Source organism: Rhyacophila brunnea, unplaced genomic scaffold (genome assembly GCF_057557595.1).
Source record: "Rhyacophila brunnea isolate RB1 unplaced genomic scaffold, BYU_Rbru_1.0 scaffold_23, whole genome shotgun sequence".
NCBI classification, from domain to species: domain Eukaryota; kingdom Metazoa; phylum Arthropoda; class Insecta; order Trichoptera; family Rhyacophilidae; genus Rhyacophila; species Rhyacophila brunnea.
The window spans coordinates 17,684,461-17,740,809 of NW_028232893.1; the positions used below are offsets into that span (position 1 = coordinate 17,684,461).

The window sequence follows — 56,349 nt, forward strand, 5'->3', positions numbered from 1 at the left end:
ATTTCCAGCTGTCTTGACACAGGAAATGGGTTGATTTGGATAGATGAGTTACATGATATAATACACTAGCATTAACACACCTCCTACAAATGTAATGCATAGATCAATGCTACATATTTTTTGGAAATCGATATTACCACCGGTTTTTGTGTGAAGGACTAGTCTGACTTTGACAGCTGATAAATAACAGAAATGTATACTATTTATAAATAACACTGATAGTTAATATATTTGCGTTGAGAATTTTTTATAATTCAATTTGAAACGAGAAAGGGCGAATCAATATGTCAAGCAATCTGGAATCTGATTTTGACAGCTGAACAGTGGACCACTCGTTGTTTATGCAAAAAGATATGCTTAGGCTTTATTAATCTAAAGATGGCGCTGATTCATGGTGTTGTCTCAAATTCCGTTAATTTTTGTGATCATCTTTTGTGATCAAATCAAATCATTTTATAATGTAATAGTGAACATTGAAAATTATTACTTAAGACTTCCATAGCAGAACATTTAAATATTATTATTAAAACAGTATAGGTATATAAAAAAAGAAATATATCAGTATTCAGTTATTAAACAGTAAAAGTAAAACAGTTACGTGTAAATACAACAGTAAAAACAGTAAAACAGTTACGTGTAAATACAAAAATTTTAAATTAGATACAAGGAAGTACACCGAATGAGCTAAGTAGACCCTATTTTCAGAATTTATAAAACAACGTCCACCAATACCCATCCCCGCATAGGTGGAATATGTCAATATCCAAAGTGATTTGGTTGAATAGAGCTATTGCCTTCCCAATTAGGTTTATCAATGGCAGGTTAGTTCTGCACCTTGGGAGACAAAACAATCTTGGATATTATTGATTCTTGATAACATCAGTATCCCTCTAAATATCAGTTTTTAACCCCTTCTTCTTCTCGCTAGCGCCACAACTCTATGGTGGTCTTGACCTCCTCTAACATCTGACCATTTTAAATTCATCTGAAAGTATTCGTTAAATAATCGTGAATCTAGCTGTCCCGTGCGGGACAATCTAATTTTTGGTTAAAAAGCGAGACGTCCCGCAAAAATCGGGACGTCTGGCAACACTGGTACGATTCTCGAGTATGAGAATATGTTTTTTTTTTTTTAATCTTCTTCATCGTCTGCATCATAATAATATTATGCATTACGTTTGTCACCTAAACGTAACGCGCATTATATTGGTAATATTTGAGAAACTTCAGGCAGGCTTTTTATTTCTTTTGTTGTCATAAACCAATGATGACTTGAAAGTATTGGCCGGCTTATGGAATTAGCTAGGAAAAAAAAATAAAGGGACGTGGGTTACCTTCTGAGTGAGGCTGCAGCACGGTTTGCAACTCTAGTGTGGATTAATATGGGGTAAACTTAAACTCGTGTCACGAAAATGCAACGCGCATTCAATATTGATAATATTTAGAGAATTCAGAGTGTTCATTAAGTCGTAAATCAAAACTGACGTCAACGTCTAGGTTTATGGCGACTGGCTTTCACATTTCTATCTTATTAAATTATTCTGTGGTTGTGACTCATGGATTACATAAATACATAAATGTGGCCTCAATAAAAAGCCTAAAGAATAGTCACTTTTATTTTTCACTGTAAACCAGTTAAATATATTTTTTACCACAACACTCTTCTGATTCGCGAATAACACTTCTATTTGTGACGTTAAAAAACAAACGTGGCCATCTCCAGTCACTGACTTTTTTGAGATTTTTGGTTGGTATGACTGCTTGTGTTGTTTTATATAATACTATTCACTTCAGACATGTCTATCTCCTTATTTTCTGCTTAAAAAATCAAAATAAAAGTTGTGATTTTTTTCAAACTTAGTCATCTCCATTGACTTTTTATATCAAACGTGGTCACATTCGTCTTAGCCAATCACGACGTAGCACTTTTTCAGAATGGCCAATCATGTCGTGGCATTTTATCAATATGGCTCCCATCAGCAAAAAGTTTTCTCTGTATATAAGATGTGCTCTTCAAGTTTTTAAGCGAAATAATTGTCAAAGAATGGAAAATAATCCAAATAAAGTTTGAAATAGTGTCTCCAGAGAATGCACGAAAGTTTACCAGATCAAATTATACCATTAAACGTTCAAAGAAGACTGAAAAACGGTAAGTAAATTTTGATTTTCAAACGTTTTACGACAGTTAGCATCTTAGAACCTCAGGGCTGTGCCTTGGCTGTTCATATTTTAAGTTCAGTTTTAAAGCTGCATAATATCGTGTAAACTGGTTCAGTCATCTATATTTTTATATATATTTTTATTCAAAAATATTGTTATGTTTGCTTAGTTACCTATTAAATTCTAATATCATAAAACTCAAAATAAATTCATAAACCCAATTATAATTTTCAAATTATTAAGTGTTAGTTGTAAATATGAAATAAGTTATACATTTATATTGTTGTTTTTTTCGGGTGCCGGACAAAATCCCGAAGGCCAAAATCCCGAAAAATAAAAAAATATAAACAGTAATAATTTTCAACCAGCGGCACCCCAATAGGCGGCGCTTTTCCTCGATTGTATAATTTAACAAGATAATTAAAATAGTTATATAAAAACTACTATTAATTATAAAATGAAGCAAGAAAATAATTTTCAACCAGCGGCACCCCAATAGGCGGCGCGTTTTCTAGAGTGTGTAATTTAACAAGATAATTAGAATAGTTATATAAAAACTATTATTAATTATGGAATGATGCAACAAAATAATTTTCAACCAGCGGCACCCCAAATGGCGGCGCTTTTTCTCGATTGTATATTTTAACTAGATAATTAAAATAGTAGTATTTAAAACTATTATTAATTATGGAATAAAGCAACAAAATAATTTTCAATCAGCGGCACCCCAAAAGGCGGCGCTTTTTCTCGATTGTATATTTTAACTAGATAATTAAAATAGTAGTATTTAAAACTATTATTAATTATGAAATGAAGAAAGAAAATAATTTTCAACCAGCGGTACCCCAATAGGCGGCGCTTTTTCTTGAGTAAGTAATTTAACAAGATAATTAAAATAGTTATATAAAAACTGTTATTAATTATGAAATGAAGCAACAAAATAATTTTCAACCAGCTGCACCCCAATAGGTGGCGCTTTTCCTCGATTGTATAATTAAACAAGATAATTAAAATAGTTATATAAGAACAATTATTAATTATGGAATGAAGTAAGAAAATAATTATCTTGTTTAATTACACACTCTAGAAAAAGAGCCGCCTATTGGGGTACCACTGGTTGAAAATTATTTTTTTGCTTCATTCCATAATTAATAATAGTTTTTATATAACTATTTTGATTATCTTGTTAAATTATACAATCGAGAAAAAGCGTCCCCTTTTGGGGTGCCGCTGGGTGAAAATTATTTTGTTGCTTGATTCCATAATCATAAATAGTTTTTTTATAACTATTTTAATTATCTTGTTAAATTACACATTCAAGAAAAAGCGCCGCCTATTGGGGTACCGCTGGTTGAAAATTATTTTTTTGCTTCATTCCATAATTAATAATAGTTTTTAATACCACTATTTTAATTATCAAGATAAATTATACAATCGAGAAAAAGCGCCGCCTTTTGGGGTGCCGCTGGTTGAAAATTATTTTGCTGCTTGATTCCATAATTATGAATAGTTTTTATTATAACTATTTTAATTATCTTGTTAAATTACACATTTAAGAAAAAGCGCCGCCTATTGGGGTACCGCTGGTTGAAAATTATTTTTTTGCTTCATTCCATAATTAATAATAGTTTTTAATACTACTTTTTTAATTATCTAGATAAATTATACAATCGAGAAAAAGCGCCGCCTTTTGGGGTGCCGCTGGTTGAAAATTATTTTGTTGCTTCATTCCATAATTAATAACAGTTTTTATATAACTATTTTAATTATCTTGTTAAATTACACACCCAAGAAAAAGCGCCTCCTATTGGGGAACCGCTGGTTGAAAATTAATACTGTTTATATTTTATTTTTCGGGATTTCGGCCTTCGGGATTCCGGCCATTCGGGATTTTGGCTTTCGGGATTTCGGCTTTCGGGATGTCGGCATTCGGGATTTCAGCATTCGGGATTTCGTCCGGCATCCATTTTAACACAACCCTGTTTGTTAGAATACAAAACAAACCAATCGAATACAAAACAAAACTGTCCATCTCCAATAGTATTTATTTCAAACCTGGTCAAATCCAGATGATACAAAACAAACATAGCCATCTCCAACATAAAATCGTAAATATCTTGTTTGTTAAAGATTTGCGATTATTGAGCATTGTTTAAACCGTATCTTTTAAATAAAATATAATCATAAATTAGGAAATTATTAACTTACGGGTTCAAATTAACCACAAAAACAAAAAAGTTGATTTACTCAGTTTCACTTGTGATGGAGATGGCTACGTTTGTTTTTTAGCGTCACATTTATACTCACAGTACTGTCTGTTATATTTTGTGTAAAAAATAATTAGATATTCTTGACAAAAAAATAGATTAGGTATAGTGGCGTACATGATTAATTTAAATAATATGACGACCAGTAGTGGAGACAACGTTTTATTAAAGAACGGTCGAAATATTTAATCATATTCAAATCTTATCTTAAAATAAATTTCTATCATTTTGTGACTATCGCCGTCAAACTTAAATGGAAGATTTATGAAACATAAACAGTGGCAATATTATTTTTCCATTTTATTAATTTGTGTGGGAGATTTTAACTGTTTCGAGACACCCTTTAAAATCTTCCGACAAATCGATTGCATGATATGTGTCAAAGGAATCCTTTCCAAAAGAACTGACAGAATCTGATTCAAATTATTAATGCTTGGAGCTGTGTGTTATTCGGTGGAGGGTATTTGGATAGGAAGCTGAGTAGAATGGATTGAATTAATCAAGAGTTGAGAGAGTATACAGACAGTGGGTCTAGGACGATTTGACACCGGGACAACTGGACGCCACGCAATTCGAAAATAAATATACGTCAAGTACGTACAGGTACTTTTAAAAAAAATATTTAATATTATTATTTATATTTAAATTATTATATTATGATTTAATAATTATTGGTGAGAAATTAAATATGTACACGTAAAACGGTTGACACCCACGGTGGCCGCGCGGCATAAGCGTTGGACTATCACGCTGTGGGTCTCAGGTTCGAATCCTGGGTCTGGTAAGTACACATATTATTTTTCAGTTTGTCTGTGTGAGTCAGGGTATGGACATCCATTGCTCGTAAAAAACAAAATCTGTTAATACAAACCTCTACTCTGTGGAGGTTCATATGATCCTATTAGGATCGGACATGGTAAAAAAAAACACGTAAATAATGATTTAATCGTGCATATGTTTAAGTTCCAACGAAAAAAAAGAGTTTTTTATTTTATATAAAGCCTTATTCATGGTAATTCTCAATCCGCAATATAATAAACATTATGTTAAGAGTAAAATGAATTAAAACCACTAAGTAGTAGATAGAAACTGATTAAAATTCCTCGTCTACGTTCTGTTTACGTGTCTACGACAGTGCGGGGTCCAATTTTCCTGACGTCCAGTTGTCCCATTCCCCAGACAGTTACAGCGTGGTATAGTTGAAATGCAATCGGTATCGTCGGATAGAGAATTGGTGTCGACGTTTTGGAACGTCATAGCCGGTGTCAGCACACGCATCACGATGGCAGAATGATGCCAACTGCCTCCTTGAAACTGGGTAGATAGTTTTTATTACAATTCTTACAGTTATTTTGAACAAAAAATTAATGAAACTTTACTAATCTTCGTATATTTACGCCGTCAAACGCTGGTTTTGCTGATTTTTTAGAAGGCGTCAGAAATATAATATATATCAGTCTATATAAAATAATAAGGTAATACTTATGTCTCTATAGGTATATAAATCAAAACATATATTAGTCTATATCTAAATGCGAGATTCTTGACTCTATATTTTTTGTCGTCTTTTTGCTATCTTTCAGATGAAAGTGTCTTTGTTTCTCTTCAGATGCAAAATATGCTCTGTGCCTTAACACTCTTTCTACATTTTGTTTGTTGATGGTTTGGGTATCTGGAAGATCACCACCGAAATCAGATGGTAGGCATCTCTTTGGTAGAACGTCTCTGTAGAATTCTTCCCAATTGATATTTGGAGGATGAAGAACCATCTGAAAATCAGAGAATATTATTATTATTAATAAGGAAGGTATACTTAGCTGCTTCTGAGCCAAAATCTTGAAGTGATCGAATTACAATTAATTTACATATCGGGACATCATTATGCGTACTGGATTCGAGGTTATCAGTAATATCAGTACCAATCTACCAAGTTTTTGATGTTTTTGAGATGTGGCTGTATCGTCGTACGATTAGAATTTCCTAATGGCAGTATAGGCGAAGGTGTTAGGATATATATCGGCTACGAAACCTCCGTAAGTGGCTGAATATCCAAGACGTTGGTGATCTGGTTAAAATGATCCAGGATATAAAAAGATTTAGCACCGCCAACTGGGAGCCGTATATTGATAGAAATGAAAAATCAAACACATAGCCCGTAGAAGTTGTCAACATTTAGAAATCCGAAGTCAGCTACCATGACGTTCGTAGCTTTTGACTCCCGCAAATAAATCGTAAGCTTAAACAGCAGAGGTATGCTGCTAACATAACCAATTTGCATATATCATGTATAAGTGAGGTTTAAATCTTTCTCCTTCATGTGAGTGCGGAGAAATCCAAACCATTGAGCATGTTGTTGAGACCTGTATGCCTTCTCTGGATGGCATGGATTGACGCTCTACTGGCGCCTCTATAATACCATTGTCTTGACATGTGATTTTGTGTTTGTAGCGGTGACTGTGGTGTTTTTTTTTTTTTTTTTTTTTAATAAATCTATACTGACATCTATCCTGCCGCCATATGAGAATAAATGAGTTAGATTTTTGACTGTCCAAATATATCATTCATTATCCAGAGTACTTTCATCTCAATTAGTCAAAGTAATTGAAGTTATACTGTGCTGTGTTTAGTATTTTAATTGCATTTATAACCTACTACTACTGTACGATCTGTAGATTACGCGAGTCAGGTGTCCACTCCTTAACTCGGACGGAGTATTTCATGGATGTTGTCGATTATGTGGAATTTATTTATTGCTATTTAAACATGTTAACTTCGTAAATTGAAATCACACTTGGTGGTTCGCTGCCTTGTGAATGGTTACCGAGATGGGGGGAGGTTACACTACTTACCCTTTTTATTAGATCGCCTTTCAAAAACGGCCGAATCAACTTCATAATTGTATTGAGGAGAGGTGTGACATTGAAAATATGAATCGATATGATCCTCGCGTTGAATCCGTTCTGGGCATATTCCAAGAAGTTCGCCACGACTCTGAAAATTAATCATGCAGAAGAGAATAATTAAAAAAAAGTTTATAGTGGATTAGATTCGGTAGCCAAAAAAAATGTAAGTTGGCACATTGAAACAAGGTGGTCACTATCTTTGTCAGGTGTGAAATAGGGAGTAAGATCATGTTAACGCGCGTGTTTGAACATGTACTGTTAAGAAAAAAATCGGTCATGTACATGTTCAAACACGCGCGTTACCATGATCTTACTATATACTTCAGTTTTAGTTTGTCAATTTATGGCTACGGCCGTATGTTGTAGCTTAACTACTGGGGAATGCCAAAAGAAATGGCGTATTTCAAAAAAACACTACCTTATTATTAGGTCAACAATAATTATAAAGCAATCATTATTCGTAAGATGTTTATCACACTTAAATGGTTAAAAACATAGCTTATAATCAGTATCTTTAGAATTATCTTCAAATGTGTTAATCTTGCCCATTTTTTGAATAATAAAATGCCTAATTCTTGTCAAATTTGGGATCACAGAGATTATCAATATACTTTTTATCGTAAATATTACACTATAATAATGTAAACATAAATTATACTAATGCTTTTATAAATACGTTTAAAAATTAATAAATATAAAAAATCTTAACACCACTGCACATGCATGTACTGAAATATGACTATATTCTTAAACATTAGAGCGAGAGGTTTAAGAGAATACTATTTTATGGAATAAAAATACTTTATGCAGTCATCAAATGTTTAAAATAAATATAAAGGATAATAAGGCTTTAAAAGTATATAAATAGATTATCTACAACGTTTAAGGAATGTCCAGGATCATGCTTTGAAAATAGAATAAAAGCTCCACTTTGACCCACGCTGAGCACGTCCGCCCTTAAAAGTTCTGAAGGTCTCTGGTCGCACAGGAAAAAGGAAAAATAGTATTTCTGAAAGGTTTATCGCCAACGCATATATCAAAGGCCGACGCTGAAGAGGGAGATCGATTAGATCAGGGTTAGCGAACCTTTTCACGAACGCGTGCCAAAATTTTACAAGTATTATTTTTCAAATGTCTTGTGCCGAGCAGTTATAACGAAACAATAGTTTTTAAAAATTCTATAAAAAAAATGGCGATGTTCTAGATACCACTCACAGAACATAGCATACACAATTATAGCTTTATCTTTATATTTTATCAATTACGCCATACATTTTGGTCCATCAATTTTGAAACTGTCTGTCAGATATATTACTACTAGCTTCACGAAGTTTTTGTGTTTTATTTGGGTAGAAATAATTTTTTTCATAAATCTATTAATTAGTTTGGTTATTTACGCACAAATCGACACCAAAATTTCTCCGACCAGATATGGCATTCTCTCGCTACAGTGGTCTCAAGCACTGTAAATCGATTGAAATTAGAGGTTCGCGGCGCGGCATTCTCCGCTGCCTGATGAGGTTAGTGCGATAATATTATGTGTGACACATAAAGCCTAAGGACCGAATAATTTAATTATATATTTACATCAAAAGTAATGCTTATTCCTGAAGAGTATTTCCCTACATTTTTTTAATACAATTCGATCTGTCATTTATTGGTATTATAGGTTTTTTTCTCTTAAAAATAAGACATTCGCGTGCATTGTGAAATCATTTCGCGTGCCATTTGTTCGCCATCACTGGCTTAGATGATGGTCCTACAAATTGAAGCACCGTCTACAGGTCTTTCAATACCTTCAAGTCTGAGAACGGCATAATTCAGGGATTTCTGGTGGGACATAATGAGGGCGATTAAAAAATACTTTATACATACCTAAAAGGGACTCGAGTGACGTGTGAAAATTTAATTCCTCTCATGTCATATAGCACTACTAGTCCATTGTCTGGTCCGACTTCATTGATTTGAGAGTCTAAAAAAATTAATTCAAGTATTCAATGTTAGACGTGTTATTTTTTTTATTTTTGAAGTTATACTTCTCTAGGCGCGTTTGGCAAATCAGATCAGAGTGTATTTTTGGCGTGTGAAATATAACACATAATTTATTTTTTCACACGACAAAAATCGCACTCGATTGGATTCGAACCACGATTGTTCGGTTATCAGCCGAACGCACTACCATTACGCCACAGTATGATAATGCAATCGTGACGATTATACAGTATAATATTATAGTTTAGAATTGTTCCGTTGCGTAGGCAGCGAATTTATTATTGTCGGCCATTTGCATTTTCTTACGTAAACAAACTAATACACGTCATAGTGGCAGTTGTTACTTAGAAAATAAAAACTACGATAAATAATTATATAATTTAGTAATATAAGTATATAGAAATAAAACAGCGGCGTTCCAATAAGCGGTCCTTTTTCTTGAGTGTGTAATTTAACAAGATAATTAAGAGCTAGTCGAAGAATCTAGGTTATCGCAAGTTTTGTTTTTGTTTTGTTACGCCAAAGAAGTATAACTTCTAACGAGCATACGTAAGTACACACACCGTTTTTTTTTAACAGTATCGTTAAGTATTGTGAACTCCACCCAGTTGGATGCTGCGTGGGGGTGCTCGGGAGTCCTTCAGTTTAGGCTGTGTAGGGTTAGAGTAGAGGAAGGGACAGAGACGAATTAAACATTGCATCAAGTGACAGCATAACAAATTTAATTCTAACATAGTGGTTAGGGTGAAAAGTTGTCCGCGGGAGACTTAAAGAAGCTGATTTTGAGGAGCTAAGTTCAGTGAGAAAAACATATTAATATTATATAATTCTTATTATAACGCATAAGTGGAAGAAAGAAAGATCGTGTAACGTGTTTTCTTGTTAGAACGGTAGCTTAACGTCAACAGTTCTACATTGCACCCTTGACTTCGATAATTAAGGCGATACATCTACCTACCAGAGGTCAAAGATAAACTTACAATTAGTATTGTAAAAACATGTTATAAAATGTGAATTTGTCAAAGGACCCCGTCTTATTATTACATATATTTTATTTTTTATTAAAATTTAGTTTATTAAGTTTTCTATGTTTTGTCGTAGAGATTTTTGACTATATCATATTTTAATATTTTTAATATTATATTTATATTTAAAAGAAACATCGATTTTTATAACAGTATAACAAAAATCAACTTGAAATCTTTTTTATTAGGCTAGGGCAGTGGTCGGCAAACTCATTAGTCAACAGAGCCAAAATATCAATAGTACAACGATTGAGATTTCTTTTGAGAGCCAAATTTCTTAAACTCAAATTATATATGTAGGTACACTGTTTATTAAATTTACTTAATAACCTTTAGTTTTAAAGTTTTAAGTCTTAATTACACTATAGGTACACTGAATAAAACTTGATAGCATACGTAATAATGATGTTACGTATTGATAAAAATTAAATTGTAAGTAAGGGATTTTTATTAAGTTCTCATCAATAAGACGACTTCTCAATTTACTTTTGATTTCTTCTCTAGAAATCTCTTTATCAATCACAAAACTTGATATATTAACATTATTGGAAGCTTGTATCCAGTAATTAAATAAGCACAGAACTAAATTTTTCTTGACTCTTCTAAAGTTCCTCAACTGCTTTCTTCCTTGCATCACCGACATGATATTTAGTGCGAAATGATGCGTATTTAGTTGTAAAGTGTCTCTAAATTTCAATGCGCCGATTTTTCCCGACAATTAATAATACAGGCCATTTAAGTTCTGAATACACGCGAAAGTGTCGGTCCATTCAACTTTAAATTTAATGGTTTTCGTCTTCCGTTTTTCTTTGCTTCTGCTTTGTAGCCATGTTAAATAGGGCAGAGGGCATTTGTGGCAGAGCCGTACTCAAGGGGCCAAAGAGTCGCGGTTTGCCGACCACTGGGCTAGGGTACTGCGCATAAATAATCTTACTTAAAAAAGACACTCATAAATCCAGTTGAATAAAAATGAGGTTTAGTATTTATTCTACAAAACAGAATATATTGTTATCTACCAACCAATAATCATGCCAGAATATTTGCAGCCTGCGAGATAATCGAATCTCTCAACGTCGAAGTCGTGAAGCCTGTGGAGCGTGATTCCATATCCATCGGCCGTTTTTTCTGGTAGATATAAAATCTCCCTGAAATTATAAAAATATAATTATGTTAGTGAAATGCAAGCACGTGGAAGAGTAAGCTTTTATTAGAGACCGGATTACATGCAACATAAAAAGCTTGAAATATACATGAACATAGATATTCATGAAAAATGCTTAAAATATGCATGATTAGTGTAAAAATATGCAATATTAAATAGTAAAAAATAGTAATTTTTAGTAATTAATAATAATTAGTAAGTATCGACAATAATCATTAATTATTAATTCTCAATTACGTCACATTTTGTTACTCTTGTAAACATTAAGAGCATACTTCAGTGACACGGCAAATAATTTTCAACTATTTGTAGGTGCGACAGTGTTGCCAACCATACTATAATAAAATTATAGTACAATACTATAATTTTGATTCTCCAAAAAATGTAAAAAACTATAATTTTACGCAGAATATGCCAAAATACTATAATTTTAAAGGATTCGAGCCGAAAAATGTTCCTGTAAGTACTATATTTTTTTTTTACAGAAATACTATAATTTTTACGCCTTTATACTATAATCAGCATAGAAAAATATGACAACACTGAAGTGGGACAAAATTTCGGACTGGCTGCCAATCGGAGATCGAAAGTCGAGCTGTGAACACATCACTTTGTTTTGTGATGGCGTCAGGGGAATTAATTCTTAAATCGTGTAAAGATGACTAAAAACCGTTACCCATTTACTTGAAAAAGAAAACATGTCAATGAATATATTATTATTATTAATAATAGAACAATAAACATAACATTAAATGGACGCATGTTGAATATTTATCACAAATTATGTTTTGTTCTGCACGCGTCGTTTACATAATCTTCGCGTCGCGTAGTCACGATCGTTTTAGACCGTGCCCCAGCTGAAGTATAGCCTTAACAATCAGGAACTGTTCCAAATAAACCAAATTTTCGGTAGTATGATTGTGTCTTAGATCACTCAAAATATTTTTATAAGTAGGAAAAGACCGTTCCACATTCACTGAGGTAACTGGGCAGTATTTGAATTTGGGTGATATGTTTAATATGACAAGACGTCCCATTTTCACATGGACAGTACCGTTTTCAGGTGGCGTGTCCCAGTGCCCCCGAACACAGCTTCGGGACGCCAAAATGTCCCGTTTTCGAAAAGAAAGAAACTTGTGACCAAGGTCCAAGATACAGAAATATTTAATGAGTATTCACTTTTTTCTAATTACATTACACCGCAAAAAGTGTCTGAATGGAACACTGGGAATGTTTCAACTGAGGGTTTGGAGAACTTTGGGTGGAGTTGTTCAAACACTTTCGCGCCAATAATTTGGATCACAAAAAAAAAATCGTATAATTATTGAATAGTGTAATAGTGTCTGCCCGGCACTAATGCACCAGTAGAAAGGGTATTCTCTTAAGATAAGTTGTAAACGAGTGAAAAAACACTGTTGAAAGTAGATGTCCTTAAAGCAATTTTAATTATCTTCTTCGACCATGTCCGATCCTAATAGGATCATATGGACCTCCACAGAGTGGTGGTTTGTATTAATAGATTATATTTTTACGAGAAATAGATACGACATGAAAAAATATTACTATCTTGTCAATTGTATTGTATGAAAGTGTAAGGCGCCTAAAATGGATAAGTGCCTACCCTTTTTTAGGTGTCCCGGTTTGGGGAAAAAAATAAATGATCACATTAGGTATGTTAGCACTTATTGTTTCTGGCAAAAAATCACCCGTCCCATTAATAAAACTATCAATTCAATACAAAGGTTCAAAGCCCGGGTTATTGTTTAAAATGTTTTCAAACTTTTCTCTAAGTCTACGCGGGAATACCTCTGGCAATGCGGAGTTAATTTTGCGGATTTTATTCATTAACTGAGTAGATTCAGTCAACCTTCAGTTTCAAGCTTTTTAATACTCGCAGGTACGTAAGCATATTTACACAATATTGTAATTATAGCAAAAATATGCAATAACCGGTGAGAATGGACTAAAAATGCAAATGCATATAATCCGTTCTCTACTTATTATGATTGTGTCAGAAACAATGTGAGGACAATGTAGATGTCATATCTAAGCCCAGTCGCACATTGAAAATCGTCTCGACTGGTATAATAGTCGTAAATTAAAACTGAGCTCAACATACAACTTTCTTATGTGCGTATAGGCAAGGTTGTGCGAGGACAGTGACGTCTCTCGGCAAGCCAAAATAAATGACGAATTGCGAAATTTCGAGATTATACCTGCGCTGCATGTCAGGTAAAAATAGTTGCATGTGCCTCCAGATGTTTTTTCAAACTAAAATGTTTTATTCCAGCAGTGGGCGAAGTTCTATAAGATAACGTGAGTTTTGTGAATAAAGATGACGTCGCATCGACGTATTCGATACGTTGCAGACGAGACGAGCTTAGATATGAGAGCCGGCTAAAACGCAGTCTACAGGAATATTATGGAACAAAGTGCCGTGCGTTATTTTTATGACTAATCTAATGCCTACCTTAATAGATAGGCACTGTTATAAAATATTATCGATGTAAGACGCCAATCAAAAAGTAAATGCATGACTGACCGAATTCCCACAGTTATATGTTATATTGTTAAATATTATAGCAAGAGATGATTTTATATAAATAAATAAGGGATAACTTTAGATTATTGTGAACTAGCTGTATTCCCACAATATTGCAGAGGGTGTAGTAGCATGAATGGCAATGTTCACACCGTAAAATCCATAGTTTATGATGTTTTTGTGGAACATCTGCTGTATATGAGATACAGATTATTTTATCCTTAGACATTCTCCCCTTGATTGACCCTTGTTCGAGAAAACATATCGCAAGTACAATAATTCGCACCGTGAGTGTAAAACCAACGCATCTGCCAATTTTTCAATTTCGATATTAAATGCAAAACAACTGCAAAAGTCGTGAACCTGATAATGTAAAAGTGAAGTAACTAAAAGAACATGCAATATAATGTAGATATAAACCAAATATTACGATTTTTTTTAGAAACTCCATTTCTCCTAACAAAACGAAGACTTCAAACCTTAATATATCCAAAATATGTCTTTTGCAGATGCCTTGGTTTTACACTCACGGTGCGAATTATTGAAAAACTGGTTTAACTTTATTAATGCAGAAGATGATATTTATTTGTTATATTATCCGTGATCTACGAAACAACTAAACACTGACAGTTTGTGTTAAAACGAATCAAAATGTATCTCACAAAATGTATTCGATGCATGACGCGTAGGTATACGAGATAGGAAAACTGGTCGATTTTGAAGATTAAGTATACTTACTATCAGTATAAAAAATACTTAGTAGCGAAACTTGTCTTTAACTAGTATTTGAAATATCAGCTTTAATGGCTTTTCGAAATGTCTCATTTATTATAAAATTTTAATCACATTTAAAATTTATGAGTTGTTAAGTAGAAATTTATGTTAATTTATAATATTCTTGATAACATAAAATGAGTATACAATGTTTTTTTTTTTTTTTTTTAAATGTTTTGAGCTGCCATAACAAGCCTGTGCCGCCACCACATTCTCGAGGGAATGTGCTGCCAATTACACAAAATTCATGACTTGTTCATACATAAGTTTATGTCATTCGAGTGCATAGACTAATAAATTAAAATATACTTGAAATTCTACCAACTAGCGATGATCTCACCGCATTCTTTAGAACAAGTTTATTGGGCCATACGTACCGAGTATGGGTAGTTGCATCCGAGACTTGCGTACACAAACTGGTGACAGTATTTCCAACTCACATCTAGTAGGTATACACAAGTTAGTGTCCGGACACCACGTTACTAAAACAAAGTCAAACTACCCAACTCTAGCATCGTATCGGCACAGAGCGGGTGCGCTTGTTAACTCACTCACTCACTCACACTCTCACACTCACTACACTGCGTATCAGGGTTGCCATCATTTCAAAGTGGAATTATAGTACAGAGCCTCCAAAATTATAGTATTTGGGGAAAAATATAGTACGCGTTGTCATCTGCTGAAAATGTATATGTTTTTTAGTTCTCAGAAAAAAGTAACGGAGAATTTGAAAAACTCCGAGATCCCTTTTTATTTAGGTACCTCTTCCGACCAAAAATGCTTGCCCAAGAATTTAAGAAATTTCATGTTAAACAGTTAAACCAAAGTCAAGGGATTTTTTACGGTTTGAGCAATTCTTCGAGCAATTTTTTTCCCAAGTTCTCCAAATCTTCTTATATTGCGAAATTATAGAACTTTGCACCAATTTATCGAACGGAAATATCGAAATTTCAATACTTTTTACATATTTTTTCCGATATTCAAAATTATAGTATTTTGGTAGTACTATACCATAATTATAATATAATTATAGTACGGTTGGCAACACTGCTACGTATCTACCAGCGACACTGTATCCCTGTGTCGATCACTATGTACGATCGTGACAAATATTTATTTGAATATGTCGAATCTATACGACATTGTAGATGTTGAATTTATTTAAAATTTAAGAAAATTTAAATCAATATGCATTATTATTTGTATTATCATTATTGCATTATCATTATTACAGTTATGAGGCTTCTTCCTTCGCGGCACACCCAGAGACTTCTTGCGGCCCACAGTTTGTCAGACACTGAATTCTAGTGAATGTAAAGAGGACTCTTGTTTCAGACGCTATACCATGTTATAAATCTGATTTTACAATTATTCTATTTTAGTATTATTTTTAAATTATTACTAATTTTGGATAATTATAGCAGTCTGGTTAAACCATGCTATAATATCACATTAAAAATAAATCTTGGCAAAGATTCCACAGTAAATACTAATTTATATTTAATGTTTACCTTGACTAGATAATTTATTAACCACTAAAATTGTATTGAGCATTGGAAGAAATATTATTTACATAAAAATATGCAATTAAGCTCGATTGTCGTAACCTTTCAACAAAAGTGCCGAAACTGTTTTGGTCTTCATCGAAGCGGTAATAATTAGATTCATTTGCAAAAATCCGCGTTCACATTCACTTGCAGAAATGGGAATATAATTCAGAGCATAATAATAAGTCAAATGCAATGGTTTTTCAGCAACAAAACTGCAAAGTAGATCATTGAAAATATCTATCTCTTTAGGAAGCGAATTTACTTTACATTAATGCGTTTAATTTACGTTAATGTTGTCTGATAGGCTTGACTCGAGGAAACAGTTCTGACACAGAATAAGCCATGGCTGCGACCACGTAGGTAATTGGCAGGCATATATAAATTTAAATTCTTCAGGACGCCATAAAGATGACGAAAGCAGAAACCCTCGCCGCACAAAACGACGCCAATGGAATAATAGTACAAAACTTAAATCAATGATTAGAATTTAACTAGCAATATTGTTGTGCAGAAAAGCTAAGCGATAATAATAAGAAGCGAGTCACAAAAACCGCTCTGTCGATATTTTTTCACTAGTTTTTATTTCATTGATACTACGTCAATATATTAATTAAACCATTTTATTTTCCTATCGTATTAACTGACATAAAACAATGATGACAAGTACCCATATTTTCAAGGAAATGTCATGCAGTTAATTAAATTTAAATTAATTAAAAGAGGGTTTAAAAAAATATCAAAAGCAGGTTTTACGACTCGACAAGTAAAGCCGCATTTATGCGTCAATGACATTGAGCTACTTTACGAGCTGCTTGTTGGCGAATTTACAATCTGCCTGTAAATTCACCCAGTGTCATCATCGAACAAGCTAACAAGCAGATTGTAAATATTCTACCGAGAAAAGCTGAAAGCCGATCAACTTTACACGCTATACGCCGGCGTGTGGGCCTACTGTGTCTGCACAGTAGAGCGTAGTAGAGACCTTCCGGTAAAAAACGAACTACGTTCTGTCAAAATAGTCGCTGGCTTGTTGGCTTCTCAGCGAATTGAAAGTTTTGTGTGTCATCATCACAATCGCAGTAGCTGAATAGCCCTTTTTTAAATACGCCAACAAACAGCTCGTAGACTAGCTCAATGTAATTGACGCATTATACCAAGCGAGCAAATGTTCGTTCTTCCACTTGCTCGCTCAACAAAAAGCGTTTACGTCAAGAGACTTTCGCTGGAATGGGGGAAGAACAAACATTTGCTCACTTGGTCTAAAATGCCGCTTTATATGTAGCATTCTTTGATAGAATATGACATAAAGATCAAACACTCACTGAACATATTGGACTTCCACTATATCTTCGCCAGTAACATCTCTATTGTCAAACTGGTCCGGATTTTTTAGCCTCAAGTTGTAGTGTGATTTGATGCACTTTTTTGTTTGCTCCATATTCTGTTCGCACGATATATGGAAGGCCAGCAGTTGTTTGCACGTTATATCCTTTGGCACGTTACTGCTGATGTCTAGATTCTCGACCCACTTCTTCAAGTCCTCAATATCTGACTTCTTCATGGTGGAATCCTCGGTGAAGTATGCCTCATAATTGTAAGCTAGTTCGAAAGCCATTTTGGGAAGGATTGTTGAACTTTGAGTGATTGGACACTATGCTGAAAATTTTTTAACAATGTTTAATACAATCGTTATAAAATTAGTGCTTTCATAGAAAGAGTGTTTAAGTGTCCGATAATACAGTAAATTTATTGATTTCGGATTAAAATCAATGATCGGAATTACATATTTAAAATGATGTTTGCATACATTGACATATTGGGTCTTAATTTATTTATATTTACGAACATTGCAACAAAAATATTGAAAAGATGTCAACAAATAAAAAAAACAGCATCAGGGAAGATGGTTAAAGAAAAGAGGGGAGGCCCTCGTAGTCCAATGCGTAAGGGAGACTCTGGGTTTGAGTGCCGGTGAGATTGTTTTACATTTATGTAGTTTTCTAAAAGTTTATAATTGTTTCACTTTTATTACTACACTACTATCATTGGCAGTTGCGAAGGGTGGAGCTAGGCTGTTGTGATCCGACATAAATAGTACACACTAAACTTTGCCAGTCTACTGTATTTACTTTCAATGTGTAGATAGTGTTTGTTAGTTTTCAAAATTCAATTAAACCCTGCCCATCCAAGCCATAACAGATAATTTTTAAAAATTAAAAGAATTTTTTTTATTGATTATGATTTGGTTTAGGCAGCGCTTAATGAAATTTTAAAAAAACTAACCAACAGCGTGTGTAATATATAATCTTCATTCAACGAAAACAAATGAGTATGTAAGAAAAAGTGTGCACCATTTTGTCTGATCGCCCATTGCATAACTAAACTATTATGGCCGGTTTAGGAAGGGTTTAATTGATTTGTAAATATTAACCAACATCATCTGTAAATAATTGTAGTCTTAGTTCAATAAAAACGAAGACGTAAAACTGCCAAAATTTAGTGTGCACAATTTATGTCGGATCTTAACGGTATACCTCCACCCTTCGCCATTGGTCATTGGCCCCATGGCTAATTGTAGTATTAATAAAATATATATTGTATATTAAATATTATTATGTTAACTATCGATTCATGGTAGAAATGCATTGTATTAATAATTAAAATGATAGACGATATTTAGTACTAATTCCACTTTAAATAAAACTACAAATGTTGTACCACTTAAATGCAAATACTTTACGTTAACGAAACTTAATAATCATTTATCAGAATAAGTCATTTTAACAAACTAGAGTAATAAAATTTAGAATTGCATAATTATCAAACGTACTTGGTGTTAATAATATGTTAGGCACCTATGTAACTTTAATTTCTGTCCAATAAATAATATATCTTATTTTGTACTAAACAGTCGACATTTTTAACACGTTACTGGTACAATTCACGAATTAGACTGGTCTCACGTCGAAACAACTTTGTATAAAAATATTAAAACAACACTACTGAAAAAATACTGACATTATAGCGAAAACCCGCAAATCAGTGGCATCCTAGAAATGATTTTATTTAAATGATATTATCTCATTTTGACTTTTGATAACACAAATAAAGACCCCTCTAAAACAACCCAACTCGTACCACGCTCGGTCTTATTGGAGCGTATCACGAGGCACTACTTTTAATGTGAAGCATTAGCAATTTTTTTCGCCTGGTAATGTCTCAGGAGCAGATACCCATGCCTTGCTCTCAAGCGAGTTTTGACTGAGTTGACTTACGTTAGTAAAAATCGCCAACAAAGCTAATAAATATGGACGAAAAAAGCTATGTGAAGCAGCGCTCGAAATAGATCATGTCACGAACCGGAGCGTTTGATAATTTTATGAAAATATTAACGTTGTTATCTAATTGTATATGTATTTTATAAAAATAAGTCTGTTAGATTTTTTATTATATAACATATCTAGCTCGCGCGGTCAAATTAATATTTCCATGAGACGGAGCGATAATTTTGGAGATTTTATGAACCGGAACGGCGCTCCAGTGCGTTCCGGTCCATTTCGAGCCCTGATGTGAAGAGGTTTTCACGTCCGCAATAAGACGCCACAATTTTTTTAAAAGCTATGCCAGTTGGTCTATGTGGCGACCAGATCGGACTGCCCAATAGACCCAACAGACGGTTTGACCGACTTGAGCATCTCTTCCCTCTCGGAGCACACTTTCGGACATACCCAGAGGATGTGATCTGTCAAATGGATATCTTGGCCGGGTAAAAAGTCCAAGCTCGTAGAGCTTGGCAACGAATCCACCACGGTCTATCAAAAACTGAATGGTGTAGTGGTCAGGACAGTCAGGAGGGAGTTTGGTTATCTCCAATCACCATTGTATATTCGGAAACAACAAATGTGCCTGCCCTTGATAGAAGCATCCCACTTTCGTTCGCCTGGTGTTCGACGGCGCATCCAGCATCATACGACGTACTGTACGCTACCTCAAAGATACTTTTTCTGCATCAATGGTTGGAGGCGGAGAAAGGTGAAAGTCACCAACAACGGCCTTCTTATCTTTGACGAGCATCGTGGATTCACTGCGTACCTGTATGTGCATGTCAGGAGGAAGGATCCCGGCCAAGACTGGGAGCGCATCCGTGAAAGTTGTGTGGTTGGCCTATGTGTTAGGTAACAGCGTACTGCGCTATCCACTTAAAAAGATATTCCTAATGTTGACACTTCTGTGGATACTGCTAGTGTGCTAGCAGCGTAGGCAATTTTAAGCGCCCTTATTCGTAGACCCCATCCGTCATCAGCCGTACGGCCGACTCTCTGGTATGGTGATCGAAATTCAACGTAGTGTCCAATTGGACGCCGCACTGTCGTAGACACGTATGCAGAGTGTAGACGAGGAATTTTAATCAGTTTTTATCTACTTCTTAGTAGTTTTAATTCAATTTACTCTTAACACAATGTTTTTTTATTGCGGATTGAGAATTACCATGCCTAAGGCTTTATATAAAAATAAAAAACTCTTTTTTCGTTGGAACTTAAACATATGCACTATTTAATCATTATTTAAGTGTGCATATTTAAAGTCTCACCAACTATTAAATGATAATATAATAATTTAAATATAAATAATAATATTAAATATATTTTTTAAAAGTACCTATGAGTACCTAACGTATATTAATTTTCGAATTGCGTGGCGTCCAGTTGTCCCGGCGCCAAATCATCCTAGACCCAACGCCGAGATAGGTGATAATCTTTGAAGCTTTAACGCTAGTAATACCAAAGCGAACTGAGAGCGGCCGCTTGTATTTAATTCTACCTGGTCCTTTGAAGATAATGGCTTCGGTTTTTGAAGATGCAAAGGAGAGTCAACGCAATTTTTCCCATACCTCAATTGATTTTAGGGCTTTGCCAACTGGACTCTCAATCTTTGCTCTGCTATCGGCTTTCACCGGTAGCTGTGCATCGTCTGCGTAGACGGTGATAGTGCAGTCAGTTGGAAGCGGAATTTTAAGAAGATCGTCGAAGACAACGTTCCAGAGAAGGGACCCGTCGATAGAGCTCTGTGGACAGTCCATGCTGGTGCGCCTCTATACCAATGATGACAACAGACTGATCGAGCGGTAATTTTTCAGATCCTCAGATCGAGATTTTTTTTATTACTCTGGAACCAAACAGACTGTGAACAGTCGTGCAAGCACTTACTAACGGTTTTACTTGCTCTCTTAAGAATTTATTTCACATTTAACATAAGTTATGTAAATACAAAGAAGCTTTTCGAGTTATTTATTATTTACTTACGTATACTATAAATTATCAAAACTATTGTTCATAAAAAAATATGTTAAAAAATAATATTATTCGCGTACCGACGCCACTGTCCTTTTTATTACACAAGTATTAGAATGTTTACGTTTTAATATTTTCATACCTGTAGAATGGTGATTCCTAACCAGTGTTTCGCAAAATTTTTCAAAAGCGTGTGACTAAAAATGGATATATTAATATACTTAGACACCTTTTTTTGTAATTACTGGGTAATCAGTAGCGCGTTTAGGTACGTGGAGACCTGATTCACTAAGTGATTTTGTGTTTAAATGCCACAAATTATAACTAGGAAACCCACAAAAAGATGTCATCTCTTAAGGATCAGATTCCACGGAACCCTAAAGAAGCCGGGATCATTATCGAGCAGACATAGAAATATGAGCAGTGTTGATTACGAGACGTAGCTTAAAAGAGCAATGTATTAAATTTAGTCCAAGTTGTTGATATTAATATACTATTAGATAGTAACAAGTCAGGGTGACGAGTAAGCATAATAAGTAACAATAATATTATTTGTATCTTATTCCAAGAAATTTCAAGGAGACAGATTGACACCAGAGTGAAAAGGGAGTAGCAACCGAGACCCAGGTAGAAAACATACGACATACGAACTATCTGCATTCCAGAGCAGAAGTTTGTGTTTTTCCCGCTTGGATTTTAAGAAGGATCCTGGCTTCCATCCATTGAATACGTTTGCTGTGTTACGCTGTAATCTGTATACCTATTGATTTTTTATTGGTAATAAAATACACCGTTTTTCCTGCAAATCCGAGTTGGTAATCAAAATATCCCCGAAAAAGAAGCAGATATATGATAAAACACTCATCAACGAAATACCATCATATTCAATACAAAGTACACCACTTCGCCCTTCGGAGACGACACAACTTACCTAATAAATCTATTAATGTAGTATCTTTTTCCAATCTTGTAATTAAAGGTATTTTTTGTGTTCTATTTCAGTGATTATGTGATAAGCTCCTTTGATGTTCTCTCTCTTTGCAAAGTGCAATATTATGTACCTACTTTTCTTTCTTCTTTCGACCATGTCCGATCCTAATAGGATCATATGGGTCTCCACAGAGTGGAGGTTTGTTTTAACAGATTTTATTTTTACGAGAAATGGATATCAGCCACTTGCTCAACCTATTAGGTCCATACTCTGACTATGATTATGTACCTACAACTGATTTTTAAAGTCGTCGATACTCTCGACGTTTTGTCCGTCATTAATCAGAGGTAAATCCGTATTAGGACAGTATTGCATAAAACTATGGGTTTCTTCGCGTTGATTTTCAAACCGATGCAAGTCGAATTCTTACATAGTCTGACAATTATCAGATAATCTCTTAAATGCCCTCGATTGAGTTATCGAATAGGACAGCGTCATCGGGTCACACACTCTCAATGTGTGGGCGATAACTATGCCTCGGTCAGGTATTATTGATATTCAAAATTATTATGATTGGGAATCACTGCTGTATAGAATGAGGTCCAAGGATTCTCACAGGTGTTGTAAAAAATTGGCTAAGATGTAAATCAGCGTTTGCCAAATTTAAAAGTCTTCTATGTTGTGTGAAAAAATGGGGCAGTAGGTTTCTGAGTTGATTAAGAGCCTTCAGTGAAACGGCAAATAATTTTCAACTATAGGTGCGACGAAATTTCGAATTCGCTGCCAATCGGAGAGCAAAAGTCGAGCTGTGAACACGTCAATTTGTTTTGTGATGGCGTCGGGGGAATGAGTTCTTAAATCATGTAAAGATGGCTAAAAACGTTACTCATTTACTTGAAAAATAAAACATGTCAATGAATATATTATTATTATTACTAATAGAACAATAAACATAACATTAAATTGACACATGACAAATTATGTTTTGTTCTGCACGCGTCGTTTGCAAAATCTTAGCGTCACGTAGTCACGATCTTTTTAGACTGTGCCCCAGCTGAAGTATGTATAGCCTTAAATTCTCTTCAAAGTTAATTTGTGATTACAAATAATTCTACTATATTGTTTACAAAATTCTGTAAATTATATTATTTTTATGTAGGTACACGTCAGATCAAAATATTCAAAATATAAAACCTACGTTCGTGTGTGGAGACGTATGCGATACACCTAAACACGTGTTAGAGAGTATGTCATTTTCAATATTTACAGCTACATCAAAGCTTGTCACGTAAACGAAACGCGCATTCAATATTGGTAATATTTGAGGGCATTACGAAGGCTTTGTATTTCTTGAGTTTTATGGTTTATTCATCATCATGTCATAAACCGAAACCGACTTCAAAGTCTTGATCTATGGCGACTGTCTTTCGCGTTTTTGTTTTATTTATCTGTTGTGTGGATACGTTAATAATAAAAATATTTTATACAGAGGAGTTGATGGTATGTACCTAATCAATTGTTAGGAATACAATGTTTAAAATCTTTTCACGTTTGTTATACGGTGAAGCATATGGCGTGGTAATTGAGTCGCCTAGACCTAGGTCCTAGAACACACGTTCCCCAAAAATCAAGTTTTGAATAAATCGCAAAAAACTATTAGACCATTTCGTGATCACAAAGAAGTAATGAAATAGCATGAATATTAATGAGTGTCATTGTCGAATAGATGTATTTAAAAATGGATATATATCTTATTATGTCTCGTTCAAATATAAAATTCGCCATGACAGTGTGAGAAAAAATACAGATTCCTGGATGGTTAGAAATAACAGAATTCACCCATGAGTGATCCTTGCAAATAGGTTTAGATCAGTGGCCTGTTAAAGTGAAAATACTGTTTGACGACGTTCTGTCCCTGCCACTACTTACGCGTACTATGTACGCCGACGACTTGCTCCTGCTTGTTGGGGCAACGAGCCGACCGGCACTTGAGCGTGCAGCCACGAACGCCTTGGGTAGAATCCTTAATTGGGGGTTGCTGAACAAGCTGATCTTTGCTCTGAGCAAGACGGAAGCTCTCCTCCTCAGGGGTAGTCCTCGGGTCAACATAACTCGACGGCCACCCACGGTTCGTTTTGGCCAGACCTCAGTTTCTCCAAAAGGGTTACGTATCTGGCAAGCTGTCTTTCGTTCACCACGCCAAGACGGCCGTCTCTAAGGCCAATTCGGCCTATCAGAGAATGGTCCGAATGGCGGGCAGCAATTGGGGACTTAAGCCTAGAGCCGTTAAGGTTGCATACGGCGCAATTTTCAAGGGAATTACCGGTTACGCCTCCAGCATTTGGCATTCCCGAGTAAATTCATTAACTCACGAGTTAATGAATTTACGAGACGCTTTTGAGAGACGCGCACTACTAAGCAGGCAGCGACTTGCGCTGATCTCGCTTACCAAAGCCTACCGCACAACTTCTACTGACGCGCTTGCCGTACTCGCGGGGGTGCTACCCCTCGATCTGCACGTTCAAGTCAAAGGATCGAGCACCCTCCTCTTGAGGGGGATCAGCACAATACTCGCCGGTATCCATCTGACACCATCCTAGAGATCCGAGGACGTTCCTTACAGGAAAACTGTAAGCGACATTGTGTACAAGACCGCATTTGCGGCATGGCAGGTGAGGTGGACCGCCTCCCCCAAGGGGCGGCACACTTACCGTTTTTTCCAGACGTATTCTGCAGGCGCCAAACTATAAGACTCCAACCTTCGCACTGGATTAGCCAGTTCCTCACTGGCCATGGCAACTTTGCCGCCAGACTCCACGAGTTTGGCTTGATAGTAAGTAGATGGGCCGGGTTGTACCTGCGGGCATGACCACCAAGATGTTGAACACATCCGCTGGGATTGCCCGCTTATGGAACTCGAACGAGCGGAGCTGTTTGCCAGGATCCGTCCTCACACGGGCCCAATTGGATATGGAGATCTGAATAGCAACAGAGGCCAGCTTTGTGGCATTAGAGAAATTTGCAGCGTCGTATGGGGAGCGGGATAACGTCAGCAGACAGCAGAGCCAGTCCAAAAAAAAAAAATCTTTATTTACTTTCTTCTTTAAGCACTACGGTGCATGATTAACAAAATAGGTATTAACATTATACTATAAAGAAACCGATTTACGCTGCTAAGCTTAACATATCATTTAAATCATTTAATAATCCTCTCCATCAATGCCTCTTAGAATAATGTGCGAAAGGCAATACATATATTTGAGATTGTCAGTGTGGGAGGACACAGCGAAAAGGTTGAATCTACGAGTAAATGTGGGAAAGACCAAGTATTTGAAAATGACAAGAGGCATTGAACCCTCTGGAAACATTGGAATAAGAAACTCCTCGTTCGAGAGAACCTCTCTCTTCAAGTACTTGGGCTCCAACATTACCTCTAAAAATGAAATGTCCCTAGAGCTCTCTGACCGACTGAGAAGTGGAAATGCAGCGTACTTCGCGCTGAGTCGTCTGTTCAGGTCCAAAATGCTGTCCATCAAAACGAAATTCCGGGTGTATAACGTGGTCATCAAGCCAATCGTCATGTATGGATGTGAAACGTGGGGTTTAACAGAAAAACAAGAAAAGGCGCTCCAAGTGTTTGAAAACAGAATCCTCCGGAGAATACTTGGACCCGTCAATGAGAACCACCGGTGGCGCATCCGCACAAACGCTGAGCTCTTCGACCGATACCAACCTAGAATCACTAATATTCTGAGGTCAAGAAGGCTCAGATGGGCGGGCCACGTTGTACGATCTGAACGATCTAGAACTCTCTATAGGATTTACAAAGGCACACCAGCTGGCACTCGACCTCTTGGCCGCCCTCGACGGAGATGGGCGGACAACATTCAAAGGGATGCGGAAAGGCTGGGGATAGTCAACTGGGAAGAGAGAGCGCTGGACAGAGATGCCTGGAAAAACGTTGTGCAGTCGGCCATGGACCTGAACGGCCCCTAGCGCCAGTTTAATAATAATAATAGTGTGGGCGAGGGGTTCGAAAGTCGCGATCGATGACTGACCGATCATGTAGATTACGACAGATGGAGCAATGTCATGAATTCAGTGACGTCCAGGGCTTGAAATGGACCGGAACGCACCGCAGCGCCGTTCCGGGTCATAAAATCGGCAACATTGTCGTTCCGTCTCATGGAAAAAAATAATTTTATCATTTGAGCTAGAATGGCCATAATATAATAAAAAAATCCTACACTTATTTTTATAAAACACATAAAATTAGATAACTATGTCAATATTTTCATAAAATTACCGAACGCTCCAGTTCGTAAAATTCTCCATTTCGAGTGCTGGTGACGTCCCTAGACAAAATGCCGCCCCTAAGCAGCGCCAAAAGCCGCCCCAGTTTTCAGCATCTTTGGAAGACTCCAACATCAGGAAAATAATATATGGGTACCTACTTACCACTAAAATATAATTTTTTTTTTTTTTTGTTATATTTTATTTACCCAAATCACCAGTATGAGGTCCTATTTCATTGATATTTCTGACACATTTGGTTTGTACCATTTAGCGATACACATATTTATTATTTCCATCCCATTTTTACTATGCTAGTATTGTACAACATGTAAACAAAATAATTATCCTTAGTATTTAATATACACCTACTTTTAATTATAACTATACTATTAATTATTAGTCTCAACCAAATCTAATTTAAATGCATCTCTGCTTCAATAGACAATTATTATTACCAGTAAGCTGACATTTTTGTAGAGTAAGATATTTTCGTTACTTGGTACTAAGTTTAAGTAGCTATTTCTATATACCTAATGATTCTCCTTGATTTGTCGCCCTTCAAGTAACTGCCGCCCCAAGCGACGCTCAATCTGCCTACCCCCACGGGACTTTACTGCATGAATTTTACAATGATACCCACCACCTATATGGATCGTCAGAGGATTGAAAAGGAGACCTCAAATCAGTTCAAATCAGTCTTTAAAAGATGCGCATGTATTTCTGACAAATTGAGTATAAAAATATTACTCAAGGCATAACAAAATCTTTGCAACTAATATTACCTATGTCTACATCTAATCGTTTCATCATCCACTTTCATTTCTACCTTTAAATTCTGGTTTCAACACCGAGTAGTTTTGTGCATTACAACATATTATCTATATTAATAAATGATATTTTTAAATGAATTCAAATAATTGCTTATCTTAGACTCAATAAAATCCATAAAAATTAATAAGTAATTAATTTTTTTTTGAGATTAAATATTATCATTTATTGGTAGGTATAATATAATTTGTAGATGATATCTTGACCTTGTAGGGAAGCACGGAAAGACGATTACATAATTTTTTAAAAGACATGAATAATATTAACAAATCAATTATATTTAAAATGGAACTAGGGAACAATAAAATTTACTTTTTGGATTTAACAATCAATGTTAAAAACAATGAATATACTTTCAGCATTTCTATAAAAAGGATTGTTCAGTGATAATATTATTAACAAATCTTCTAGACATCATATTTCCCATAAATTATCTGTTTATATACGTTTATAGGTACGCCGTTTATTAATGGTTCCAATGTCTGAAAATAGTTTTGCTTTGGAATTAAAAACTATCAAGCAAATTATTGGATAAAATAATGGTTATGACGCATGTGAAATTAATCGTATTTTGGCTAATAAATCTAAAAAAAAATAGCATTATTAAATGTGAGCTTTAAACTGGTAATTGATGAACACTCTGGGTACATTGGGTAAAATTATTAAGGGGGGACATGCTCAGCGTAGGTCAAAATGAAGCTTTTGTTCTATTTTCAAAGCATGATCCTGGACATACCTTAAACGTTGTAGATAATCTATTTAAATAATTTTGAAGCCTTATTATCCTTTATATTTATTTTAAAGATTTGATGACTGCATAAAGTATTTTTATTACATAAAATAGTATTCTTTTAAACCTCTCGCTCTAATGTTTTAGAATATAGTCATATTTCAGTACATACATGTGCAGTGGTGTTAAGATTTTTTACATTTATTAATTTTTAAACGCATTTATAAAACCATCAGTATAATTTATATTGACATTATTATAGTGAAATATTTACGATAAAAAATTATATTGATAATCTCTGTGATCCCAAATTTGACAAGAATTAGGCATTTTATTATTCAAAAAATGGGCAAGATTAACACATTCAAAGATAATTATAAAGGTACTCATTATAAGCTATGTTATTGACCATTCAAGTGTGATAAACATCCTACGAATAATGATTTCTTTATAATAATTTTGACCTAAGAATAAGGTAGTGTTTTTTTGAAATACGCTATTTCTTTTGGCATTCCCTAGTGGTTAAGCTACAACATACGGCCGTAACCATAAATTGACAAACTATTATTGAAGTAAGGAGTAAAATGATGTTAACGCGCCTGTTTGAACATGTACCTAACCGAAAAAATTCAGGATCATGCTTTGAAAATAGAAAAAAAGCTCCATTTTGACCCACGCTGAGCACGTCCGCCCTTAATAGTTATTTAGGAATGAGCGTTTGAAGAATATTGTGGGAAATGTAGATACTCAAAACACACAAAATTATTTGAATAAGTTACTAAAATAAAGAGTAAATTAGATATGCTTAGCCAAAGTGGTATTATTTATTTATTAAATTGTGACTCTTGTGAAGCCAAATATATTAGACAAACAGGAGGACCTTTTAATATTCGTATCTAGAAACATTTAGCTTGTGCCAAAAATGGAAACGATTCTTCTTCTTTTGCAAGCATTTATATTATTAGTGAATCATTCCTTCCACATTCACGTCCCTAAATACGCCACTGGTCATATTTCGAATATCATAATGAATTGATATATTATAAGGTGTCCTTGCATTGTATCATTGAATGTGTATATTATTATAATAATTTAATATACAGCAAATCGGTTACGGTTGAAAATTAAAATCTGAATTCATAGTAATTAGTTTTTATGACATCCTCGAAAAAAATAATGATCAAATTTATTGATAATAATAAATAATTGTTGCTTAATGGCCAAAGTGCTGTGTGAAGGTCAAAAATAAAGAATCTGGTCTATTTGTGCGAACTTAATAATTATGTACTTCGGATAATTTTATTTTTGTTTATAAATAATAAATTGTATTTCGCGTCCTGTCTTTGCTCATGATAATGATTATGAATTGCTACTTTGATATTCCGATGAATTATTACCGTCTAAATAATTGTTTGACTCAAAACAGGCTAAGTTAAATTTTTTTTAATTAAAAAATTCCCCCGTTTTTTAAAGAAAATGAAAGAATAATTAGTATGTTGTATTGAGTAGCTGTATTGAGGCGTTATTCATTGCCCGGCCCACCGCCATCTTTAGATTAATAAGGCCTGAGCATAACTTTTTGCACAAGCAACGAGTGGTCCACTTTTCGGCTGTCAAAATCAGATCCCAGATTGCTTGAATTATTGAATCGCTCTTTATCGTTTCAAATTGAATTATAAAAAAATTCTCAAATCAAATATATTAACTATCAGTGTTATTAATAAATAATATACATTCCTGTTATTCATCAGCTGTCAAAGTTAGACTAGTTCTTCACACAAAAACCGATGGTAATATCGATTTCCAAAATATAGGCAGCATTGATCTATGCATTACATTTGTAGAAGGTGCGTTAATGCTAGTGTATTATTTATCATGTAATTTATCTAAATCAAACCATTCCCTGTGTGAACACGACAAAAGCGTCAGTATGAGCACTCTATAGAACAGTGACAGGTCATCTATAGACAACAACGGGAGGGGCGGAAAAAGTAGGACCAGTCGTTGTGAAAGTATCGGCTTTCTACTTGAGTCGGCAATGCCCGACCGCAAGACTGCTACCCAAATGGGAACCTTTAAAAAAAACTGTCAAAAAGGGCACGTAGGTAGGTGGACACGTCATTTTATTTAATCTGTCCAGACCATGAATTTCACGTTTAAAAAAATGTAATAAAATAATTTTGCTATCGGGCGGCGAGCACCCGCCGTCCCAATTAAGTAGGGATTGCAATACCGAATGAAAATGTCAATACCGGTTTTTCGGTATTAATTATTATTAGATCCGGTATTAATACCGGTAACATTAAAAGTAGGTAGTATAACAGGTATAAGTATAACAGGTAGTATAACAGTAGGTGCTTATCAATAAATACAGCTATTAAAATCTTTTAAAAATATAATTTTATAGCAAAAACCTACATACCTACATTTATTATGTTGACATTTAAAAATATGTATTCATCCTAATTGTAGAACTAGTGATTTTTTTACAGATAATTTGAATATACCTATTGATAATTTTAATTAAAGCCCTGAAAAGTTCATCAAGTGCAAATAAGTCACGGCTGCAGGAAAAGCATCAATAATTTATAGAATAATTGAACATTTTTGTCACGGATGTTTTCTATTTTGAAATAATATTATTATAATAATTCATCGCGACAATTATTTATTAGTAGATATAAGTATATTTGATGAAATTTGTTTCATCATTTTTTTACCTCTGTTGGATTCACTCAATATATTTGCATTTTAGCAGCATATAACTTATAATTCATTTTCAAAAACGAAAACGAGTGTGCTTTCTTAATACTGAAAATTCCGGTATTTTGGATTTTATAAACTGGTATTTTGGTATTGATAGATACTTGAATGCCGGTATTGCAATCTCTACAATTAAATGCTTACCCAATACCCAATTTAACTTACTTGTTTTAAATAATAAAAAATAAAATAATTGCGTGTGTGGTAAAATGAGTTTTTTTTAAATACATAAACACACTCAGAAAATTCGGCCGATCGTCGGATGTTTTATTAAGTTGACCTGCGCATCTATTATATACACAAGGCTGTTATCGGCGGCTATCGAGGGCAGTTTATCACATTTATGTATTGAGGCAGTTAATTGTTACAATAAGTTAACCGTCTGCGCATCTATTATATACACAAGACTGCTATCGGCGACCATCTAGGGTAGTTTATTATATGTATATATTATAATTTTTACAATAATTTAGCCATCAAAACTGTGAAAACTATCTACCTCGCTTTAAAAGTTAACACAGCCAAACAAGGTGCTGTTAAAACATTGCACTTATAACAATTTTATAACACCTCAATACATAAATATGATAAACTAAATTCGATAGCCACCGATAGCGGCCGACAACAGCGTTGTGTATAGAATAGATGCGCTGAACTGTCAAAAGGTGCTATGTTTTAACAGCACCTCTCTTGGATGTGTTAACTTTTAGAGCGAGATAGAGAGTTTTGACGGCTAACTTATTGTAACAATTGTAATAAGTACCTACTCCTATACAATAAACTACCGCAAATAACTGCCGAAAGCCGCATTGTGTATAGAATAGCTTCGATGAAGTCATTCGTTTGCAGTGTGTGTGTTTTCATTTTATAATAAGTGCTAAATTAATTGCTAACCATGATAAGATTCTCTGAAGTGCTGAAATTAAAGAAGTCGGCGTATCTTTGCGAGATTAATTTAAGTAATCTGTTAACTTTGTAGGGACGACGCATATTATGTCATTGTGATACATTGTCTTTTCGTATCTTGGAAAATGGTAGTTTAGTAGTATAGTTTTTTTTAGATATTATCATTATTAATTAATGATTGGTTGATAATATACATATATTATTAATTATTTATTTAAAACGGCAATCGGACAAAACAGAACATGACAAAACAGAACAGCCAGGGGAAAAATTAAACATTAATTTTTGTGGAAACTATTTAGGTTAGGTTGGTTAGGTTAGGTCATTATTTCGTTGTACCTAGTCACCAAATCATTTTGAACATATTATATTGATTAAGATGAGATATCCTAAGCTTGCCGGTAACTCTATAATAATATATACTGTACGGCAACACTGTATATAATTTGATTTATTATGGCGTATTGAAAATCTGTGCTATCAAAAATCTATCAACATAGAAATAGAACAATTTCAATATTAAATTTATATTTTTCCTGAAATGTCATAGTTATATTTATCGTTGTTCTGTTTTGTCGCTGTTCTGTTTTGTTATGGAACCATTTAAAACATATGGGTAATTGTATCATTATCAACATTTTCACCCTGGTTAATATACTGCTTACACGAATTTCCGTAGAACTTGACATTTTCTTCTTTGGGATTCGTGAGTTGTCAGGCTTTTTAGTGGACTTTTGACCGTCGTTCGTTTTTTGTGACTATTTTTATTGTTACACATCAGCGGGACTTATTCTACCGTGCGTAAATTTTTTTACATTACATAATGGTTATTTTATTATTTACTACAATACCATATCGGGGAGACGTTTAAAATATTTTATATTTAAAAAAACACCACGTGGTTGGTAAATTCACAGTTAATTTTATTAATGCATATATTGGTAGGTACATATTTCAGAGTAAATTATAGAACACACAATTATAAGATTAAAGGCTAAATTCGGAACTAATAAATTCATTTTCTAACCCCCGAAAACAATGGAGGGATTAATTATATGATAAATTGAGCGCTCATGAAGTGAAGCAGGCCAAGTGACAAAATGGTGAAACTTTCTTATTGAAGGGTTAAGTTTTTTTTTTAAACTTTACATAAATTTTTGTATGGAGCTGTATTAATTTTTTTTATATTAAATGGAAGTTTATTACATAAACAAATAGAAAAAAAAGTATTTATGGATAATATTGATTGTAATAAGATAATAAAAGGGGTGAGTTTACTTCACCCTAACTTATAAATGTCACTTGGATCACTTAAGCCTATGTCAGTCGTGTTCATCTCTACATACTAATAGTACTTGGCTCACTTTTAGAAAAGTTAGTCATGTTCATGCTAATAACTTGGCTCACTTCACCATTTGACAATATAATACGATAGCTCAATGTATATTTTTATTTTAACAATAAAACACTATTTTAGTATATATTTACTTAGCTCACTTCACTTTTATGATAGTTTATGACACGTAGAATACCATAAAGCACCTAACTCATTTTTTTCAAAAATGTCGGTTGGCTCACTCGATTTCTCCTTGGCTCAATTATTCCTATCGGTCCTAAATGGTACAAACATAATATGTACCAACTGAAAGTCTGACGCATATTATAGCTAATATAATAACATATTCTATCATTTTTAGTGACGATACTGTTATAGATATTTTAAATGAAATACTATACATCTAGGGTTTGTACAAAGCCATGGAGGATATTAACGTACCGGTTAAACTAATACTAAGGGTTAGTCTTACCATCTGGAAATATACTGTGTCCAAATATACAAAACACTGCTGAGAAAAGTTCTCACACATGGATCAGATGGGTCATCACTAATCAGTAACAAGTCTGAAAGCCGTCATGAGAACGATATTTGGAGCAAAGAATGAAGAGTGACGCACACGTTACGACTGCGAAGTCTACGAGGAATTTGGTGAACCCAACATAATCCAAGCCACCAAAATGTCTCGACAAAAATGGGCTGGTCATGTTCAACGAATGGACCTGGGCCGATCAGTGCGGATCGTTTTTGATTTGAAGCCATAATTCTGGACGGAAGGGTGTTGGAAGGTCCAAATTGGGGTGGTCAAATGGCGTAGCACAGGATGCATGAACTAGGATTACGGAAGATAGAGCTGATTAGGGAAGATGATTTCAGGAGGCCAGGGCCCACCGCGGCCCGTTGCGTCACGAATATTGATGATACATGTTTGCGATGATGATACACAGATGTTTACATTAAACAGTTTTGTCGTAATGTATCTATTTCTCTCACGTTATGACGAAAATATTTCAAATAACTTTCTTCGATGGGGTCAAACGATCGGTAGGAGTCTCAGAGTAATAATATAAAAAGAGTGGCTATTGTTACGCAAAATGAAGCCGTGTTTCTTGCGTATAACGCATAGTAGAACCTATTTTTTTATTATTATTAACTTAACTATGAAGCGTTATACCATAACATTGATTCTCAGTACGGCTACCAAATTTAAACACAACATAGTAAACCATATTGTCTACTAAATTAATTAAAAATCTTTACAACTAACTTTATATTTAAGACAAAAACAATAAATTTCAGCAACACATGCTAGCAGTTTTTAAATGAACGCATCTATTCAAATAAATATTTACCAGCGTCGCTTACAAAACATATTTAATTCAGCCGTATAAATGCTATCTTACTCTAACGCATATTGCGGAGATATAAGCGTGTCAAATGCTTTCTCACTCGCACTTATGGTTCGTTTTTGTTCAGGCCTTGGTAGGAGTCGTTAAGTCGACGAGTCGGATGAATAATATGTACAAATCCAACCGTTGGAGCAATAAAGTGGCATTTTGATAATATAATACTGAAACAATATTAGTCTATATCTATATATCTAAAACTTGGTTCTACAATTTCTGACTTCTTCATGGTGTTTTTCGAATACGAGAGTCTTTGTTTTTCTTCTGCCTCAAAATATTCTTGGTGCTTCGACATGCTTTCTGCATTCTGCTTGTGGATGGTTTGCGTGTCCGGTAGATCACCACCGAAATCTGATGGAAGGCATTTCTTTGGTATGAAGTCTTTGTAGAACTTTTCCCAGTTCATATTTCTTGAATGAAAAACCGTCTGAAAATGAAGATGATTGCCATTATTGATCACAAAATAATAACAAGATAAAAAAAAACTTTTCATATACCACGTTTTTAAATTTCCTGTTGAATCATATAAACTGACGATTCTATGTATTAATTAATACTTTTTTTTGTACCAGATAGAAATACTGAATAAATATAGAATACTGAAATGTCATTTGACATTTAAAATTGATTTCCATAGTAAACCACGTATATATTAATAATTTAGTTGCTGGGACCCCCTTAGCAACTAACAATAGTGTTTTACTCTTTACGAATTTTTTCCGAAATAACTTTTTCTACAAAATAGAATTAACTGAAAATGAATTCAATTCTGCTTAAAGATGGCTAAACGTATTAAAAGAATGCATTGTCAGCGTGTTCTGATATATTCTAAAAGTTTCAAATAACTAGCTAGTTGGGAAGTTAGTTAAAAATCGATTATTGCAAGATTTGTATTGGACAAACAAGAATACGAGCTGATAAAAACGTGGTAAAATAGCATATTAATAGTTCATGAGACTGGATACCGATGACTGGGCAACGCCGATTGAGCACCCGCAAAGCCGGATATCGCACGAATGAATGGGGTGCGCAAAATAAAGGTACAGCAAGTAAACTTATAACTGTATGTAGTTTGTTATTTATTTTATAATCGGTAGTAGAATAACAAATATTTTGACAAAAAGTTAGACAGCGCATTCTCATTTTACATTTTGAGTAACAAATACCCACGAATAGTTTTTACGATAGTCTTAATTTTGGCTTTGTGTCATGATTTTATAATAATAAATAAAATCAGGGTTTCAACTGAACCGGAACAGACCGGAGCGCAGTTTCGGTTCGTGAAACTATTTGAGATCAGCGCTCCGTCTCGCCGACAAATTGAAAATTGCGAAAACCGTTAGTGCATTTATCCGATCAAAGTATAACGCTCCGTTCACATTATACGGTTTTGACCATACGGCAAAAAATCGAACGGCGACATTCTTTTAGTGGTGTGAAGAAGAGTAAGGCCCTTTTCACATTACACGGCGACGGTTAAAAATAGAAACAGTGCCGTATAGCAGGCGTCCATGCAGGGTTTACAAAACTTTTCTGCTATGGAAGCTGCTATTTAACACGTATTTTCAAGCTGTTTTTTTTATCAGGTTTATGAACAATATTTATTAGCGCGGCTAACCGTTCTGTCAATCTTGGCAACTGTCGCTAAACTGACAAGACTTGTCAGCCGGTCAGGTAAAAACAATATACCCCATCTTTTTCATGCTAACGGTGTGAGAAAAGATGGTCCTCTGCCTGTACGTCATAAACATCAATGAAGATTGATCATCATTCGCCTTTTAAAATTAAGTAGAATATCTTTAAGTGTGTTGCAGTGTATAAAACCGTTCCAAATTGTCGCGGAACACCTATTCAGGTTCGACGGAACATAGTTTGGGAAACCCTGCATTAGATTGTATTCACGCCGCCCAGACAGCCACCAATGATTCAGTGGTGTATGTGACCTAATGCACGCTTTCACATTAGACGGTTTTAAATCGTACGGTCAGCACAATATTCAACCACGAATTGAGCTTGTGACGGGAAAAAGGCCGTGCATAAACCGTATAGTGTGAAAAGAGCGTGAAGTTGTTGCCGATTCGGACTTTTACCGTTGGATTTTCTCCGCACGGTTTAAACCGTATAAGTAGTGTGAAATAAGGGTTATTCTTTCGGAAAATTATAAACCGTTCCAATTCGTAAAATTGTATGATTCGTGCATCTGGTTAATGCTATACTTCAGTTTAGGCATGGTGTAAAAAAACCGTGGCTAGGCGATGCGCGGATTGTGCAAATGACGCGTGCCGAACGATGTCATAAAAATTCAACATGCATCCATTTAATGTTATGTTTATTGTCATATTACTAATAATAATAGTATATTCATTGACATGTTTTCTTTATCAAGTCCATACATAAGTAAATTATTTGCCGTTTCACTGAAGTACGCTCTTAAATAATTTATTTATGCAATAAAACTACGGAGTTTTGGCACAAGACGTAGTAAACAGGTTGTATTTATATGTGAATTTTCGTAGTCTTTTTTGATGGTTATATATATTATTGTCCCTTGTGGTGGAATCCATAGCTCGTGAAACCAACATAGAAGGATGGGTAGATAACAGTACAACGCAGATGTGCGCTTATGCTGACGACATAGTAATTACAAGCATATCCAAACAGACGATGATCGACCATGGTGGCACGATGAAAATAAAAGCAGAAAACGCTGGGCTGCAAATAAACCATTCAAAAACTAAGTATATGGTCAGCACACGCGATCAGGTACCGCTGCAGAATATAGACATAGGACAGCATGCATATGAAGAGGTGGACAAGTTCACGTATCTCGAATCCAGCCTAAATACCCAAAATAAGACAGCAGAGGAGATAAAAATCCGCCTTATCTCCGGGAATAAATGCTGGCATGCCTGCAAGCGACTGGTGGGGTCGAAAATTCTAGGCCGAAGAAGTAAACTTCTAATTATTTATAAAACAATTATAAGGCCAGTGGTCTTATGGCTGTGAGTCTTGGTGCTTAACTCAAAACGAAGAAAACAAATTAGCTGTCTTCGAGCGCAAAATACTCCGCAAAATCTTTGGGCCCACGTTGGAAAATGGGAACTACAATGAATAAAAATGAACCACGAGTTGGAAGAGCTGATTGAACAGCAAACAATTATAAGATTCTGTAAGTCCCAAAGACTACGATGGGCGGGACATGTGGAGAGAATGCCTGAAGTTAGAGCGCCAAGGATCATGACGAAGTGGCTACCCCAACGGAAGAGACCCAGAGACCGTCCAAGAAGGAGATGGGCTGACGCCGTAGAAGTGGACTGGCTTCATATAGGAAGACCCGGTAACTAGAGAAGTGTGGCGAGAGACGAGAGTAAGTGGAGGGCGGTTGTGGAGGAGGCCAAATTCCACCCCGGGATGTAGCGCCATTGAAGAAGAAGAAGAAGAACATATTATTGTCTACTTACCTTATCCAACATATGTTTTTTAGTAATCGTGTGTAGGATCTTCATCATTATGTTGATTAGTGGTGAAACATTAAAAATATGAATCGCAACAGGTCTCGCATTGATGCCGCTTAGCGAATATTCTAAATACTTCGTCATAACCCTGAAAATAAATTAACCATACAAAAATAATTAAAACAAAAAACTCAATGAAAAAAAATATCGTGGCGATGTCGTATACTTGTACACCAAAAATAAACCAAAGTAATAAAAAAAAATTCAATAACAACATGGTAGCTATTTACGTTTTATTACTATTAGTAATCATAAAAATCCGAGTAGGTTTGAATATGAGATGAGCTCACATCAATATATTGAACGTGCTTGTCTTGTTGACTGACGGTCACGGGACATTATTTCGGCATGGATTCTGTAACTACTACCTACAGTTCCGTTATTTTATTATAGTATGCAATTATATTATTATTAGCAGAGCCAGCTGGCGGTCGCCAGTCTGTCTCGCTAGGTCTTTTAGACGGCTTGGCGGTATTGGATATTGATATAATTGTGAAGTATGCATATACGGCGCCATAGTTTTCCCTTCGGGATAGATTTTCATTCACCTCAGACAGTTTGACATTTCGCCGATTTGTCAGTTTTACGATTTGCAAGTCGTCACTGCCAATATAAATTTGGGATCATAATATGCGTAGTCTATTCTGGGGTCTGGCCTTCATAATATAGTCTGAAACCAATTCAGACTGATAGGCCTAGCAGAACAGCTGGCAATCGCTGATTGCTACCACTGACATTTTAATGGAATATAATATGTTTATATATTGCACTTTTTCATTCATTCTTATTTGTTTTCGTTGAACTAAGAACATACATTACACGTCATGTTGTTGGTTAGTTTTTTTATAATAATTATAGTATACTAGCTGAGCCAGCTGGCTCTTGCCAGTCTGTCTCACTAGGTTTTGCAGACAGCTTTTCGTCATAATGACTTGGTGCTGGATTTTAATATAATTGTAAAGTATGTATAGACGGCGCCATAGTTTTCCCTTCGGGATGGATTTTTATCCACGTCAGACAGTTGAACATTTAGCTAATTTGTCAGTTTTATGATTTGCATGTCGTCACTGCCAATACAAATTTGAAGTTATATGCGTAGTCTGTTCTGGAGTCTGGCCTTCTCAATATCGTCTGACACCATTTCAGGCTGCTAGGCTTAGCAGAACAGCTGGCAATCGCCGATTGCTACCACTGTTATTTTTATTTTAATACAATATATGTTTAGGTATGTGCATTTAAATATGATAAATAAGTATACACCTCAATCGTGATTATCATAAATAGCGATCCAATATAACGTGAATATTAATCTCTTTCGGGTCCCATTTACATAATAGAAAAAAGTTAGCAGCATAAAAAATAAATTTAAACAATATTTTGTTTCATTGTCTATAAAAAAAATGCTTGGAGCCATGAATAATATTTTAAAAATCATATTTTGTTTTAAAAATTAACCTTAAACAATATAGTTTCCCGGTGCGGGACATTCATATTTATCGAGACAAATGTTGATAAATAATGAAGCAATACATATTATATCTGATAAGAATAGGAATTTATAAGACCTAAAGATGTGGAATCAGCTTAAAAAGGCCTTCATACAGCAGTGGATTGATACAGGTTGATGACGATATAAATGGGTAGGTATATAAAATCACAAATTTAAAAAAAATATTGCAGTTTATATGACCAAGAAGAGTAGAATTAGGTTGGGATAACTTTCATCCAGCAGTGGATTGATCTTGGTTGATGATGATAATGACGATATTATGAATGGGTAAATATAATATCAGCAATTTTGATAAATATAGCAATTCATATGACCGACAGAAATGCAAACAACTTAAAGAGGCCTTCACCCACCAGTGGATTGATTCAGACTCATGGGCAATATAAATAGATATAATTTAATATCAACGATTTTGATAAATACAGCAATTCAAATGACATAAAGGAGTAGAATCAGGCTAGGGAGGCCTTTATCTAGCAGTAGATAGGTTCAGGTCAATGATGATAAGGACGACAGAAATAGGTATAATATCACAAATTCGTTAAACCGATAGTAGTAGAATCAGGTTGCGGAACCCTTCATCCAGCAGTGGATTGATCCTGGTTGATGATGATGATGATATAATCGTAGTATATTCTTGGGTTTTCACCGTGTCTCCTTCTTCCTTCTTTACTCGACGTTTCAGGCTCGTTGCAGAGGCCATTATCAAGAGATATGTTTTATGATGAAATGTAGTGTAGGTATGTGAATGTAAACGTTGCTCTAAGAATGTCAAAATGAATCCGATTATTAAGTGCAAATGTTGCTCAGAGTAATCTGTCAATCATTACGACCGTGGATACTGGCTAGAATATTAGATTTTGTTCATCATAAAACATATCTCTTGATAATGGCCTCTGCAACGAGTCCGAAACGTCGAGTAAAGAAGGCAGAAGGAGACACGGTGAAAACCCAAGAATATACTACGATAAAAAACAACCGTGAAAGCCTCAAACATTATATGATGATATAAATATGTAGATAAATATAATATCACCGATTTTAGTAGAATCAGGCTAGGGAGGTCTTTATTAAACAGTGGATTGGTTCAGGTCAATGATGATGAAAATGATAACGACGATATAAATGTGTAATCACCGATTTTGATAAATACAGCAATTCATATGACAGAAAGGAGTAGAATCAGGCTAAGGAGGTCTTTAAGTAGTGGATTGGTTCAGGTCAATGATGATGATGATGACGATATGAATATGTAAATAAATATAATATCACTGATTTTGATAAATACAGCAATTCATATGACAGAAAGGAGTAGAATCAGGCTAAGGAGGTCTTTAAGTAGTGGATTGGTTCAGGTCAATGATGATGATGATGACGATATGAATATGTAAATAAATATAATATCACCGATTTTGATAAATACAGAAATTCATATGACAGAAAGGAGTAGAATCAGGCTAAGGAGGTCTTTAAGTAGTGGATTGGTTCAGGTCAATGATGATGATATTGATAATGAAGATATGAATATGTAGATAAATATTATATCACCGATTTTGATAAATACAGAAATTCATATGACAGAAAGGAGTAGAATCAGGCTAGGGAGGTCTTTATTAAGCAGTGTATTGGTTCAGGTCGATGTGATGATGATGATGATGATGACGATATAAATATATAGATAAATATAATATAACCGATTTTGATAAATACAGAAATTCATATGACAAAAAAGAGTAGAATCAGTCTATGGAGGTCTTTATTAAGCAGAGGATTGATCCTGGTTGATGATGACATTATGAATATGTAGATAAATATAGTATCACCGATTTTGATAAATACAGCAATTCATATGACAGAAAGGAGTAGAATCAGGCTAAGGAGGTCTTTAAGTAGTGGATTGGTTCAGGTCAATGATGATGATGATGACGATATGAATATGTAAATAAATATAATATCACCGATTTTGATAAATACAGAAATTCATATGACAGAAAGGAGTAGAATCAGGCTAAGGAGGTCTTTAAGTAGTGGATTGGTTCAGGTCAATGCTGATGATGATGACGATATGAATATGTAAATAAATATAATATCACTGATTTTGATAAATACAGCAATTCATATGACAGAAAGGAGTAGAATCAGGCTAGGGAGGTCTTTATTAAGCAGTGGATTGGTTTAGGTCAATGATGATGATATTGATAATGAAGATATGAATATGTAGATAAATATAATATCACCGATTTTGATAAATACAGAAATTCATATGACAGAAAGGAGTAGAATCAGGCTAGGGAGGTCTTTATTAAGCAGTGTATTGGTTCAGGTCGATGTGATGATGATGATGATGATGACGATATAAATATATAGATAAATATAATATAACCGATTTTGATAAATACAGAAATTCATATGACAAAAAGGAGTAGAATCAGTCTATGGAGGTCTTTATTAAGCAGAGGATTGATCCTGGTTGATGATGACATTATGAATATGTAGATAAATATAGTATCACCGATTTTGATAAATACATCAATTCATATGACAGAAAAGAGTAGATTCGGGCTAGGGACGCCATTATCCAACAATGGATTGGTTCAAGTCGATGATGATAAGATGGATAGAAATATGTATAATATCACAAATTCGTTGAACTAATAGTAGTAGAATCAGGTTACGGAACTCTTCATCCAGCAGTGAATTGATCCTGGTTGATGATGATGATGATTATGATGACAATATGTAGATAAATAACATTAGAAATTCAATACTATTAAGAATACAATCAACGTAGAGAGGCCTTCATCCAGCAGTGGATTTATTGAGGCTCGTGATAATAATGGCATTATATATAGATAGGTAGATAATAATATTATATCACTGATTTTGATAAATATAACAATTCATGTGTAAGTAAGGAGTCGAATAAGGCTGAGGAGGCCTTCATCCAGCAGTGGATAGGTCAAGATTGATGATGATAGGGACGATAAAAATAGGTAGATATTATACAATATGACTCATTTTGATTTGAAAAATTGGTGCGTTTTCCAAAATATCTTAGGATAATAATATATAGGAGATTATATTAATTTCACTTATAAGTGATGAAATGATAAAATAGCAAACAGCATGCATAATAAGAAGCCATATTAGAATGTTATTTTTATTGAGTATGTATTATTAGTTACTAATGATATAAAAGAAGAAGAAAGGTTACTGTAATTTTATATACAATAATTATTATTATAAAATATATAAACATCATCAATTTTTATTTACCTACTTGTATTAAACGTCACATCAATTTCATTTACCTACCTAAATGTAAAAATAATACAATTATTACTGAATCACGATAACTACCTATCTATTTTTTTTTCTTTATACCTATCTATTTTATATGGAAGTATCTGATACTTCGACGTTGATCTGACAAAAGTATCTATCTGACATAATATAGTCAATATTTCAGGGGGTTCAAAAAACTGTTTTTGTCGGTATCAGTATTATTTTTATTTTTCAAGTAAAATGATTTAATATAAGTACTAAAACAGACATTTAAATGGAAATTGTAATGTCATAATAAAATAAATCGAGCAGATAGATAATATTTCTTTTTAGTTTCTAGACACTTCGATGCAGATAGACACCATTTTCCACATCAAATTTGAGCATTTTAGGATATTTTCGTAGACAATAATATTTCCATTCGATCCGTCACCATTTTGTACAAAATACACCAATAACCTAGAATTCGCCAAAACTCCAGATAGATACTATTGTCAGATCACCGTCGACTTACTATTATATTGAGAAGAGCGTAATATGTACCTATATAATGTAGTTTCTTATTTATTAAGTCTGAAATTAATCAATTTATTGATAGAAGTATTAAAATTATCTTCATCTTACAATAAATGTCTTGATTGAAATTGATTATTATTTATGGGTGCTAATAGAAATGTCACATTTTTTTCGATTATTCCTGCAAATTCTAAATTTGAATTCTAACACGTCAAATGAACTTGTTATAGGCGAAAACAATTGACAATCATTAGTCTATTAGTTTGAGCGATGAAAAACAGTCACGTCGTTTTAGATTATAATTTTGTAGTAATTAGTGAGGAAATATCCATTTATTTCTTATTAAAACTGATAGTACGCCAATGTGGCGATTTCAGATTTGAATAGTTTTGTGGAATAATCATTCTGATTTGTGAAATATCGATTATATAGAAAGTATTAAGCGACGTTATAATCAATTTGCGGTAGATAGACGGTAAAGTAGCGAAAATGTATGGTGACGGATATAAAACGCGATTTAAAAATGATTTTATCAGATTGTGCCGGATTCAAATGGAAGTAGATTCGGGACTCTAAAAAATAAATTGAAATAGTTTAAAAATCAACAAAATGGTATTTAAATAAAAAAATTGGTGCGTTTTCCAAAATCTCTTAGGATAATAATATATAGGAGATTCTTTATATATAAGTATTAATTCAGGCGCGCACATAGAAAAATGTTAGCGGGGGGATCCATTTTGGAAAAATATCCATAATATTTGGTTTTTGATTTAAAAGCGGCGGGAGCAGTGTTGCCAAACTGTCGTTGACAAAAACATGCCAGACGGAAAATGAAAACCAGCTATTTAGCAGGACAAAACGCTAGATTTTGTAAAAATAAAATTGCAAGTAAATTTACTTACTACCAAAAACGAAGTCAATACCTTTGCTTTCGCGAATCGAAAAAAAAGTGCAAAAATCGAAAAAATATAAATATAACCGTTATGCTGATATATAGACTGTCAATATTTGGCCACGTATTTTTTTCGAGTTATACGTGGTGGCAGTATTGTCTTGTGTGTCCCTGATATTTTTGAAATCGCGAGCATCAGTCGTTTGTTCTCCCAAGGTGCAGAACTAAGATGCCATTGGTGATGCCAATTAGAAGGGCAATAACTCTGTTCAAGCAAATTGCTTCGGATGTTGATATATTCCGCCTACGCGAGGATGAGTATAGGTGGGCGTTGTTATATAAATTCTTAAAATTGGGTCCACTTAGCTCATTGTTCCATGCTTAATAATCTTTGTAGGTACGTATTTACTTTTTATACTGGTTTTGTGATATTTCATATACTATATTTAATTCTTCTTTACACTGTTTTAATACTATTTCTTTGTTTATTACATGTTATGTTGTGAACGTCTTAAATTTAAAAAAAATATTTTTCTTAATTTGAATAATTATTAGGATCGTTAGTATCCGTTTGTGTCATCCGTCTTGTCTTGTCTTTTAGGCATGCCGCATCGAAATATAGAAATGAACATTGAATGCTCCATTGACAGCCAAACCATTCGGGTCACAAGTCACAATTCCCAGTCATCGTCAGTCATCGACATACTTGCTGATATGATAGAAAAGTTTTTATTGTCTCCCTCCATATTATTGGAAAAAATCATCATTGAACGCGTGTATTTTTTTTGTTTTTGATAATAAATTCTATTAATAAAAACCGATTTTTAAGTAACATATATGTTTGATAAACTGCACAGATTTATAAAACATCAAACATAATTTAATTGTCAGCTAATTATATGTTAATCCAGTATAAAATACTAAATTAAAATCAGTGGGTAATTAATTCAACAGACATATTAATATCTTCACGGAATCTATAACTTTTTGTATTTTTACGACCTGACATCCAGAAAAAAAAATGGCGGACTAGTCACAGCTGATCATGAACTGCCATAACAATAGAAAAATATTATTAATAGTTGATGTATGTATTAGTATGTTACAATTTATTGTACTAGACTCCATTGTGCTTTGATTGCCACGATTCTAAGCTCAAAAAGAAATCCCTTTTCTGAAGCCATTATTTGGCTTAGAGGTTTACAATGTAGGAACATTTTTCACTCCAGAAATTTGCACCTCACAAACAACTTGTTATTATTATCAATGAGTAAAATTAACATGCAAGTACAAAAATAATGGTGCACTCGACGGAACATTTTTAGTAGGTACCTCCGGCTCATTGAAAATTCTTTATTCTATGAAACGGCTTGGTTAATTTTATAATAGATAGGTTCCATTTGTGTTGATGTAAACTCGTTATACTACAGATACATAAATCTTCCATGTGAAACAGTTCTTGACTATATCAATAAGCAAGGGCGGCTCTACCTTAAGGGTTCGTAGGGACCATACCCACATCGTTATCATGTCGAAAATACTCGTCCGATACTCTTATCAATGTCATTATATACCTACTTAATTACATGATTAAATGACGTGTTTAATTTATTTTATCCATTTAAACCCATCGCAATTTTATATAGATATTTGTTATTATTATAAAATAAATAAAGCAATGATTGTAAATTATTTTATAAGATAATGATGATTACACGGTATTAAAATAATTACTTAATTAAATACGACATATTTCACGGTGACACCTATGTACAAATTAAGAATGGTATGGCGTATATTTTTCACTGACCGGGGTCACTCAGTTCCATCCCGTCGCCGTGGTACAAATCTCGTTCTACAAAGGATGTAAATGAATTAGTGTTAGTATGCGCATACTGATGAGCGAATCAAAGGACCCCTAGGTGAGTAAAAACGCTCGTTGTATGTCGTTGTTCAAAACTGATAATGGTCAGTCTATATTATATAAGGAATAATAAATATTTATTAAGTTAATACAATATATTTTAAAGCACGCTTTTTAGAAGTAACGACTCAGATAATCATACTTATTATTTTTATTCTTAAAAAAATACTCATTTCCTCATTAATAAAATAGTATTATTATTTGTTTGGTACATAATTTATAATGTAAGAAAGTAGGTAGGTATGTATATTTAATAATTAATGGCTAAACCCCACCACCTAGAAAGTCGTCGAGCCACCACTGTCAATAAGTACGTGTCGTAAAAGTAAGGTACATACTCAAGAGGGGTACGAGTCACGTGCCCAAATGTACAGTTTTGCATGTCATATATCACAATTACTCCTTTATCTGGTCCGTTTTCATAATTTTGAGAGTCTAAAAAAATAAACAAAGCTTTATTAAGTCTTATTTTGGAAGGTAAACGAAGGCTATTTGGTGGCCCCTTACAGAATTAGAAAAACACAAATATTATGTTTGGACCTAGTTTACTCAAAAATAACCAGAATGGACTTGGTTCAATTGGTTTATCAACCACTCATATTATATAGTTGTAACATACACGATGGCCACGCGGCTTAAGCGTCGGCATATAACGTCGTGGGTCCCAGGATGGAATGCTGTGTCTGGCAAGTACACATATTGTTTTTCAATTTGTGTATGAGTCAGAGTATGGACCTAATAGGTTGAGCAAATGGCTAACATCCATTTCCCGTAAAAACAAAATATTTTAATTCAAAACCTCCACTCTGTGGAAGCCAATAATATGATCCTATTAGGATCGGACATGGTAAAAAAGTACATTATGATTGAATATACAAGAAAGAATAGATGAAAATCATATTATTAGTTTAAGTCATATATTTTAGGTTTCGTATTTATTTATTTTTACAATTATGTTCGAATATTAAAATTATTCGGCAGATTATTTTTTTCAGATTTTGCGGGTCGTGCTATGAATAAGTTTGGGAAACACTGGCTTAGACTATTGAATAACAACTGTCAAATTTAAGTCTAGGAACATCAACGCTTACATTATTTTAAGCCCTGAAATTTCAGTAAACACTGGGTCATTGTTTGTACAGCTCGTTTCAAAATGGAAGACAACAAGAAATTAATCAACAAAGCCTTTGATTATACAATATAAAGAATGTGAAAGGCTATGTACGTATTTCTCACACACCCAGATTTACATAAATCGACATAAAAGTTCAAACCAATTAATAAACGTTTGTTGTCCATTTTTTGAAGCATAACTGTTATAACATAGTTTCCCTAGTCAAGCTGCTACATTTAAAGGCATAAACTGACCGCAACACTTGAAAATATGGATCCTTGCACAAAGCACTAATAATTATAAGACCAGTTGTCACAAAGTCCACTATATAGTCTGGCCGTTATACAAAATTATAAACTTGGATGGTAGTGCAAGTTATTGCTCGTACTTCAAATGCAATATGGTAAACTGTAATAATAGTGATTGTTGCATATTGAAATAAATGGAAATAATATCAATGAAATATGCAATCGAAAATCCGCAGTGCATTAGAAGATAATCAAAAACTAGCATTACCATCGTAATTCATAATAATTCAGTTCATAATATTATATTCGGCTTTCAGTTGTCATTTATGCCGCCGAAAACTTGGGTAAGTATAACCAACAAATGGCGAGACTGTTAGGTTTGTTTGAGCAGATCATGCTGCTTGGTATCTTCGTTTTTATTGAGCTGTACAATTCGCACACGAGCCCACACATTGTACCGTCCATTAAATTGGTCCGACAAAGATGGCCGAGTCATGTAAGTACATTGAATAAACGACAATAAACTACACATTTGTACAATTCGAATTACAGACAAACAATAAACTGACAGTCGGCAAGCTGAAAGGCAAATGAAAACTTGGTCGACCTCGTACAAGATGAACGGATAATATCTAGTTGGATTTAAAAATAAAACGTCAAAAACTATGTAAGCGTCAACCCTAAGTGAATTAAAATTAAAATAAATCTAATAGGTATGTCAAGGTAAGTCCAATTTACTTTCGCATACTTCCTAGTCCAATGCAGAGTCAACGTATTTTATTACAATTTTTGGATGTCCCAGTCTCTAAAAAATCTCTATAAAAATTGAAAACTTCACTAATAGAGTGGACGGTTTACAGATCTCGTCTACGTCAAAACCTCATAACTGAGGATCGTGATCCGGATGATTTCGCTATCTGGCAGTCTCTTCTGACGGCTTTTCCCCATCTCTTCTCGTCATGCAGCGGCACTCAGGGCTTCGTCAATGTGAAACCTTTGGTAGGAAATATCTGAAAGGTAGATCTAGAGGCCACTGGATCGACGAAAAGGCAACTCACATGGCCGAGAAGAAATGAATCAGCTTTAGGAGGACTTCACATACGGCAGGTACATCAAAATTCAAGTAAGTTGTGATCTAATATCCATCAAAACAGTCAATCGGCTACCTCTCTCTTCCATTGCCAGTTTTACACGCGATAGAACAAAATACGCATTTGACATGCCTGATCTAGAGAAATGGTGAGAATGATTAATTTACATAATAATATTATACCCCGTGTACACGTGCATAGATTTACTGTGCACAGTAAGAACATGTATGGGGAAACATGTATTATCCTGCAGTTGGCAAGATTGCGTGCATGAATCAAACAAGAATACGATCTGTCAGATGGTACAATAAAATGACAACATCGCGTCACGCTTACTCTTGAAGAATGAGATTGGAGAGACAGTCAGCACTTGTCATGATAGTTTCAAATAAGCACTTTTGTCGACAGTGATTCCATGCACGTGTATAGGCGATATTATAAATAAAATGTTTACCAAGAAGCATGTTGAAGTATTTGCATCCTGCGATGAAACTATATCTCTCAATATTGGACTCGATAACTCGATGTAGTATGATGCTATATCCGTCATCAGTTTTCTCTCGAATGTATAAAAATTCTCTGAAATCATAAATTTGATGTCCTTTTAAAATATCCTTTTTAACACCACAACATTGACAGTTAGTAGTTTAGTGAATCAGTGAAGTCAAACAATCACCCCGAATTTGAGTAAATGACATAAATATGAAAGAAGAAGAGAAAGTAAGTTCTTATGTAATATTAAAATAAAATAATAAAAATAATGAGGTATAAATTTAACCTATTTAATACGTCCATAATAATATAAATATCAAACAGGTTAATCAAATGTGTTGAACCATCGCCGACTCAAGCAGAAAGCCGATACATTCACAACGACTGGTCCTACTTTTTCCGCCCCTCCCGTTGTTGTCTATGTATGAACTGACATTGCCTGTCATTGTTCTATAGAGTGCTCATACTGACGCGTCTGTCGTGTTCACACAGGGAATGATTTGATTTGAATGGATAAGTTACATGATAAATAATACACTAGCATTAACACACCTTCTACAAATGTAATGCATAGATCAATGCTACAATTTTTTTGGAAATCGATATTACCACCGTTTTTTGTGTGAAAGACTATTCTGACTTTGACAGCTGATGAATAATAGGAATGTATATTATTTATTAATAACACTGATAGTTAATATATTTGATTTGAGAATTTTTATAATTTAATTTGAAACGAGAAAGGGCGAATCAATATGTCAAGCAATCTGGGATCTGATTTTGACAGCTGAAAAGTGGACCACTCGTTGCTTGTGCAAAAAGTTATGCTCAGGCTTTATTAATCTAAAGATGGCGGTGGTGAATACAAGATACACAGCAAAATAAAACATCACAACCGTCCTGCGACGAAGCAGCATGTAGACCGCAGAGTTTTGAGTGATATTAGTGAAAACATAGGTCGAAAATTAATACTTGCCACTATAAATAGATGGATTGTCTATGAACCCACGAAAGAGTATAAAAGAAATACTTCTAAACAGGTTTCACAGTCTATTTGAAAGAAGGGCCAATTTTATCCATTTTATTTTTTTTACGGGCCGCGGTGGGTCAAAGTGTTGAAAAATAATGATGTATACTTAGCGAGACATACATTTTATTATTAGAAATTTAATATTTACCTATTATCAGCTATTTCAGTCACTCTTCACTCTGCATTACGTACATATTATGTATTTACACGATATAACTTAGTATATATTATGTCATATAGGACAAGACACGCGGCAACGCAGATGGCGTCTTGATTGATCTCAAAAATGCATCCAATTCATAATATGCTTCCAATTGGATACATTTGGAATAAAGCATTATAATATTAGGTACTTTACAATGATATTGTGCAGAGAAGCTAATTTTAAAAAAAATGCGATTATTGTCAACAATGATGTCAAGCAGTCTCTGATGGAACATGAAATAATTAATATAAAACAAATACTCACTGGGTCTCATGAACTCCAGCTATATCATCACCATGTACGTTTCTGTTGTTGAACAGTTCAGGACTTTTGACCCTCACGGAATAATGAGATTTAATACGTTTCTTGGTTTTTTCGACATCCTGTTTGCTCACTATATAAAACACCAGTATTTGTTTGCGTGTCATATTCTTTGGAATGTTAATGTTGATTTTTTGATTCTCGACCCATGTTTTCAACTCCTCGATGTCTGACTTATTTATGGCGGGGTTCCTGATGAAGTATGTATCATAGTCGTAGGCGAGATCGAACGACATTCTGCGTAAACTGACTGAGCTTTGTGGTGATAGTTTTCAAGTTGTGCTGACGACCGGTCTGGAAATTATAAATTAATAATAAATAATTATTGAAGACCGACATTTGATTCATTTATTCTATATAACCTTGATTTCTCAATAGATTTTTGTAACGATTAATCGATTTTGGCCATTACCTCAACCTATTTGGTAAATACTCTGGAAAAACAACATGTGGATTTTCTACGACCCATTCTAAAACGTAGTACAAAATGAGAATTTTTCATGTTTAACTGCAATATTTTTTTTTCTAACACTACAGCAAACAATCATGCCCAGTGACAGTAGGATTGTAGAAGCAAAAATCTAATTTTGGTACTGTGACAATATTGAACGTCAATTTGATATTATGTATTTGAAATTAAGTATACGCATTTATGTTTTAAAATATTAAAACTATGAATTTAAGTCAAAAATCTTTTCAATACATCAGAGAAAGCTAAATAAAATATATTTTAATTAAACTATGAATTTAAAACATACCTAATAAGATAGGAGACGAATTCAAAGTTTTTTTTTAGTTTTAGTTTAGGTATCTTTGACTTAAAATATTTTTTTTTTCTGTTAAAATTTATCTAAAACACTTAAAAATGAAAATTATAAAAAAAATGTCTCAAATTGCAAGCCTTGTTTTATTTCGGTAGGTGCCTCTGGTAGGCGACGCATTCACTTTAATAATAATATTCTAGAATAATCGATTGCAATCTGACTTGAATGTACAAACTATCATTTTCAATATTGCAAATTTAATAATATAACATAATGTTTTTTTTTTTTAAATATATATTTGTAGAAATTTTAGAAAATCCTAGTTTCATAAAAAGCATAACTGAGGTCATTAAAAAATACAATCATAAAAACAAGATTCGGTATCTCAAAATCACAGTTTTACAAATTTGAAATATGTATCATTCTTCAATCAGTAACTAACGTTGTATAGAAGTATAAAGTAGATCAATAAGATTAATGTGATAGTTAAGACTTTGAAGCCGCCTTTGACTTACTACTTAATGATGGTCAGGTTATAAAATGAAAGAGATACAAACCCCGCCCGAATGTTCTCAAACTTTGCTAATATTGAATGAGCGTTTCGGTTACGTGACAAACTTTAATGCATATTATTACACTTTGTCTGTCATACAAATAACATAAAAATACAAATCACTAAGAATAAATACAAATTACAGTTGGAATTTTTTAATTTTTTAAAATACAATTAAGCCCTACCTAAGCCAAATCATAATGGTGGAGGTTGGTTGTGAAGATCCGACTTTAATACACACGGAAAATTAATACACACTTTTTCAGTCATGCTTATTTGTTTTCATTGAACTAAATTTAATATAAAAATTGCAGATGGTTTTAAAAATTCGATTAAACTCTACACCAACCACACCATATCAGGTAAAACAGATTTTTCCGCGTATAAAAAATATCTAATAGTTATGTATGATTTATTGGTTTAATTATTATAGAAATTAATTTATAGAAGAATATTTTTGTTAAATTATACTTCTTTAGGCGCTTTTGGAAAATCAGATCAGAGTGTATTTTTGGCGTGGGACATGTAACACATAATTTATTTTATCACACAAAAATAAGCGCACTCGATTGAATTCGAACCACCGATTGTTCGCTTATCAGCCGAACGCACTACCAACACGCCACAGTATGATACTCCAATCGTGACGATTATACAGTACAATATTATAGTTTAGTATTGTTCCGTTGCATAGGCAGCGAATTTTAACCTACAGTAGCCGCGCGGCTTAAGCATTGGACTATCACACCGTGGGTCTCAGGTTCAAATCCTGGGTCTGGCAAGTACACATATTGTTTTTCAATTTGTGTGTGAGTCAGGGAATGGACCTAATAGGTTGAGCAAGTGGTTGACATCCATTTCTCGTAAAAAACAAAATCTGTTAATACAAACCTCTACTTTGTGGAGGCCCATATGATCCTATTAGGATCGGACATGGTCGGAAATAATATTATAGTTTAGAATTGTTTCGTTGCCTAGGCAGCAAATTTATTATTGTCGGATATTTTCAATTTATTACGTAAACAAACTATTAAACGTCATAGTGGCAGTTGTTACTTTAAAAATAAAAACAAAGATAAATAATTACATAATTTTGTAATATAAGTTAAAGTGTATAGAAATAAACCAACGGCGTTCCAATAAGCGGTCTTTTTTCTTGATTGTGTAATTTAACAAGATAATTAAGAGCTAGTCGAAGAATCTAGGTTAAATCAAGTTTTGTTACGCCAAAGAAGTATAACTGCTAACGCGCGTACATAAGTACACACCGATTTTTTTAAAATATTATTATGGTTTGAACATAGGTAAGTATTTAATTTGAAAATACATAAACAGTAGAAAAAAAAATGAAAAAAAATAATATAATATAATATAATATAACAAACATTTAAAGTGATCCTGACACCGGTTATTAATTTAGATAATTTAATACTTTGACTTAAAATATAAAAGCCGATTGCCAATAAGTTACGTATTTAGAAAGTGCTTCAGAGCTTGTAAAAACCATTAAGGGTCCACATGCGCCACGTAGGTCAAAATGGAGCTTTTATGGTATTTTCAGAGCATAAGCGTTTGAAGCCTTATTATCCTTTATATTTATTTTAAACATTTGATGACTGCATTAAGTATTTTTATTACATAAAATAGTATTCTTTGAAACCTCTCGATATAATGTTTTAGAATTATAGTCATATTTCAGTACATCCATGTGCAGTGGTGTTAAGATTTTTTATATTTATTATTTTTAAACGCATTTATAAAACCATTAGTAAAATTGTTTACTATCTAAATAATAGAAATATTTACGATAAAATAATATATTTATAATCTCTGTGATCCCGAATTTGACAAGAATTAGGCATTTTATTATTCGAAAAATGGGCACTATTAACACATTCGAAGATAACTCTAAAGATACTGATTATAAGCTATGTCGCTGACCATTCAAATGTGATAAAACATCATATGAATATGTAATGATTGTTTTATAATAATTATTGATCTAAGAATAAGGTAGTATTTTTTTGAAATACGCCATTTCTATTGGCATTTCCCAGTAGTTAAGCTACAACATACGGCCGTAGCCATAAATTGATGAACGATAACTGAAAAAAAAATAGTTTTTTTTCGGTTAGGTACAATATGTTCAAACACGCGCGTTAACATGATCTTACTCCCTACTTCAGTTATAGTTCGTCAATTTATGGCTACGATCTTTGGATCTACGGATCTTTATTTAGCTACATATTTTTTCCCCCTTATACGCGGCGTAAATGGAAATTCTGCTATTATTGGGAATATGAATCGAGGGCATCCGTTGTTTGTTCTCACAAGAACTCCCAGAACTAATCTGTCATTGGTAATGCTGATTGGGAGGGCAATAACTCTGTTCAACCAAATAACTTCGGATTAGGGAATCCAATCCCGAGCCAAAATTATGATCCCGGGATTTCGGGATTACAATTTGACAATCCCGGGATCCCGGGACTGGTCCCGGAATTTGCATTTTTTCCATTGTTAATATAAAATTTTTATATTTACGAATAACATTGATAAAATCGGTCAAAAATAAATCTAGTATAATTTATACTATTTAAGACATTTATTGTTAATATTGTATACGTTCAATCTTGAAAATACATAAGTTTAATGGAGTAAATAATATTGTAATATAAATAATAATGTAAATTTAATATGAGATTGCTGTTTCTGATAGTAAAGACTTTATGAATGGGTTAGCGAGATTTAAAATAGTAAAGCAAATCATGGTTTACTTATGGCCTTTCCGCTTCATAAATCTAATTAGCCAAATATGAAACTGCAGTAAAACATATGAAATCATGGTGGAATTACTTTGTTAATAGTGCGAAGCACTGTTTTTTCCAATCTTATCTAATCTATCTAATCTCATTTTTATTAATATATGTGAAAAAATAAAATGAATCGGCAACTTCCACATGGGTATAAATCAAAGTATTTTTTCAGTTATATTTTCGTTTTTATTTTATTTTCCATAAAGATTGATAAAAAAATCAATTTCGAAAGTTTCGGGATTATGTTTATCAATCCCGGAATTCATAGGTATCGAAAACAGCTCGGGATCACGGGATTGGAATCCCTACTTCAGATATTGACATATTCCACCAGCGTGAGAATGAGTATATGTGGGCATTGTTTCATAAATTCTTAAAATAGAGTCTGCTTAGCTCATTCAGTGTAGGTACTTATTTGTGTCTAATTTATATTTATTAGTATTTACACTTTTCTACTGTTTAATGCTGATCTATTTTTTTTAAGTATTATATTATTATAAAACTGTTTGATTATTATTTTTTTTTCTTCTAAATGTCATGTTATGAAAGTATTTAATTTATAATTTGTAATGTTTACTATATATTATGTAAAACATAAATAAAATTTGAAATTTGAAAAACTAAACAACGCCATCTGCAATTTGTATTCCTAGTTCAATGAAAATAAAATATAACTAAGGCTTACAAAGTGAGCACTATTTATGTCGGATTCCTGTATTGCCTGTATTATGCAGACGTAACTATTGAAAAAAAACATCTTCTGTAATTAATACTTACGGCGTGTTTGTTTATCTCGTATTTATTCTCGAAACCACACCTTTTTACAACCACACTAAAAGGTAACGAACGCACTTATTACTGTATGAACTGTGAACCATTATTTTTGTGTTCCATGTACCTATGCAGGATTATTTCAAAATATTAGTTTTTTAAATTTATACCCAACTCAATACGTTATATTTTACAAACACTTCACTCTTTCGTGGACCGAAATATACTGGTTTTATCACGCATTTATTTGCCTGCCAACCTATCTACCTCGTTATATTTAAATACGCTGAACCAGTGTTGCCAACCGTACTATACTTATAGTATTTCTACTATAATTTTGTATTTTGAAAATACTATAATATTGATTTATCGCAAAAAAGCTCTCGTCCTTCATTTTCGATGGATTTTTTTGTAAATGCAGAAAAGTATTGGTCATTTAACAA

At 33.9% G+C, this 56,349-nt stretch overlaps 2 protein-coding genes across 2 annotated transcripts; both read right to left on the reverse strand.

Annotated features, from left to right (window-relative positions):
* Positions 1-5,387: 5,387 nt before the first annotated feature.
* On the reverse strand, positions 5,388-19,330 carry LOC147069617 (retinaldehyde-binding protein 1-like). The gene is made up of 6 exons (XM_085950332.1): positions 19,206-19,330; positions 17,698-18,031; positions 11,368-11,492; positions 9,206-9,302; positions 7,277-7,418; positions 5,388-6,196 (listed from the first exon to the last, which is right to left on the reverse strand). Exons 2-6 carry the CDS (start codon positions 17,988-17,990, stop codon positions 5,945-5,947), a joined length of 909 nt encoding a protein of 302 aa, XP_085806458.1. The 5' UTR covers positions 17,991-18,031; positions 19,206-19,330; the 3' UTR covers positions 5,388-5,944.
* A 13,690-nt stretch (positions 19,331-33,020) lies between these two features.
* Positions 33,021-56,134, reverse strand: LOC147069618 (uncharacterized). The gene is made up of 6 exons (XM_085950190.1): positions 55,913-56,134; positions 50,949-51,299; positions 49,412-49,536; positions 46,843-46,939; positions 38,324-38,465; positions 33,021-35,289 (listed from the first exon to the last, which is right to left on the reverse strand). The coding sequence occupies exons 2-6, from the start codon at positions 51,239-51,241 to the stop codon at positions 35,038-35,040; spliced, it is 909 nt and encodes a 302-aa protein (XP_085806316.1). The 5' UTR covers positions 51,242-51,299; positions 55,913-56,134; the 3' UTR covers positions 33,021-35,037.
* Between the last annotated feature and the right edge of the window lie 215 nt (positions 56,135-56,349).

Coding starts and splice junctions, on each gene's coding strand:
- LOC147069617 (XM_085950332.1), bottom strand. CDS start 17,990: ATGGCTTTCGAACTAGCTTACAATTATGAGGCATACTTCACCGAGGAT. Junction 9,303..11,367: donor ATATTCTGGCATGATTATTG/GTTGGTAGATAA, acceptor TAATTTTTTTAG/ACTCTCAAATCAATGAAGTC. Junction 6,197..7,276: donor AAGGCGATCTAATAAAAAGG/GTAAGTAGTGTA, acceptor TCTGATTTTCAG/ATGGTTCTTCATCCTCCAAA.
- LOC147069618 (XM_085950190.1), bottom strand. CDS start 51,241: ATGTCGTTCGATCTCGCCTACGACTATGATACATACTTCATCAGGAAC. Junction 46,940..49,411: donor ATACTTCAACATGCTTCTTG/GTAAACATTTTA, acceptor TTATTTTTTTAG/ACTCTCAAAATTATGAAAAC. Junction 38,466..46,842: donor GTGACTCGTACCCCTCTTGA/GTATGTACCTTA, acceptor ATTTATTTTCAG/GGTTATGACGAAGTATTTAG.